The sequence below is a fragment of the Myotis myotis genome, unplaced genomic scaffold, assembly GCF_014108235.1.
Source record: "Myotis myotis isolate mMyoMyo1 unplaced genomic scaffold, mMyoMyo1.p scaffold_m19_p_3, whole genome shotgun sequence".
Taxonomy (NCBI): Eukaryota; Metazoa; Chordata; class Mammalia; order Chiroptera; family Vespertilionidae; genus Myotis; species Myotis myotis.
In genome coordinates this window covers 155,505,680-155,577,768 of record NW_023416335.1, presented here as the reverse complement: position 1 = coordinate 155,577,768, position 72,089 = coordinate 155,505,680, and the positions used below count along the sequence as shown (strand labels likewise).

Genomic DNA, 72,089 nt, shown 5'->3' with positions numbered 1-72,089 from the left:
TGGGGGAAAAAGGTTAAAAAGACACTGGGAAGATAGTCCAGGAGGGATCATGGCATAGGGGAGGGGAGAACAGGGCTATCCATTATTTATTGGCAAAAAGGAAACATGCAGAGACCCAGAGAAAGGCCTCAATATAAATAAGCTTTGCCATGAGAATCAGAAAAATAAACCATGACAACTGTGCATCTTTATTCAATGGAGTCTTTCTATAAAATCACAAAGGTGCAGAGTTAACCTCTCTAGATTAGCGTGGTTGGGCGGGTTGCAGGTTGAGAGTTTGTCAATAGAAATAAATAAATAAATCCTGGCTAATGACCTGATGCTGTCTCTGAGAGCTTCTCCCTGATCCTCTCTAGTGTCTAGTGCCTGAGGTTCCTCTAGAAAGGACTGGACATGATACCTCTGTCCAGGGCTATTACGTGGACCTGCTGAAAGTCATGAGCTCTGTCATGCCTTCTGCTCCAGGCATCCCCTTTCCTGCCACAGCTTCTCACTCTCTCCATTTCTTGTTCCTCGGTGATTACTCAGTTGTAGGTTTGAGGAGAAAGTATGAGCAACCATGCTTAAGTAAAGAGGGGGCACTAAGAGCCTTGAATGTGAAGGCTATCTCAGGGAACCAGAGCTTTTTTACTCAATACAGTTTGTGGACATATTTTCTCCATGACAACTCAAAAAGAATCATTCATCTTATCTCTAGTTTCTCATGCATAATGCACCCTATAGGATTGCCTCACACACTTCAATAGTATGCTCCCAAAACAGGGGATAAAGTGTCAATCTTCACTTCCATGGAGATATTTTACCAAGTGTCTGGCAGAAGTTGACACATCCTAGCTGTTGTGGGTGTTAGCCACTAGTAGAATTTAGTCTTGCCCATGGGATAGGGACAAGTTGAAGATGAAATCTATGAGGATGGTATTTCAGGAGCATTAAGGTGCAGGAAGGTTTTAGGGATGCGCAGAATATATGGTAAGCATTACAGGTGTCACTCCTGGGGAAAAGATAACAGAATGAAAAGATACTTAAACTGAAATCTGAAGAATAAATAGGAGTTAACCAGATTAAAGGGATGGTGGGAAATTTGAGAGGAATGGAGAAGAATATCCGAGGCAGAGGCAAGAGTGGGTTTACAGGTTGAGAGACCTGTGGCATATTTGGCAGAACTGCCAGTTATCGATCGTATGGCTGGGTTACACTATATACCAGTACAATTGAGGAAGGGTATATACAAAGACATAAGCAAGGTGATATTGTGAAAATAACCTGTGAAAAGATTTGGAGAGCCCTGTAAAGAGATTTAGAGAACCCTTGAAGGGTGTTAACCCAAGAAAGTTTTGTGATCAGAGAGATATTTGGAAAGATTCCTCCATCATGTAGAGAATAGAATGGAAACCTACAGGGACAAAGATCAGGGAGATTGGTTAGGAAGATCTTAGAGAAATTCAGGCAAAAAGAATGGTAAGGTGAATTTGATCAGTGTCTTGGTTATCTATCATTGCATAATACCCTCCCCATTCAATAAAATAAAACAGCAACCACTCTAATATTGTTTTGGTGAGTAAGGAGTTTGCACAGGGCACGGGGGATGAATTGTCTCTGCTGTTTGATGAAGGTTCTCAGAGATGCTTGGTTTGACTGGGCCCTCTGTCTGGGGCCTTGGTTTTTCTGCTGGGGCAGGAATATCCAAAATGTCTCCTTATTTGCTTTCTTTACACTTACATGAACAATGAAGAATGAATATCTCCTTTAGTCTGCATTCCCAGAATATTGTATATATCCTTTTATTATAGAACTCATCATGTTGATTGCATTTTATACATAGAATAATAACATCTAGATCAAGTATTACCATATAATTTCCCCTTCTTTCATTTTCAATCTAGAAACTAAAAGCCATTCAAGATATAGTTTACCTCAATTGAATCTGACAATTACAAAATAAAGAGATACAACAATTAAGTTGGCATTTGTATTTAGTTTAATTAGGATATCCATCTAGTAAATGACAGAAGTAAAATGTCTCAATCTTTTCACATATAAAAACTAATGTTCTTTTGATAACTGGTAATAGAAAAGAAGATTGTCAAGCATCAATGTGCAACTCTAGTGTAGTCAAATTTTATGCTTAATTATCAAAGCAACTGAATCAGCCCCCTTTAATACATCGTGCTTTTTCTTTCAATGGTCTTTATTCTACTTGTTTATTCATTTTAATGAGCCATATGATCAATATACATAACTCATGTCTCTTTTGGAAAGAGGCGGGATAAGAAGTAGATATGTGAATAAACTCAGATGAATGTTTTTATCATCAGGTAGAGGAATATTTATGCCTTTCAACAACAAAAACTTTAGTTTTTAGTTGATTAATGGAACACTACTTGTAGGTTCCTCCCACATATTTGCCTCCCTTTAATGATCTACAATAGGTAGTAATGCAGCACTCAAAATTTTAATGACATCAATGTGGTGGCTTGGCAAGCAACTATAGGAATAGAGAAACTACATGAATGAGCCTAAAGAATTTAGGAATCTGAGCAAAAGAGAAAACTAGATTAGAGCAGGAATTAAATGCAGATTAAGACATCTGGAGAGAGGTATTAAATGCAGACATTCAGGAGGCAGGTAAAATCATAAAGGCTGTGAGAAAGCAATGTAAGGTAATAGCACACCAGCTATTTCATTATGTGGTAGCAGCATAATGACTAATTCACTGTTTGTCTCCAAGTTTGAATCCCTCTACGGAAAAGTGATAGATTAGTTTCCCTTGGAAGAACTTTAGTATTCCAGAAGCTTCAATGGAAGTGCCATATAATTACCAGAAGGAGGAAACTGTCTAGTACTATATTAAAAGATCTCCACCTTGCTTCTCCCAATTATTTCACAGTAAAAAAGGAAGCATACCTCGGTCTCTATCAAGGGAGCCACTAACATGATGAATAAGAAAAGCATTTGTAAATAGAGTGGCGCAGTACCTCAACATCCTTCATTAACTTTGGAATTCTCATCCCCTATGTATTTATAAGTGGTCTTATGCAAATATCATATTGCAAAGAAAGTATTGGCATCCAGTATATGTGTCCCACACTTGGCTATAAAAAGGGAGGAGAGTGCCTCCTATTCATTTTTTTAAATTTATTATTGAGGAAAATTTAAAACATCTAAAAACAGAAATTAGTTGGAGGACTCCCATATACCTATTGTCTAGCTTATCACCTTAAGTCCAATCTTGTTTGTCCTCTATACACTCATGCTCATCCAGTCCTCTCATATTCTGGTTATGTTGAAACACATCCCATACATCTAGATAATGTTTATATCCTAAATATGAGTATATAAATATAGAAGTATATAAATATATAATATATTTATACTTTAATATATAAATATATTATATACTTACATATTTATATGCTATATACATACACCTAACAGCATTTTAGCTATATCATTACCATTCCTAAAACATTATCAATGCTTCCTTAATAACATTATATACATTTTTATGTCTTCAATGCCCAGCTTGGCCCCCACATAGTGGTGCTCAGTAAATGTCGGTATGAATGAATAAGTGAAACCAGTTCATTTATTCAATGTATTCATTTAAGAACAAAATATCACTGCTTCCAGGTTATTGCTGCTCCTCTTTACCTCTCAAAATTCATTCCAAAGGCTTTTTTTTGTGTTTAAAAACTTCCATAATATTTCTAAGTAAAGCTTATTACTTCTAACTTTATTCCACTGCTGTAAATTCTGAATGTTTTGATCACTGACAATGTGCTGGGAACTGTGCTGAACACTCAGCATAGATACATACATGTTTTAGACTCAGTTTGATTCTAGAGTCTATGCTTTTCATCATTTTCATTTGTCTTTGTACTGAACTTACTATTAAAGTACCTGATGCATAGTAGAAACTGAAAAAAATACAAGTATTGAAGGAGGAAAGATGAAAGAAGGGAGTAAGAGAGAGATATGGAGGGACAAGGGAAAGAGAAGGAGGGAAGAAGAAAGGGGAAAAGGGAGAGAAGGGAAATAAAAGAGAGGGGAAAAGAAGGAAGAAGAGAGGTATGTGTTATTGAGACTACATGAAGGAGGGAAAAATAAGCAAACAATTATACAGCACTATACAGTTTTAAAATGTTTTCAGCCCTGGCTGGTGATTCCCAGTGATTAGAATGTCAGCCCAAGAACCGAAGGGTCGCAGGTTCGATTCCAGGTAAGGGCATGTGCCTGGGTTGCAGGTTCCTAGCCCTGGTTGGGGCAAGTGTGGGAGGCAACCCATTGAAGTGTCTCTCTCACATCGATGTTTCTCTCTCTCTCTCTCTCTCTCTCTCTCTCCCCTTTTTCCTACTCCCCCTTCCATCTACTCTCTCTAAAACCAATAGAAAAAAAGACATCCTCCAGTGAGGATTAACAAAAAATTAATTAGTTAATTAATTAATTAATTAAAATGTGTTTTCACTCATCTTACTTGCATTTCTTATAACCTCTAAGGTAGATATGTTAGCCATCTTGATTATCTAGAGATGTTGAAACTTGTTGAAATTGGTAGAACTGGCTTTGGATCCTAATTCTCCTGACTCCACATCCTATTCTTTTCGGAAAATGAGAAGTCAGTAATATCTCTCTATTGATATGACTGGAATCCCAATGAAAAGAGCTATGTAGCTCTTGTCTAAAATACAATACTTTAGATCAGGGTCTACAATGCCTTTTTGAAGAGAAGCAAAATGGTTGAGCAATTGAAATCTCAGCATGACTAAGACTGAGGTTTTGGCAGGGGGAGGTGGGAGGGTGTCTGCAGCCAGGGAAGATCATAGGTGATATGGAGGAGGATGCAGATGGCGATATGACAAGGCAACATTCAGCTGCAGCTCTCTCCTTTTACTCTGTAAGCCGCTTAAAACCATGGCCCTGGAATCAGTCATTCCTGAGAAAAACTCCACCTGCAAAAAACTACCTCTTACAAGGTGGTCTCAATTGCATGGTGGTTCCATGTGGTAATTTATTATGTCTAAGTTATGACCAACCTAAAGTAACACCCCAGCCTCACCCTGTAAATCTCTCTAAGAGCTTTGATTCTTTATAGCTTTTGTCACACTTTGTACTTTAATATTTAAAGAGTTTCCATTAATTGTCACCACAATTAGATGATAAACTCCACCTGACAGAAACCACATCTGTTTTGTTTATCACCACTTATAATCATTCCTAAAACATAATAATTATTTAATAAATATATGATGACTAAGTGGATGGTTGGATGAATGAATACAGCATATGTCAAGTTTTTTGTAACTTAGCATGAATATCATTTTCACAAAGTGTGAACTGTGACTATGCAAGCATGCTGCTCTTACAGTTTTCCAATTTTGCTTGAATGACTATTTACTGCATATGGGCTTTGTGGTCTATTTTATATTTTATTTTTTGTAATTTAGGTACAAATTAATATTAGAGTAAATATTAATTAGAGTAAATATTAATATTATAGGGAATATTAATTAAGGAGGGAAAACAGGAATATAAAAGCAGCCCAAGAGGCAACTGCACATGAGCAATGTAAATATCTTTTTAGTCATAAAACTTCTGAAGAAATCTTAGAGTATATGTAATTCAATTCTTTTTTCGTCATCATTTTAGAGGTTAAGCTAAAGGTTCTTCAGAAGATCATACAGTTAACAGTGAAACTGGGACGAACTGAAGGCTCTTCCCTTTTAACCCAGTAATTGTCCCTTAATTTGTCCTACTTCACATTGTCAAAATCAATTCAGCTTTAACATTTCTTGGTTATGATGGCTGAAATCTGAAAATTTAACAATGTAGTTCCAAGTATAAAATTTAACCTACCCTTACTTTTCCAAACAAGCATTCAATGCAAGTTCCAACTGGTCAAAGGAGGTAAAATGAGTGTAAAATGAGTGTTTTTTCTAAGCATCATTCATGGGTTCAGTCCTCCTGGTGTCCAATTTCTCATGTATGTGATTCCATTTCAAAAATACAATGTGACCTATTTTCATGGTAATGTAACATGACAATATTGCAAGTGTTTCATAAACAAAGGAAAAGTGCCATGTTGGACTATTTGAGGATTCACACACAAATCTAGGTTGCAGATCTAATTTCTGAAATATTTCTTTATTGTGGCACACATTGAAAATTAATGAGCATTTTTCTTTGGGAGGAAATCAAAGCCATACCAATTAGCACTAATTTGAAATGAACTCAAAGTAGCTTGACAATTAAATAATTCAACTGTTATGTAAAAGCTAAATCTATTTAAACACTAATTTCCCCCAATAACTTATTACAGTTTTCACTTTGTAAAATATTATAGGAATGGTTTCATGGGACTTCCCTCCTATGTCTAATACTTAGGAAGAAAATACTGTGTACAAGTCAGGCATGAAAAAGGAATTTTTCATTTAATCTAAGAACTTTAAGTTAATGATCAAAATAAATATCTTAAACTTTTCTTCATAGATCCATTCTTTTCTTGTTAGTAAATTATGTCCTATAGGAAGGCATATCTTAACCCTTTGCATTTACTAGTGGATTAGTACTCCACTAGTGGTTACAGTCAACTTTCACTTATCTAGCCATCCCTACTGAAGTCTGCATTTTTATTGCAACAAGTTTGATTGAAGGACATAAAGATGAGCTAACTGAAGCATATTCCGTGTTTCAGTAATCCTCAATCTTAGCTGAACCTCTTGGAACTCTGGTAAGAAAAGAGAGGGGAAAAAAGAAAAAGGGGGAAAAAAGGGAAGATAAAAAAGTTTTATATGATGTAGAGTTCATATATTCTCCTGTTGGAGGTGACCTCAGAAATACCTTCTTCCTCAATCTCCTTGACAAATTTTGGGACAAATGATTGTCTCTACTTAAATTCCTTTTCTGAAAGCAATTTACCTCCTCACACAACCTCTTCTTCCACTGTCTGTTAGCGTTCATTGTTAGGGTATTTGTTTCCCTATACCAGTGGTCGGCAAATTGCGGCTCGCGAGCCACATGCGGCTCTTTGGCCCCTTGAGTGTGGCTCTTCCACAAAATACCACATGCGGGCGCACACATACAGTGCGATTGAAACTTTGTGGCCCATGTGCAGAAGTCGGTATTTTGTGGAAGAGCCACACTCAAGGGGCCAAAGAGCCGCATGTGGCTCGCGAGCTGCAGTTTGCCGACCACTGCCCTATACTTTTCAAATATCAGTCTCAGTTCTGTCCCACCTTTTTACCTGACAGCCTGCCATACACATGAGGACTGTTAATACATGTTTTCATATGTGACTTCACAGGTGATTCTTTAAAGGAGTTGCCATTAGGGAGGGGAGCGAGATGAAGGGATTTGCCCTGGATTTGACGGTGTCTGAGGACCTGGCTGCTGTCAGGGCAGAGGTGGTGAGAAAGAAAAGTGGTGCTGCCAGGCCCAGGACCCAGGCGTGTCAGCCCTGTCCTATCCCCTGCCTCCTGCTCTCTCTGGGATCTCTCTTTTACAGTCACAGGCAGAGCGGGTGGATCCAGGTCCCTGAGAAATGGAGCCACAAATGCTCCAAGAACCTCAGAAATGGATTACAAAGTCTTGGCATAAAGGAGAGAGGAGAATAATGAAAGGAAGAAGAAACAGAACTTCGGGAGAGCGTCCATCCTATAACAGAATTAAATGAGCTCAGCCCACTATCAGTTAAATCATTGGAACCTGGATTACGAAGTGCTTTAGAAAGTGGTATCTTTGGGGACTGATAGTTTCCAATACATGGATATTTCTACAAAGCAAACTTACTAACTGCTGCAAACTCCATTTGCTTTTACCGGGTTACTGCATCAAGGAGAAACATTTTGCCATTGCAGGTGAAGGTGAGGAGACATTTAAAAAAAAAAAATACACTAGCAACTCCGCTCTTGAGCTCACAGTCTATTTTAGGCAGCCAATAAAAATAGATAAGTTGTAATATCACGGTGTAATAATACTAAAGCTTTGTGAACAAAGCCCTGTGAAACAGATAGACCAGTGCAAAGCATCTTTCCAACAATGCCAGAGAATTTTCACTTAGGACTAACATATTACCAATCTGAGTATTGAGCGATGCGTTGTAGTTTATCATAAGAGAAAGGTGGGAGGGAGTGTTTTAGAAGTTGGGGGAACTTACCCAGGGGCGGGGTTATGAAAAGATCTGTGTGTCTAAGACCCAAGAAAATTTCAATAAGGCAGGAGAAGGAGGAGGGGGAGATGATTTGAAAGGTTACATGCGACTTCAGGGCCCACAGCCAGGACTGAGATCGGTGAGCACAGGTGGTTGTCAGTCCTCCCAGGTCCCTGGGTGGATGGGGCCGGTGGCAGGATCAAGGTGAGACAGGGCTGTAGTTGAGGCCAGAGGGGCACAGGGCTATTTCTGGGTTTGCAGCCAGGACCATAGATGGTGAGCCTACCTGGGCACAGGCCTGCCTTCTTAAAATGGGCCTCCTTGGTCTTGGGCTTCATGAGGGTTTCACAGTCTCCTACCGAGATCCCATAACTTCCACAAAGGCACTTTTGTCTGGATGGCTCTCACATCGTTGTTGCTGAGTTGGGATGTGAGCAGAGGAACTCCTGTTTCTCTGTGTTGCTGATGGCACCCCCCCCACACTTCTCTTTGATTAACACTTCAAAATTACTTATTTCATTTATTGCAGTTTCCATAAATCAGTATTTTTATTTTTACTATTTACTAATTTATGAATGGTTTACTGGGATGGGTCATATCAGCTTTTGTAATTATGGTTTGATCAGTTGCTATTGCAATTTCGTATTTGTCTGCTTGTGGTCTGTGTGTCTTAAGTAATAGACACCAAGATAGTGGTGACTACATTGAGCTTGCTTTCTTGTGGCTTGATTAGAGGTTGTATGCAAATGCTGTTTGATACATAATTGAGTGTAATATATGCACATTTAAAGATTTGTGATTAATTTGTTCTGAATACCTTTGTTAGAGAAAAATACATCTTTGGAAAGTAAAACCATCCCAAATGTCCTTCTAACATATCTATATTCTTCCTTAAACTCATAACATCTTGAACCAGGCATTAAAAATAATTTATATATTATTTTTTTATATATTATCTACTATATTATTTTTTATATATTATCTACTATTTATATATTATTTTTTACTATTTGGTTTAAAAGTAGAAAAAAAGTATCATTTAATAATAACTGAGGCAATATGGTGTTTAGAGTTAATGTTTTAAAATATTTACCACTTATTAACAATGGAACAATTATTGCTCAATTTTGGAATTGGACAGTGGGATAATGCAGGAATTTTACTCTTGTGGAATACATCTGAAAATATATACACTTATGCTCCATATGCATAATGACATTTTGGTCAAGAATGAACCACATATACAACAGTGGTCCCATAACATTATCATGGAGCTAAAACTTCCTATCACCTAGTCTCATTGTAGCCATGGTAAGGTAGTAGCTCACATTACTCACGTGTTTGTGGTGATGCTGGTGTAAACAAACCTTCCGCACTGCCAGTCATATAAAAGCATGACTTATACAATTATGTGTGGTGCATAATAATTGATAATGACAATGAATGACTCTGTTACTGGTTCATGTATTTACTGTATATAATATTTATTATTACTTTAGAGTGTACTCTTTCTACATATTAAAACCCAACAACTTTGCAGTAAAATAGTACTGCATGTTATGCTGACAGCAGTCTCATACATCTTCTGTTTACTGTGTCTCTTAATCACATAATTTTCTCTTGTGCTTGATTTAATCTCATGGTGTTTTATAAATTTAGTGTAGCCTAGTGTATGGTGTTTATAAAGTCTACAGTGGTGTACAGTAATCTCCTGGACTTTCGCATTCACTCAACACTCGCTCACTGACTCACCCAGAGCAACTTCCAGACCTGCAAGTCCATGGCAAGTGCCCTGTAGAGGTGTACTATTTAAAAAATATTTTATACTGTATTTTTACGGTGTCATTTTATGTTGACATACACAAACACTTAGTATTGTATTATAATTGTCTACAGTGTTCAGGACAGTAGCGTGCTCTGCAGGTTTGTAGCCTAGGAGCAAATGCCATATACCAGGGTTCCTCAAACTACGGCCCGCGGGCCACATGCAAATACAAATATTGTATTTGTTCCCGCTTTGTTTTTTTACTTCAAAATAAGAAATGTGCAGTGTGCATAGGAATTTGTTCATAGTTTTTTTTAAATTATAGTCCGGCCCTCCAACGGTCTGAGGGACAGTGAGCTGGCCCCCTGTTTAAAAAGTTTGAGGACCCCTGCCATATAGCCTAGATTCAGTGGTTCTCAAACTTCCTAATGCTGCGACCCTTTAATACAGTTCCTCATGTGGTGGTGACCCCCAGCCATAAAATTATTTTCGTTGCTACTTCATAACTGTAATTTTGCTACTGTTATGAATCGTCATGTAACTATCTGATATGCAGGATGTATTTTCAGGGGTCGTGACCCACAGGTTGAGAACCGCTTATAGTAGGCTTCACCATATAGGCTCATGTAAGTGCACTCTATGATATCTGCACAATGACAAACTCACCTAATGACACATTTCTTAGAACATATCCCTTTCATTAAACAGCACAAGATATATATATATATATATATATATATATATATATATATATACACACACACACACACACACATATGTGTGTGAATATATGATACAGTATCCTAGGACACCTATTATAGCTCCTGGAATACTGCTGTTGATTAACATTGGCTTCAAGAATGTCCATAGAGACTTCAGTTCTAACCCCTCCCAAATATTCTGCTTCAGGTAACTCATGTAATAACATGAGTTGCTACACCCAGCTAGAAAGCTCTGGAGACCTATGGGGATACCAAACGTAAGAAGAAAATCATCATGGACATTTTATTTTTAACCTAGAAGCAAAACAAGTACTACAGGTAAGATTTTGTGAAATCTTGAATTAGCACTGTTTTTCCATCTGTATAACTTTGTAAAATTTTTTTAAAAAGTCAATTAACTCTATAATATTGGTAGAAATGAATGTAAGGTCAATACCATTAAATGTACAGCTCAAATACTTGATTTCCAATCCTATTTTCATATCAAAATAATCTGTGAAGTATTATAAACTTTATACAGTTTTGTAAATTATAACTCAATACAACTGAAAAAAAAATGCATTACCTGTGAAGACTGTTAAAGCTTAGATGTTTCAATGTCAGGCATCTCTGCCACTTAACTTTGGACCAGTCACCAAACCTCTCTGTGCTTCAGTTACCTTATCCATTAAATGGGGAAAATAACTATCTTCCTCATAGGCATGCTATCAGGATTAAATGAGCTAGTACATGTAAAGCTATTAGGGCAGTGCTTGCCACATAGAAAACATGCCCTCATATGGCTCTTGTTACTGTTATTCTGTATTTAGGTAACTAGGGTCTTTGTTTCTAGGGGTTCTGGTCTGACTCTCAATCTGGGTTTATTCCTATGGGAGCTCAATTTACCTAGTCTGGCACAGTGAATATGAGGCTAACTGGAGAGAAAAAGTTGAACATGTTGCTGTGGCTGTGAGGGCAGTACTCCTATTAGTCATGTGTGGGGGCAGCTGTGGAGGAGGGAACTGGAAGCAGGTAATCCAGCACCTACTGATTCCAGAATGAGATTTATTTAGGCTTGCCATTTTCCCAAAGTCTCCCACAGTCTACTGAAAAGTGTTTATTTTTAAAAATGAAAATAGATATGTTTATGCAAAGATTTCCCAGTCTATAAATTTTGTTTACATTTATTGAAAACATAGATCCAAAATTTCAAAATATGATAGCAAATGTGGAGCCAATCCTGGACAGAGTTGAGGAAATTTGGCAACAAATTTACCCACGACCAAAGGAAGTGCCGCCAGAGCTCAACAGTTCTGCAGGCAGACGCACAGGACATTTTCCATGGAAACCTATGTGGACAGACAGTGGGAGGATCAGATGCTTTCTCTCTCCCCAATCCCTTGGCCTCTTGACACAGCTTGGAGAGGTTGGGTACACCAAACAAATGGGGGTTGAGTTTTTCGCTGGCTCAGCAGTGGGAGAAGTTGAGTGCTAAATAAAATATTTAGAATTGTACAATGTCCACCTGAAATTATGGTTTGAGATGCATGCGTGTTCCGTAGGATTTGATTGATGTTAAGAATTCTTCTGCATCGTGACGGTTATGAGTTTATTAGGTCTCTTCTCTCAATCTATACTTTTATCACCAGCTTTGCAGCAAGCACAGTGCTAAAGTTGTCAGTAGAGGGCGCTAGAGGGACATTGCAGGAAGAAGGAGTTGGTCTTTCTGGGTCCTTTGAGCAGTCAGTTTTTTGGCTTCAGCTCTGTCTGCTTTGCTGTTAGCGGCGGTCTGTTCCATACCTGCACCCGGCATGTGCTGTCTTCTGACAGACTCAGAACCTCAGTCTCAGCCTGGTGACCATCCCACTGACCTTCCTGGTGTGTACCTTTTGTGCACCAGGCCTCCCACTGGCCTGCCAGTAGGTGGGCTCCCAGCACCGAGGCTGCTTCTGCTTGTCCCGCGCACCAGCTCTGGCCAGGACAATGCAACAAGCGTCACCATCCAGAGGGCCCAAGGACACCACCTGCGATAGGTCTGGCTCCCAGCTCTAGGAAGCTGGCCTGCTTTCCAAGTTGTTCTTCCCTTGGGTTCTCTCCCTCAGGCCCGTTCAAGAAGGAAATTCAACCAAGTAAATGTGAAGACTAACTGGCTTTATTAAGCAATTGGTGAGCCAGGCAGCCTCCCATCTAGCAACAAGAAGGGCACTAAGGGTGGGTGTCCAAAATGGAAGGTTTTTATAGGAAGAGGGGTGAGGCAAGGGTGCTATTAAGGAAATAAAACAGAAAAAGAAAAAGAAGAGAAGAGAAGAAGAGAAGAGAAGAGAAGAGAAGAGAAGAGAAGAGAAGAGAAGAGAGAGAGAGAAGGGAGAGAGAGGGAAGGGAAGGGAAGGGAAGGGAAGGGAAGGGAAGGGAAGGGAAGGGAAGGGAAGGGAAGGGAAGGGAAGGGAAGGGAAGGGAAGGGAAGGGAAAGAAAATAAGAAAAGAAAAGAAAAGAAAAGAAAAGAAAAGAAAAGAAAAGAAAAGAAAAGAAAAGAAAAAAAGAAAAGAAGAAAGTTATTTTTAGACCAGGCATCTTCTTTTTGAATGGAAAGAAATGGCAAGGGTTTCTTTCTGTGGGAGGTGGGGAAGGCCCATTTGACAGATTACCTTCCTGGTGCTTGACCAGAAAATCCCAGACTGACTAAAATTATGTTCCATGGAGAGGCGGAAGCAACAATTAGATCAGGTATTAACTCTAGGTTTGGTATCATGGGCTTTAGCACAAGTGATGCCATTTTGCACCTGTGATTTTCTCTTTAGCATCCTGAAGGTATACTTTAGAACAGGAGTCAGCAACTTCGACCTGCTGTTGGTTTCTATAAATAAAGATTTATCAGAACACAGCCAAGCTCATTTATTTATATTTGATGCTGCAATGGCATAACTGAATGGTTGCAACAGAGACCTAATGGTCCACAAAGCCTGAAATATTTATTATCAGGCCCTTCAACAGAAAAAGTTTGCAGATTCCTGCCTTAGCATTCTCCTTTCTTTTTTAGTTACTCCATTGTTACATTTTATAATTCTTTATATTAAAATGTCTTTGTTCGAATTACTATGTGGTGTCTGTCTCCTGAGTGGACCTTTCTGATGCATCCACTACATGTCTGTACCCCTCCAGGGGTTGCAACCCATAGAAGTGGTACTGTTTCAGTTTGGGAAAGAAGCAGCTACTACTCTACCCACGACCAACAAAATCCCCAAGGCAAGGCAAGGCTATGCATCTGGCTACTCCCTGCAGAGTGGGAAAGAAAAAAGAGAGAGAGAACAATCATAAATTAACTAATGGCCCGGTGCACAGATTCGTGCACATTGAAAGGACATTAATTAGAAGAAATATTTAATATTGCTATTCACCCTTTCTCTATAATAGAAGTGTCAGAGATGAAAGACAATTAGTAAAATGTACATGAAAATAATATATAAATTGATTAATGAATAAACAATAACAACATGATATAACAACAACAAAGACATGATATAAAAACATTGATAAAAACAATGACTAATAAATTGGTTAAACTTATTCTGATACCTCCCTGTATACCACATTAAGACTAAAATCACTTTCAGAATGCTTGACTATTTTTTCTTGTGAGACCTTTATATGTATTTCACATGTGTGAGTCAATATTTATTTTTAAATTGCCAGTGCATGTCATATGTACCAGCCAGCTGGTCAGATGGACATATGGTCTGTCACTTAGCTTTATATATATATAAAGCTATACATACATATATATGTACATATATATATATATATATAGTCTCAATAAATGACCATACTTAATCCATACATTATTCATTTCTTACACCTGAAAGCAATCCAGATACCTAGCTCATGGTAAAAATTTACTAAATGATTTTGAACAAATGAAGTGAGTATACGGATGATACAAAACAAATTGAAAACACACTCTGAGCAGCATTTTTCCTCCAATGCAAAAAAAAAAAAAAAAATGACAAGTAATACAATATAGATAAGCTGTGGGCTCTCTTTTCCTCAAATATTTGCTCTCTGAAAATTATGGGAAATGTATAAAGAAAAGAGATGTGTCTGTGAATACATTATCTTAAGCTGTACATGCAAATGAGGTGGAAAACACAAGAGAAATAATTTTCTACTGAAACATTCTGATAATTGAGACAAGCATTGTGGTTTTGCTTTGAATTAGCTGAGCTGAACCAGTTATGCATTTGACTTTGCCACAGCCCTGAGAGGTTCTTACAGGGTTCACTTCAACAAACAGCTGTGGACTGGGGTCAATTCTTATTTTATTTAGCATTACCCATTCATTCAGATTCCATATTCAGCTAATTACTTGCAGGAACAGGACTTATTAAGAAGAATAACTCATTTACATGGAAGAAGGCTGCAGCTTGCCCTTTTGCTTTCATCTCCTTCCCTTCCCTTTGCATCTATTCTCCTTTCATTTGGAGTAATGTGAAGCACAAAAACCAAATCAAGACACTCTGCATCCTGATTTCTTGTTTCCCAAACATTCAAACCTTTTCGTGAGCAGAAATTAGCCTTTGCCAAGTAATTCAAACAAAAATGTACATTTTCTTTTACCAAATGAGTGCGTTGCCATGCTTATCACATCTTCCTGTCGGCCAGCAGGCAACTCTGCCCGGGTCAGTCAGCTCACCTTCCCTTTAGCATGGCTGGGCGTTCAGCAGGAACTTCAGATGCCCTGATATTTCCTCTAGTGTTTACAAAAGCAGAAAAGAATTTCACACTTTTTGGAGCACTGCAGGTGTTTCAGGGCCTTTAAATGCCACTTATAAGCCATTCTAAACAAACCAACCTGCACACCAGGAAACCAAAATACCTGTTAGCACTGTTTTTTTCCAAGAAGGATGAAGAGTTTTCTTTAATGCACCAAATGAATTTAAGGAATGCATTTTCTTTCTAGGCCTTACTCAAAGACAGAAATGTAGGTAGCCCAGACACTAAAAAGATAAAAGTAGTTTCTATGGTTATCAGCAGCTGGGATTTAAGAGAGGGGGAGAGTGGTGATTAGTCTCTTGTAGCAATCTTATAGAAGAATACTAGAGGCCTAGTGCACAACATTTGTGCACTGGGGGGTGTGGGGGTCCCTCAGCCTGACCTGCACCCTCTCCAATCTGAGAGCCCTCAGGGGAGCCCTCTCCAATCCGTGAATTTCTGTCTGTCATATGAGCAAATTGTCTGAGACCCCAACTCAGTTTGGTTTGTTGCTCACAGAATAATAGAGGCACTTTTTTTCTTTGCTTCATTGGTGCAGATTTCCTGGAAGTTTTAGGATATCTTTCCTTTAATTTTTCCTAGACACTCTGATTTTACTTATGTCTCTCACCTTTGCTTTCCCTCCATCCCTCACTGCAACAGTAACTTGCTCCAGACTCACTTTGCTCTAGTGTCTAAGAGATCTGTCTGCTACCAGAACTATGATTCCCAGCATTCCTGGTGCTCCCCACGCTCTGGGCTTCCACTTCAGGTCCTGGGTTGCCACCAGAACTACTATTCCCAGAATTCCTGGTGCTCCCCACACTCTTGGTTTTCCCTTCCTGCTCTGTCTCCATCAAGTCCTCCAAGCCACCAGGTCTCCCGCTCTGCTCTCTGCCCCGTGCCTGTGTATGCAAATTAACCTGCCATCTTTGTTGGGTTAATTTGCATACTCACTCCTGATTGAGCTGGTGAGCATAGTGAAGGGGTGGTCAATTTACATGTTTCTCTTTTATTATATAGGATATGATCTTAATTATCCTGTCATTTTGTTTAAACCAACATCTAGATTATTTGTTTGCACACTGTAATCACCTGGGAAGCTTAGAAAATAATAAATTAATAATAATAATAATGCTTATTTCTACCCCTACAGACTTGGACTCAATTGGCCTGGGGTGTGGCCTGGGCTTTGGAAGTTTGAGAAAGCTCCTGCAGTGATTGTCATATGCAGAGCTATTGCCCTAGCTTGACCTTTGATTCAAGAACTAGTGTAGCTCGTTCCAATGGAACTCTCTGAGATGATGGTGATGTACCTGCATGAGCGCTAGCATGCTGAGAGCTGGAGGACAGAGGGAAGAGATGGTGTTTTCACAACCAGGAAGTTTACAAGAGGATCCTAGGGAACTGAGATCCAGACCTCTGAGAAGAGTGACTGCCCCGTGGGTGCTGGCACCACGGAGAGCAATGTGTCCTTCTGGGAGTGTGGAGGGGACATGGGATCAATGGCTGCTGCCAGGGAAAGAAGCCCAGGCTGGGAAGACTGGCAGCAGCACATGGCAAGGAGAAAGTCTCTATTCTCCCTTCTCCTGTTTTGCAGTCCCCTTGTAGGGCCCTCATCACAGAATCCAATAGGGAACTGCTGGCTGAAGAGAAATAGTTTGCAGAGTCCTAGCCCCAGTCAGCATCTCCAAGCCGGGTAGTGAATTGTGAATTTGGAGCCGAAAAACCTTATTTAGTGCCCAACATAATTATAACCAAATAATATGCATAACATAAACATCTTTACATATTTAACTAACAGACTTTTAAAAACAGTATTAGCATTCTTAGATACCATTGGTGGATGAGTGAATTAACACCCTGGAAAGCAAGTTGGCAAGTCCTGATGTGTTTATAACCCTTGACTCAATAGTTTAGCTTTTAGGACTGTATCCCAGAAATACAATGAAAACTACGATCTAAGATTCATGTACAAAATATTTATTGACACATTGTTCATCATACTAAAAACCTTAATGACCCAAGTAGAAAATGGTTAAGTACATTATGGAGTATAAATATTTAATTTTATGAAATGATAAAAATAGGATTTGCATTGCAAGTTATGGGGAAAACATCATTGTGGTATAATGGTTGAGATATCTTTTTATTTAGTAATTTACTATAAGCACTGTCACTGATTTTTTATTTTCTTCTCTCTATATTGCAGCATTTTCTGTTTCCTATAATATGCCCATATTGCATTAATAATGAAACAATGCCAATAATAAAAATAACAAAGAAATAGATCCATTATTTTAATAGCACTAAAATAAAAATGTGTGTGTGTGTGTGTGTGTGTGTGTGTACATAAAACTTGTAAACAAAAAACAATATTTTGGGGGAAAAACCTCCAGCAAGTATAAGAATTTTTTCTGTAATATGTAATGAGTTCACATAGATTCATAAGAAAACATCAAAACTGCCAAAAGATGAATGAAGGGTCAAAATTATTTATAAAAGAAAAATACATGTGATTAATGAACTCATAGGAAAATACTTATTATCATATTAGCAAAGATCACAAAATTTAATGGGAACAGTGTTGCTGAATATAGTATAACATCATGGAACCATTTTGTAAAAACAAAAAAACAAAAACAAAAACTGGACTATTAATTAATAGTTAAAATACACATATCCTTTAATCTCATAAAAACAATTCTTGCCCTGGCTGTTTTTGCTCAGTGGTTAGAGTGTCGACCCTGGACCGAAGGGTCATGGATTTGATTCCCAGCCAAGGACACCTACCATGGTTGCGGATTTGTCCCTGCCCACTGTGGGGATATGTGAGGGAGGCAACCAATTGATGTGTCTCTCTCCCTCTCCTCTCCCTCTGTTCCCCTCTCTCTAAGAAATCAATGGAAGTATCCTTGGGTGAGGATAAAAACAATGAATAAATAAGCAAACAATTCTTAGAATCTATCCTGGGATTATAATTTGAAATACAAGAAAGATTTTATTCCCCAAAGTATTTATTACTTTATTATTTAAAGAAAACAATCAAATGTCTAAACATGCAAGAATATTTTAATAGCCCTAATGTTATAGAGTGATATTTAATGGGTATGTTAACATTGTGTTTTAAATTAAGTGTAACATACAGGTTATATAATTTAATATTTAGTATAATCTCAGCTGGGCAAAAGCATTAAGAGAATATAGGTGATGTGTTTAAGAATACATCTGCTAGGGCAAAGGAAACTAAGGAGAAAATAAACAAATGGGACTACATCAAAATAAAAAGCATCTGCACAGCAAAAAACAAACAAACAAATAAACAAACAAAAAAAACCCATCAACAAAACCAAAAGGGAGCCCACTGTATGAAAGAACGTATTTGGCAATGATACAGCTGATAAAGGCTTACTATCCAAACTATATAGGGAACTCATACACCTTAACAAAAGGAAGAAAAACAATCCAATTCAAAAGTGGGCAAAGGACCTAAATAGACACGTTTCCAAAGTGGGCATACAGACAGCCAAGAGGCATATAAAAAAATGCTCAAAGTCACTGGTCATCAGAGAGATGCAAATTAAAATGACAATAAGGTATCACCTCACACCTGTCAGAATGGCTACCATCAACAAATCAACAAATGACAATGCTGGCAAGGATGTGGAGAAAAGAGAACCCTAGTACACTGCTGGTGGGAATGCAGACTGGTGCATCCATTATGGAAAATAGTATGGAGTTTCCTCAAAAAATTAAATATGGAGCTGCCATTTGACCTTGTGATCCCACTTCTAGGAATATATCCTAAGAAACCCAAAACACCGGTCAGAAAGAATATACGCACCCCTAGGTTTATAATAGCACAATTTACCATAGCTAAGACCTGAAAAATCCCAAGTGCCCATCAGTAGATGAGTGGATAAAAAAGCTGTGGTGTTTTTACACCATGGAATACTATGCAGCAGTAAAGAAGAAGAATCTCTTACCCTTTGAGACAGCACGAAGGGACCTAGAGTATCATGCTAGGTGAAATAAGTCAGTCAGAGAAAGACAAGTATCATGTGATCTCATTCATATGTGGAATCTAATTAACAAAATAAACTGATGAACAGAGAGGATCCAAAGGCATGGAAGCATGGAACAGAGTGTGGAATGTCAGAGGGAAGGTGGGGGAGGTTGGGTAGGCAGGAGGTAATCAAGCAAAGGCCTTGTATGTATATATGCATAACCCATGGACAAGGACAATTAGGTGGTGAAGGCCTGGGGCGGGGGGTGGGGGCGGGCTGGAGGGGGTTAATGGGGGAAAAGGGGGAACATATGTAATACTTTCAACAATAAAGATTTTTAAAAGAGAGAGAGAGAATATAGGTGATGGAGATGACATGCTATTACTGTCGGCAGTTCAGTTTGTTTCTGGGCAATGTTTCTAAGAGTGTTGGTGACCCTACCTCTTGTCCCCCTGTCCTGCCTACCTTTGTGCTCTGGAGGCCCAGAGGTATCCATGGCTGTGATTGTGCTACTAGGTGTTCCACTCAGACAGGTCAGGACAAAAAATAATATCCAAGAATATTTTGACACTAACAACGTGATCCTTAGCAAGAAAGATGGACAGTCCATTCCAACCCATGAGATTTCCAAGGAGACAGAGAACCAAGGCAGTGTAAAGAATACAAAAATAATAATAAAAAAAAGACTTGTTAAATATCATCAAGGGCATGCAATTGAATTAAGCACAGTAAATGTACAAACCACAAAGATGCCCAACAGAAGATCACTTAGAACAGCAGTTCTCAACCTGTGTGTTGCGACCCCTTTGGCGGTCAAACGACCCTTTCACAGGGGTCGCCCAAGACCATCCTGCATATCAGATATTTACATTATGATTCATAACAGTAGCAACATTGCAGTTATGAAGTAGCAACAAAAATAATTTTATGGTTGGGTCACAAAATGAGGAACTGTATTTAAAGGACCAGAGGTTGAGAACCACTGGCTTAGAAGTTCGCAGGCTACAATTGGCAGGCTTCAAAAAGCTACGGGACATGCACCAAAGAAGAGAACAGGGCCACCAAGTCCTGAGTTGGTGGCCGCTGCATCTGCTGTTGCAGATTCTCTTCCTTTTGACAAGCAGACAACCAGCTGCTCAGGCAGCCCCAGCAGCATGAGGAAGACTCAATGGCACAGAAACAGGAAGAAAGGCCTACCATTGGATTCAGTGCCATGATATCACATATGAAAGTTGCCAGATGTGCCCCAGCTAGAGTTAGAACAAAACCAGTTCATCAGATTCAGTTTGATGAAGGGTCTGATAATTATGTTGGTTGGGATAAGACTACCGATCTTAGAAAAGGTTTTCGGGAAAATATATTCTGGGCAAAGAGACAGTACTTTTTATCTTAAGGCAGCTATTGAAGAGGCACCTGAAATAGCACCTTCACTCTGGGCTGTGGAATTTGCTAAGCAGTTAGCTGTAATAAATGAAGAATCCTTTCCGAATTTTTTAAAAATGTATTTTATTGATTTTTTACAGCGAGGACGGGAGAGGGATAGAGAGTTAGAAACATTGATGAAAGAGGAACATTGATCAGCTGCCTCCTGCACACCCCCTACTGGGGATGTGCCCACAACCAAGGTACATGCCCTTGACCGGAATCGAACCTGGGACCCTTTGGTCCACAGGCCGACGCTCTATCCACTGAGGTCAGGGCTCAGAATGCTCTGAAGAGATGATCCAGTGGACGAAAGAGGACTGTGGGAGTTCCCAATTAACTATGAAGCAGTTTTGATGATGATGGTTTAGAATTTCCTATATTTCTGGATAAATACCTGAAGGATTTTCCAAAACAAGGGCTAATTTGCCCCTTGATGAAGTAAGTGACCTGTGGCCTTTCCAAAAACCTATATCTGAGTGTTAGGAAGTAGAACGCATGGAGTGGTTTAAAGGTTATTTTAATTAAAAAAAAGAAAAAGAAAGACATTCTAAAAGAAAGTGACATATGGTCCAAATGAAGACTATGGAGATTTTTATTTCAAGCTCTTGGAGATTGGTATTATAACTAAATAAATAACTTTACTAGGAAAAAAAGAGAATATAGGTGATGGAGAGATTAATTACTATTAAGATGATTAAGGCAGTTTTATATGAGGTTGCAAATGGACTTACTAGTAACTTATTCATAATGGGCAAAAAGAGGGCAGAATTAAAAATGATGTCAAAGATTTTAGTTCAGGAGACCAAAATAATGGTGTTGGCACTGACAGAAATAGAAACCTGGAAATTATGATAATATTAACTTTGCATCAAATTCATAATTGCTATAGGCTGTGACAAGCCAACTGTTTTCAATTCAGTTCTAAATTCTGTAGCATGGTTATAAAACATAACACATTTGTTTTTTAAGAGTTTAACCTCATTGAACTGAAGATGTTTAACTCAAATGGTGTTTAAATGAGTAAAGAATGAGGAAATGTATCCCCATTTGGTTCTTCTTGGATGTAAATGTTCTGGAAAATGTGAACAAACACTTAGCTTTGCTAAAATGTATTATCTTACAAGACATCTGTAGTACTTTACCTTTTGGAGAGTTTTGGGGGTGGGTTAGAAATAAAAATTTAACTATAATCTTGAAAAATTTAACTATAACCCTGAAAAACTTTGATAATAATCACAACATACATAAAAACATAGACATATGAGAAGAGGAACCTCATTGTACTGCAACAGAACTTCAGCAAACATGAAGTCTTTCAGTTTAAGGAAAGAAAAACCTAAGCCAACTCCATGAAGTCTTGGAAAATATGTACAAAGACATTGCCAGTAACATGACATTCCAATCGGTAACACATGCTTTTCTTGAGGTTAAAATTACTATTTTAAATAAGTCAGCAAAGACAATAAAAATTTTGCAGATGCTATTATTTTTCAAGTTTCTTAATGCTGTAATTCGAATTCCCCTCCCCCATATAAGGGTCTCTGGGCTGGAATCTCTCAACTGCTGCTTTGTAGACTGGATAAAACACTTGTATCTCTCAGGACCCGTTTGTTTCCTCCTGAGAAATGAGGGTAGGATTCGACTTCCTCTCTCCCTCCCCTTTTCCCAACCTCTCACTCTCCTTCCCTTCTTTCTTCCTTCCCTGAACTTTTATTGAAGACATTCTTTGCATCCTAGTTTAGACTCAGACATTTCAGCCAGAATGCTATAATGCTTAACACGTCTCTCTACCTCCAGTATTATTGCCCCCAAAGTCATTCTCAGGAAACAACCTGAGTAATGAATCTAAAATTCCAGGGTGACTCTATTCTTTCATTGGTCTAATGAAGATAATCTGCCTGACCTGGCTCCCACTGACCTTTCCATAGCTTCATCTCAGGCCACTTCCCCCCATTGTCTCATCCCAGGCACTGCAACATTCTCAATGCAGTGAGAGCCCTCTCTGATTTTCTTGTACAAGCAAGCGCCTACATGTTCTTCAAATGCTTATCAATTGTCCTTTCTTCTAAATGACCTTAAAAAAGAGTTAGTCTTTTCCTTCTCTCTAGTCACCACGTTATCAGAGGGGAGTGTGCCTTGTCTCCCCCGGTTGCTGCTATGGGTGGAGTTCTTGCGATATCCCAAGAAAAGGCTTTTTCTGAGACTTGCACTGGAAGCTGAGATATAGTAGAAAGGTTTATTTTTATGGAATCACACCCCTGGGTTTCCATAGTCCCATTTCCCTTAGTCTAGTCATAGAAGAACTGTAGGTGGGGTTTCAGGAGAGCCAAAATCAAAGCCAGCCAGTGTTCCCTTTCCATATTTTCTTAGTCCAATACAGCATCAGGCTAGGTTAGCTTATGTTTCTGGCTGCAGTCCATCAATCCATTGCCTGTGGGATCCACATGGCCGTGGGCCATAGGGGCGAATGCAAAAGAGCTTACCTGGAACAAGAGTCCCAGGAGCCCAAGAGAGTAAACTCCTTTGTTTAGGGGATGATGTATTCCCAAATGTTTGCATGCTCGCGGTGGCCATGCCCATTCTGGCCAACCATCTGTGTCCCCAGGTTGATTAACAGGCAAGTACCTTCCCCCTTCACCCCATTTTTACTGGGCTTGTGTCTATTCTTCCCTTTGTTGGATCCCTGGGGAGTGTGAAATCATAGCTTCCTAGTGAAGCTGCCCAAATGACATGCCTATAATATCTGGTCTTTTCTTTGATCCTTTCCTATTATTAATAACTAGCTAATTAAAATGGTATTAACCATGCTTTGCATTTGCCTCTATGTAGTACTTATTTCATTGTATTAATCTATTATTATTATTATTATTATTATTATGTCTCTTTCAGCCCTGGGCACAGTGCCTTGCACATAACCGGTGGTCAATAAATATGTGTTGAGATGTGAGCATTTCAGTGATTTTTATTTGAAATTGAACTACATAAGTATCCTCAATTTTCAACATCTTTTTTAATAAATCCAGAAATCACTGAAAATTATAGGAGTAGGAAAATATTATTTTAGTATTTTTTAATCTAAAAAATTTATATCTGAGATGTGATTCTTTATGATTTCACATACTGATAACTAAATAAAGAGTAAAATTTATGGCCATTTTAAAGTATGGAGAAATTTTGGGGCTTCTTCTAGGTGTTAAGAAGGCATTGGACAATTGCTCATATTATGGATTCCTGAGCTATTTCGGTCCCCCCAAATCAACACATCTGTTTCCTGCCCCGGAGAAAATTCTTTGCTCACCTGTAGTTTGACTTCATTTTATGTCTTCTGACATGTACTTGGAAAGCCTGTGTGACACATTTTCCTATAAATTTGGCTACAGCTTTCATTGAGCCAACTTGACCACTTTGCCTTATAAAAACACTATAAATTCCAGGATCTAATTGGCACAAGGATTACTTTTCCAGAGATGAAGCCAGATGCAGAGCAGGTCCCCAGTTATGTTCTCTTGGCTAGAATTTTTCTTGTTGTTTTTTCCCCTAATAGTATCTCTGAACAATATTAGAAAATTGAGCAAAAAAATATTTTCGAGGGCTAGTTGAGCTATAATTTAATGAAATACATAGAAAATGTTATCTTTACTCTTTTACAACCCTTATTTTTTTCCAGCACCTATAAAAGTTTTACCTATAAATGCCAAAAATTTTACTCTTAAAATGCAGATTAATGGCTATAGCTTACTCTAGATAGTTTTAAGTATTAATATATCAGTGCAAAATTTTAAATCTTATATAGCTGTTAAAAGAATCATCTTTGCCCTGGCCGGTTGCTCAGTGATTAGAACGTTGACCTGCAGACTCAGTTGTAGGCCCCAGTCAGGAACATTGCAGGAGGCAACCGATCGATGTGTCTCTCTCACATCCATGTTTCTCTTTCTCTCTCTCCCCCTCCTCCCTTCCCTCTGCTCTCGTAAAAAAAAAAAAAAAAAAAAAAAAAAAAAAAAAAAAACCTCAAAACAAAACAACAACAACAACAACAACAAAAAAACTCCAAGGAGCTAATGGAAAGCAACAGCTATATAGCTGAAAATATTGAACAGAGATTTTAGCTGCCACTAAATTAGATTGGCTAAATACCAAGTATTTTGGAAGAACTGCAACTTTTATACAGTTCTGATGAAAATGCAAAATGCTAAACCACTTTTGAAAAGTTAGATGGGGTTGTTTTTTTTTAATAATGTAAAACATCCATCTGACATACAACTCAGCCATTTCACTCATAGGTATTTGCCAAAATGAAATAAAACGTGAAAAATTAGAGATGAATGTTCATGGCAGTTCTATTTTTTAAAATATATTTTATTTAATTAGGCACATAACCCATTTTCATTGAATATACTTACAAATAAAAAGAACATTTTAACTAGCCCCACCATTCATAGCTAACCAGTTCACACCTAGTATGTATCTTTCCAGATTTACTTCTGTGCACATACATGTATACAAATACTTAAAAATATATGATCATACTTTGAATACCATATATAATGGTATCTTGGTGTCTATTTAGATCTGCACCTTATTTAATGTGCATACAGTTCTGTACCATGAAAACTGCATAGCCTTCTGCTTGATAGATACACCCACATTCCTGTAATTCCATGTTACCGGACATTTTGTTTCACCAATACTTAGATATTGTAAACAATGCCTAAAACATCTTTGTACCTCTCTGTCTGGTATAATCAATTTCTTAGGACGGAGCCCTGAAAGTGGAATTGCAAGGTCGAAGAGATAATGAGCATTTTGAAGTCTCTGTGATGTTGTCTTTAAGATGTATCTGTTACATCTTGCTTCCAAATCCCCGTGTGTAGCCGGTGCCCAGACCGCAGCCCTCAGCACAGGTGCAGATGGGCAGGTGCCCCACTCAACACTCCTGCCCAAGCTGTCGGCCTTTAGGCAGTGGAGCCGCTGAGGCACGGCCTGGAATTCAAATATCCTCTTGGCACCACAGGAGCAATCTGGAATATCCTTTCCTTGAGTTATGTTTTTGCCAGAAATTCCAATGGGGGCAATTCCTCTGCCATAACTGAAAATCTCTTCTGGTTCCAGGGCTATTTTCATTTGAAGCTTCTGGAAAATTTTAACTCCTCTGGTTTCATGTTTTGCCGTGGAATCCAATTCTACCTCAAGTGCTTCAAAACGCCCCCTATAATCTCGGATTCATCTTTTTTTCTGAAATTTCAGGTGCAATCTCATCTTCTGTTTCCATGATGATGTCAACTAATGGGAAGCTGTGGTCTGGGATTGTGTTGTCCAAATTATCTGCGTGCAAGCCTGTTATGTCCCGATCTCCAGTCTGGTGCTCCTTACTGCTGTAATGCACCTCGTGATTGGATGTTTTGGAGCTTAGACAGCCGCAAACCTTGCAGAGATGAGCCCCAGTGTTGATCTGGAAGCACAGGATTCATCTTGACTCTGGGAGAGGATCCTCAGGAGGCATCTCATATGAGTAAAAGTCATTTTCCCTGGGTAGCTGATTTCTAAAAACTTGTTGGGGAACTGCTCACTGCACAGCCACCACTCCAGCTGCCACCTCTGTCAAGCCCAGCCCCCACCCCCTTGCAGCTGGGGCTGCCATGGTGTCCAGAGTACGCTCAAAAGATGCACCACCCTCGCTGGAAGGCAAAAGTTGGGCATCTGGGATCTTTAGTTTTATTAGGCACTTGGGAGGGATTAAACAAATTTTGGTGTATCTATCTATACAAGGGAATACTACTCATTGATAAAAATGAACAATTATCAATACACTCAACAACATGGATGAATCTCAATGAGTGAAAGATGCAAGCAATAAAACAGTGTCTACCATATTTTTGTATTTATATAAAATTATGTAAACTTCAAACTAAGCTATGGCAACAGAAAGTTAGCGCATGAGGGAGGGGCTACAAAGGGTCAGAGGAAAGTTGGAGGTGATCGAAATATGTGTTTTATTGGTGTGGCGATAGTTTCAGGGGTGAACCCATATGCAAAATCTCATCAAATTGTACTCTATGTGGAATTTATTGCTCTTTAATTATACCTCAACAACCTTTTGTTTTTATATTTTTATATTATTTGTTAAAACACATGCACCTGCTTTACTTGGTCTTTTCTCACAGCAAAATTTAATTTTTTCATGGGGACTCAAAAGTCAATATTAGTGATTGGTCATCTTGGACTGTATTGAACCCTACCTTGAACTGAGGCATATGGAGGTCATTTCCCTGTTTCTGTTATTCTCAAGGCAAATATACCGATCTTCATAAAATGTTTTCATCAAGTCTATTATAGTCCAGAAGCTGCAAGTGTGAAACGGGGATGAAAGCATTATAATTAACTAGTTATTAATAATAGAAAAGGAGCAAAGGGAAGGCCAGATATTATAAGCATGTCATTTGGGCAGCTTCACCGGGAAGCTGCAGCTTTATACTCCCCAGGGATCCAACAAAGGGAGATTAGAATGTGCCCAGTAAAGTTGGAATAATACAGGGGAAGATACTTTTTTGTCAGTCACACTTGGGAACAGAGATCACTGGCCAGAATGGGCATAACTACTGCAAGCGCGTGAAGATTTGGAATACTTAATCCCCTGAACAAAGATGTTGGCTCTCTTAGTTCCTCTTGGCATGTTTGACTCATGGCCCAGGTTTGGCTTCCTGGCGTCCTCCCATGTAGCCCATGGCCATGCAGACCCCCATGTGCAATGGACTAATGGACTGCAACTAGCCAGATGCTGTGCCGGACCCAGCTCCAACATGGAAAGGAAACTCTGGACACTGGCTCTGATTTTAGCCCTACTGAAACCCCAGCTGCACTTCTATGACTGGACTAAAGGAAATGGGACTTTGGAAACCAAGGGGTGTAAGTCCATGGAAATAAAGGTTTCTACTATATTGCATCTTCCTGTGGGAGTCTCAGAAAATTCCTTTTCTCAGGATATCTCAAAGACCCCACCCCCAACAGCAACCAGAATAAATGAGCCATGCTCTTCTCAGCTAATATTGACACATAAAATGAATCTAGGAGGTAATGTAATTGGCATTATTGATTATCTTAACTGTTAGCCTCCATATAGTCACTACCAACATTAAGATACATATTTAAATTAAGTTAAATTAAATTAAATTAAATTAAATTAAATTAAATTAAATTAAATAGAACATCAATCCAGCCTAACCTCACCTCCCAGTTTACTAAGCCAGGAGCCTAGCTATGAACATAGAATGATTGGAAAATCAAAGGGCCTGAGACATTTAAAAGGTATTGGTGCCCTAGCTGGTCTGGCTCAGTGAATAGAGCGTAGGCCTGCAGACTGAAGGGTCCCCAGTTCGATTCCAGTCAAGGGCACATGCCCGGGTTGCGGGCTCAGTCCCTAGTGGGGGGCATGCAGGAGGCAGCCGATCAGTGATTCTCTCTCATCATTGATGTTTCTATCTTTCTCTCCCTCTCCCTTCTTCTCTGAAATCAATAAAAATATATATTTTTAAAAAGGTATCGGTACTTGTTCTTAGTCAAGCTCTTTTAATAAATACTCCACCTCAGGTACATTGAAGGAGATTTTGTGCCTTTCAGTTTCAATCAAGGGATTATAAAAAATTAAATTCTGGTCACATTGTATCTTAAAGTTGATTATATCTTAAAGTTTATGATATAAATCAATCCTTACACTCCAAGTGTGAGGATTGGTAAGGACTGTCAGATATAAAGCAACAAAACAGAAGAGCTTTGACAAGTTATAGAAAAGAAACAAGAGTGAAAATCAGAAAATCATACCAGGACATTTCACAATGTAAATATTTTAAAATAAGTTCTTATTTTCTCATAAATAAATATTCATTCCATATGAGCAGCCCTGATTTTTAGTCAGTTCTCAAAGAATACAGATGGTAGGATACAGTTAACCCAATAATAATTTGGTCAGAGGAGTTTTCACAAACTCACCAAAAGGGATTCCTGCTCCAGCCTTACAGATAATGGACAGGCCACCCAACCTGCACATGGCAAATCCACAACAGCCTAGTTCTTCAAGAAACTCGCTGTCATGTACAGTTGCATAAAGAGTTCAAACTACTTCATGCACTTAAAGGATATTAAAAGGTCTTCTTTCAACAATGAATTCAGTCCCACCTATTTACTTTTTGTCAACACTAAGGCTATGGATAATGTATTTATTTTGCAAGCAATATACCTTTTGCCTAAAATAAACCAGCCTTGACTGTGACCTAATAAATATTGTATTTAAGTATTATCTAACTGCAAAATAATATTTTTACAACACTAATTATGAGAGGTACATTACACCGATTTTTTTAGATTTAAAAAATTGTAAAACATACACTTTCTTTAAAGAGGCAATATTAGAGTTCATCTAAAAACTCAAGAATCCTTAAATGATCAGATCATTAATGACACTGTCTTGAAAAAGAAAAAGAGATAAATGGTGTCACAGATAGGCCAAGGACTGATGCATGAATTTAAAGGCGCAAAAATTTCACCAACTTTACAAAACTTATGCATAAGAATTTGGTCAGCACTGTCAGTTCAGATAGTTCTTATATTTTATATGATGGCATTTGTTTAGTTTGCTTCAAGTGTTTTATATAACTTATAAAACTTAATCCCAACAAATTCCCCATAAAATATAGAGAAACACTATGATTAATTTTTATAGTCAGAAAAGTAAAGTTTAAAAATACCTGGTGCAACCCACAACATTTTTATTTAGTAGCAAAGCTTCAGGTATACAACTTCCAAACCAACAGATTTCAGTTTCCCAAGCATTTTTCTTCAAAGGAAAACATTGCCATATATTGTTAAGATGTATGTAAGGATCAAGGCCTTGGACAAAATTATCACAACCTCTATTCATACACTATTTATCTCTAAAGTTCTTGGAACTATTGACAAATTTTCCCTTTTTTGAGGTTAAATGAAGGGACAAGACTCATTTTAAAATATGGAGATTCAAAGTCTAGTGAGGCAATTTGTAATTTTGTTCCAATCTGAGACTTGGCCTGGGAATATCCCTGACAGTCCTAAGGCTTGAAATAGCAACCTCTGCAGCTGTAGCTGGAACTGGGAGCACAGCGGTGGGGCTACTAGGTAATAAGTGTCGGCTGATAAGTGTCTTCTGTTAACAACATAAGGTAGTCCACACAATCCCTTTAAGAATCAGTTAATTTACGTCAGCTTTCTACCAGTAATTTAGTGTAATCTAAACAAGCATATTTTTAATCCTCACCTGAGGATGTTTTCATTGATTTTTAGAGAGAGAGGAAGGGAGAGAGAAAAATAGTGAGAGAGAGAGAGAGAGAGAGAGCCAGACATTGAGGGGAAAGAGAAACATCTATCAGTTGTCACCTTTAATCACCCCTAACTGGGGATCAAACGCTGACCAGGAGTCGAACCTGCAACCTTTTAGTGTATAGGATGACGCTAAAACAACTGAAGCCACCCAGCTAAGACTAAACAAATATTTTTAATATGTCTATTTTTAAATTAGCACTTTCTCTTTTCACTGAAATTCAGGTATAAAAATTTGCTTACGATTTTTTTTACCTTATTAAAACTAGGTATAGTTTTTACTAACATCTAAAGAAGAAACCTATATAGAATTTTTAAAAATATCCAATAATACAAAAACTGATATAAAAATTAAGAGGATAAGGAGAAACCAAGATGGCGGCATAGGTTAACGCCGGAGATCGCTGCCTCAAACAACCACTTCAGAGATATAACTAAAGGACAGAACGGACATCACCCAGAACCACGGGAAGGCTGGCTGAGTGGAAATTCTACAACTAGGAGGAAAGAGAATATCATACCCAGACTCAGAGGAGGCGCAGTGCTGAAGTGAAATACTCAGGTGCGGAGTGCGCGCGCGCGGAGCGGGCTGGCGGCGGAGGGCGCGGTTGTTGTTTTCAATCGGGAGGGAGTTTCAGACTCTGAGCTCCAGATCCGGGCGAGTCTCTGGGGACCGAGACTCAAACGGGAGAAACGGGACTGTCTGGCTTCGGTCGGAACTCGAAGGCAGCTTTCTCTCCGAGGTTTGCAGCCATTGCTGGGGCTCTGAGAGGCAGAGCCCCTGGGGAAGGAACTGAGAGTCGCCATAACTGCTTGTTCCGCCCGCCCTGTAGATCCCCGGGGACCCGCCCTGCCCAAGCCCTGCACAGAACCATTTGCCGGATAGCCTCAGGCAAACGCTAGATTAGCACCGCCCTAGAGATCCAGCACAGAAGCCCTCCCACTACAGACACAGCAGACTCTCATAGCCAGTTAGCCTGGAGGTCAAATCACCCCGGTATTGCCGACATCAATCAAGGCTTAAAGGCAACAAGACTGCGGACAAAGACCACTAGGGGGTGCACCAAGAAAGCATAAAAAATGCGGAGACAAAGAAACAGGACAAAACTGTCAATGGAGGATATTGAGTTCAGAACCACACTTTTAAGGTCTCTTAAGAACTGTCTAGAAGCTGCCGATAAACTTAGTAAGGCCCTCGAAAAGACTGGTGAGACCGCCGATAAATGTAGTGAGATCCTCAAGAAATCTAATGAGACCCTCGATGTTGTGATAAAGAACCAACTAGAAATTAAGCATACACTGACTGAAATAAAGAATATTATACAGACACCCAACAGCAGACCAGAGGAGTGCAAGAATCAAGTCAAAGATTCGAAATGCGAAGAAGCAAAAAACACCCAACTGGAAAAGCAAAATGAAAAAAGAATCAGAAAATATGAAGATAGTGTAAGGAGCCTCTGGGACAGCTTCAAGCGCACCAACATCAGAATTATAGGGGTGCCAGAGGATGAGAGAGAGCAAGATATTGAAAACCTATTTAAAGAAATAATGGCAGAAAACTTCCCCCACCTGGTGAAAGAAATAGACCTACAGGTCCAGGAAGCGCAGAGAACCCCAAACAAAAGGAATCCAAAGAGGACCACACCAAGACACATCATAATTAAAATGCCAAGAGCAAAAGACAAAGAGAGAATCTTAAAAGCAGCAAGAGAAAGAAACCCAGTTACCTACAAGGGAATACCCATACGACTGTCAGCTGATTTCTCAACAGAAACTTTGCAGGCCAGAAGGGAATGGCAAGAAATATTCAAAGTGATGAATACCAAGAACCTACAACCAAGATTACTTTATCCAGCAAAGCTATCATTCAGAACGGAAGGTCAGATAAAGAGCTTCACAGATAAGGAAAAGCTAAAGGAGTTCATCACCACCAAACCAGTATTATATGAAATGCTGAAAGGTATACTTTAAGAAGAGGAAGAAGAAAAAAAAAAGGTAAAGATACAAATTATGAACAACAAATATGCATCTATCAACAAGTGAATCTAAGAATCAAGTGAATAAATAATCTGGTGATCATAATAGAATCAGGGACATAGAAAGGGAATGGACTGACTATTCTTGGGGGGGAAAGGGGTGTGGGAGATTCGGGAAGAGACTGGACAAAAATCGTGCACCTATGGAAGAGGACAGTGGGTGGGGAGTGAGGGCGGAGGGTGGGGCGGGAGCTGGGAGGAGTGGAGTTATGGGGGGAAAAAAAGAGGAACAAATGTAATAATCTGAACAATAAAGATTTAATTAAAAAAAAATTAAGAGGATAATATGTTATTCTGGGGTGAGGAGCATGTTAGACAGAATTAAACATTAGAAAAGAAGTTAATATGCCATTATTTTGAACTATTTTAATTTTTTTCCTTTGGAATAGTTTCTGTATTTCTAGCGTTTGAGCAAGTTTGTTACATATACAAACTTAAACATATCACTAAGTTTTTATATCTCACGTCAAGTGAGGAAATGGGTAGCTATTTGGGATACCATTGTAATTAGCTAGTTATTAATAATAGGAAAGGAGCAAAGGAAAGGCCAGGCATTTTAGGCATGTCATTTGGGCAGCTTCACCAGGAAACTACTTTACACTCCCCAGGGGTCCAACAAAGGGAAGAGGGAAGACAGATGCATGCTCAGTGAACTTGGGGGGACTAGGAAGGTGCTTGCTGTCAATCACACCTAAGAATGGCCAGAATGGCATGCCCACTGCAAGCATGCTAACATTTGGGAATACACAATCCCCTAAATAAAGGCGTTTACTCACTTGGGCTCTTGGGACTTAATTCCCTGAACTAAGAAGTTTGCTCTCTTGGCTCTCTTGGGATTCCTGTGGCGCAGAGCTTTCGGGATTCTTTTGCTCCTGCTTCCCTGCATTCACCCACATGGCCCATGCCCATGCGGACAGCACACACAATGGACTGATGGACTGCAACTAGCCTGATGCTGAATTGGACCTGCTCCACCACAGAAAGAAAGCTCTGGACACTGGTTTTGCTTCTACCTTTAAGAAACCCCAGCTACACGTCTTTTATGATTGGACTAAGGGAAATGGGACTTTGGAAACCCAGGGGTATAATTCCCCAGAAATAAAGCTTTCTACCATATCTCATCCTCCCCTGGGTGCCTCTGGAAATGCTTATTCCAGTGGTACCCCAAGAACCCCACTCCCCGGAGGCCCATTTTTCTCCAATAACTGTTGCAGAGGGCAGCTGGCTTGCTTTGGCCTCATTGAATATTGCAGATATAATCTTGTGAATTTAGATTCATTAAAATTAATAATGGAAGGATAGGACCAGAAAAAAACTGCACTTTTAATTTTTACTACAATTAGCTTTTAATGTAAACTAAAATGATATTTCAGATTATTTTTTTAGAAAGTCCTGCCAGTCTCATGTTTAAAACATCAACTTGTTATTATCTAGATAATTTAAATTGTTTCTTAAGAAAGGAGTTGGGGAGAGAAAGAAGAGTTAATATTTTGCACAAAGCAGTTGTCAGTTATCAAAGATGTCTGTCTGTTGATGTTGTACTGAAAATATCAAAGTTCATGCTAAGTGTATGTATATGAATGTTTTTCTCTGGAACTGTAATTTTCACTTGTAAGGATAAATTTCCCAATTTAGCATATAATTTGACTAGATTAAAATTGTGTCTCTCCAAAGCGTGTGTGTGCCTGTGTGTGTGTGTGTGTGTGTGTGTGCACTTCCCTCAGGATCATTCCAAGGCTGTGCAGGAATGAGATTTTTCTTCTGACTCTCACATTTTAAAATAGCTCACATAAATTAGGCAGGAACTGCCAACTTTTTTGGTTTATAATTCTCTCTTTGTGCTAATGCTGGTAGAGGGGGCATGAGGGAAATGGGGCCATGGGAAAACAATAGGTCCTTTCTTATCTTATTTATCATTCTACATAAACTAGAAGAAAGACAAGAGAGGGAGAAAGAAGGAAGAGAGTGGGGGTGGGAGAGAGAGAGAGAGAGAGAGAGAGAGAGAGAGGGAGGTTTTCACTAACAGCACCTGAGAAAACACTGACTGAATTGAATTTTTTCATCCCTCTGGCAAACCTGCATGTGCTCTTTGTTTTGGTTAGCCTCAGACAGGAGTTTTTTGTCTGTGCTCACTAGCCACCTCAGCTCTGACAATTTCAAATTAGGTCACTATTTATAATTCAAGGTATGTGTGAAAAACAAACGGAGGCGGTTGCTCTAAGGTAAAGACATTTAGTAAAAAAGAGACAGGGATGCCTTTCTTGAATAAAGTGACATTTTTAGTTATTTTTCTAAGTCTATTTCCCTTGAGGTACCCTTGGGTCACCAGTGGAGAAGAACTAAAAGAATCCTAAACATCCCCTGTGGGTCCCTATTGAGTCCCCAGATGTATTTTTTTTTTCAAGTAGTTTGTTACTTGTAGGAAGGGTGAACATCTTAATTATTCAATAACTCCTCAAGTTCTACCCAAATGAAGTGTCAAAGAAATAATTTTCCCTTACTTTAATCTTATGTAGCTTGCATTTGATTATACATTTTACCAAAGATTGATTGCTCAACTTCAGGTTTAATTTTAAGATTTAAATGACTGGCTTTTTACCTTACTGTCTTGTATGGCCTGCTTTCTCAACCCCTTGCGACACTAATGAGTCTTAAGGGATATGCCTTTCTCCCCTTTGTTTTTAGGTGCCCCTCTACTGAGGCCTATGGGACCCATACTCTCATAACTTGGGATACAAACCTGTCATAAAACATAAAGTCCAGACATATAAATATGGTAGACTTTTGCTAAAAGTCAGATTTGTACCTTCAGTCTACATGGACTTTATAGCACAAATAGAACCCATTTTTTCCTGTTTTAAAATAAGAAATTGTAGTCTCTTGAGTTGTAGAGTCTCTGTAAGAACAACAGAAGGAACACTCAGCTAATGTCAGTGTCCATATGCTTCATTAAAGTGACCAGATGTCCTCCATTTGTCAAGAGGGACAGAGGGTTTTTTTTTTTTCTCATTTCTGCTTATTTCCTCTAAAAAGTCTATCATGGATACATTTGCTGGCTCTCCTCCCAACTCTTAGTCATTCAGGCCTTGCTCTAAGAACACAATAATTGATAACCTAGTGCTTTGCGCTTTGGGACGTGAGGAAATTAAAAATTTTGTTGCTCCTTTGTGGGTTCTGTCGTTTATTGTGTAAAAACGTATATCAGAATTCTCATCCTGCCTATGTAGTCATATAAAGTAAATTAATAATTTAAAGCAGGCAAGATCCTGTTACTGGGTGAAGTGTGTGTGTGTGTGTGTGTGTGTGTGTGTGTGTGTGTGTGTGTGGTGAGGTGGGGGCGGGGGGTGTCCTCTTCCCCACTGGATGCTGCTGCTGGGGGTGGAGTCCTTGCATATTCCGAGAAAAGGAATTTTCTGAGACTCGCACGAAAGGATGGGATATGGTAGAAAGCTCTATTTCTGTGAAATTACACTCCCAGGTTTCCAAAGCCCCATTTCCCTTAGTCCAGTCACAGAAGCGTAGCAGTAGGGCTAAAATCAGAGCCAGTGTACAGCGTTTTCTTTCCATATTGGAGTAGGGTCCAGTGCAGCATTAGGCTAGCTGCAGTCCATTAGTACATTGTGTATGGGCCACACAAGTGAATTCAAGGAAGCAGGAGCGAAAGGGCCCCGCAGATGAGGAGTGAAGCATAATGCTCCAAGAGGAACTAGACAGTGGACTTCTTTGCTCAGGGGATTATAAATTCCAAATTTCTGCAAGTGGCCACACCCATCCTGGCCAACCATCTCTGTCCCCGGGTGTGATTGACAGACAAGTACCGTCCCTATGTCATCCCAACTTTACTGAGTATGTGTCCATTTTCCCTTGGTTGGATTCCTCCCCCAGTGTTTTGCAGGGAACATTCCTATAATGTCTGGCCTTGCCTTTGTTCATTTCCTATTATTAAAAACTTAATTACAATGGTATCACACCAACACATATTTTAAATCTTTTAAGTACTGAATTAAATAATAAAATGTGATCTCTTTACATAACTACTGTCAGGAAAAAATTGTCCGAGATTTGGAAATGGAAGAAAGGGACTACTGGATGTCTTTCAGATGAGGGCTGGGAGTTGTCTGTTGGACTCTTTAATGATTATCAGATCCTTAAGGGGTGTGCACCTTTGAGTAATTTTGTATTGATTAGGTCAGGTATTTGTAAACATTTTAGTCTCAGAATCTTATAATGTTCTTAAAAATTGAGGACCCATGAAAAGTTCAATTTATATGGGTTTTATCTATTGATATTTAGCATATACATTAAAACTAAGAAATTAAAATGTATATTTGTTCATTTATTTTTAATACCAATAATAAATCAATCACCTTTTAACATAGGCACCTGCTTATTTTTAACAAAATGATTATATTTTTTCAAAATGAAATGCTTAGAGGAAGAGCAACATTATTTTACAATTTTGCAAATTTCATTAATGTTTGGCTTGATAGAAGACAGCTGGATTCTCTTGTCTGCTCCCACTTTCAATTAATTTCAGTTCTTTTAGTTGGAGTACATTAAAAAAAATCTAACCGCACACAGAGATATAGTTAGAACAGAAAGGAATATTAAAGAGCCCTTTAATATAATTTTGCATGTTCTTTATATTATGCCTTGGTTGACAAATGGTAGTTTCTTGAAGGTTACTGGCAATGTGGAATCTGGAAATATACCAATGAACTTTTCAAAGCGTTCCTTTTAAATGTATTTATCTTGTACTTTAAATGGATCATTTATGTATGTTTGATAATATAACATTGTGCATTGGTCATTTAGAAAACAATGGTTTGTGGATATAAGCACATTTTCTAAATGTTGACACATTTGACTTGCAATATTTTAAAAAATCAAATTTATTCATATTACTATCAATCTCAGCAGCCATTTTTTCAAATTATATGAATGAAGCGAAACACATATTTATTGTTGTTTAGAGAATAAGTGTAAAATGAACATGCCATTGATACCAGTGTAATTAGCTAGTTATTATTAATAGGAAAGGAGCAAAGGGAAGGCCAGACGTTATAGGCATATCGTTTGGGCAGCTTCACCAGGAAGCTGCAATTTCACAGTCCCTAGGGAACCACCAACACATTCCCCCACCCCCCAGATCACAAGGGGAAGGTGTCCAACAAAGGGGAAATAGACACACGTGCAGTGAAATTGAAGTGACTAGGGAAGGTGTCTACTAGTCACACGTGAGAACAGAGATCACTGGCCAGGATCAGCATGGCCACTGCAAGCCCATGAACATTTGGTAACACATAATCCCCTAAACAAAGAAATTCTCTTGTTGCTCTTGGCTCTTGGCTCATGGGGCTCTCTCATTCACTCTTCCTTGCGGACCCACATGCAATGTACTGATGGACTGCTAAGCTAGCCTGAGGCTGCATTGGACACTGCTCCAATATGGAATGGAAACTCTGGCACTGACTCTGATTCTAGCCTTATTGAATCCACAGCTACACTTCTTCATTGGCAGGAAAAGGGGGAATGGGATCTTGGAAACTCAGGGATATAATTCCACAGAAATAAAGCTTTCTACAGCATTTCATCCTCCTGTGTGAGCCTCAGAAAATGCTTTTACTCAGGATATTGCTAGGATTCCACTCCCGCTAGCAACATGTGGAGACAAGGACCTCTCCCTACTGGTTAACACCATTAGACCCAGGGAACCCACTAAAATATATATATTTTAAAGGGATGATTGCCCAAGTATGTAAAACTATAAGTACAAAGGTATTCATCACAGTATTGTTTATAATAAAGATTGGAAATAACCTAACAGATTTTCCTTAATAGATAACTTGTTAAATAAAGTGTGTGAATACAAAGAAAACAACAACAGCAAAAACCAGATTATTTTATACCCACTAAAATACTGTATGTGTGTGTGTGTTTAATGTCAAAAAGTGATCACCCCAGTATGTCTAGTATCCATCTGACATTATACATAGTTATTATAGTATTATTGACTATATTTCCTATACTGGACTTTACATCTCCGTGACTATTTTTATAACTGGCAATTTGTTCATATTAATCCCTTTTACCTTTTTTCACCTATCCTCCCACTTCTACCTACTGTCTAGTGACCATCACTTTGTCTCTGTATCTATGAATTTGTTTCTGTTTTGTTTGTTCATTTATTTATTTACTTATTAGATTCCACATATAAATGAAATCATATGGTATGGTATTTGTAACTGACTTATTTCACTTAGTATAGCACCTTCTAGGCCCATCCATGTTGTTGTAAATAGCAATATTTCACCCTTTTGAATAGCTGAGTAATATTCCATTGTGTATATATATATATATATTCCACATGTTCTTTATCCACTTGTCTATTGGTGGACACTGAGATTGCTTTCATATCTTGGCTATTGTAAGTAATGCTGCAATGAACATAGAGAGGCAGGATAGAAACTCTTAGGGAAAGCTCCTGACAAGTGGAATGAGGAAGTCGAAGTGGATATCACAGGCCAATAAGCTGCTAGGTCCCCTCACCAGAGCCCCCACCTTCATGCAGGATCAAAGGGAAACAGTCAATAGCACGAAGTTCCTGTGGTAGTAGCAGAAGGCAACAACGAGAACTGACTAAAACTACATCAATCCAAGATAGAGGAAAGGTGACCAGAGAATAGCCCCAAAGCTCATTATGTCAACATTGTAATGAAAACTGACACCACAAGTAGAAGGGGGATGAGGGGAATGAATGCTAAGACACCCTATTAGAAACAAAACCCTCTCCTAACCAAAGTCAGAATTTGGAACCACAAAGTTGAGAAACAACCCACCCACCCTTGGAACCACAGAAAATCCCCAAAACTGAATGATAGTGGCACACAACTCAGTCCCTAGTTCACTACGTCCACTCAGATGTGTACTTTCACTTATTTCAAGTGGGGTACTGTGAGACTTGCAGCCAGGGGGGCCAGACAGCAGCCAGTCCTGGGCTCACCCCCTGATCCTGTCTCCAAGAACCCTCTCTTTCTCTGCCTAAATAGAAATTGCTTTAGCTCACACTTTGACTCATTCATGAATTCTTTCTTGTGTGAGTCAAGAGCCTGGAGGTCCAACCATGCCAGGGGAGGGCAGCCAAGACTCAGAACTAGCCCAGTAATAATGAGTGAATATATCTTCTCAAATTATTGTTTTGGACTAAAAGAGAATAATTTTAACCAACTATTTTACATTATAAAGAAATATATTAATAATTGTGAGTATACTAGAAATACTCATGTATGCCATTGTATACATTTTCCATTCATAGAACAGAAGAAATATTCAATAGTTGTATGTCTTTTCTTAAAGGATGGCATACATATACATTTCTTGTAAAACTATTGAAAATTATTTTAAAATATATTTCCTAAGTACACTTAAAGAGTTTTTTTTTTAAATAGTTTTTCTTTATATTCAATTTAAGTTTCTGAGTACTCAAGAGCAGCCATAATAGAATTTAAAAATCACTAAAATGATGATTCAGCAGAACTGGGCTCTCAGAGCTAATAGCTAGAAAAGTATCTCATGAGTAAAACTAAACTGCTGATATACAGGATCTCTGAGTCCTCTAAATTCATAATAAAAGAGAAATTTCTATTCTTTTTAAAGAATTACCTTTCTTTTTCTTTTTTTTAAAGTAAAATCATGTAACCGCAAATTGATTGAGATAGAATAATATGTATATTTTAATATATTTTCATTTTCTAAAAATAAGCAAAGGGTCTATATTGAATTTCTAATTTAAAAAAATTTCATTGTATTGTATAATGTGTTTTTGAAGCCAAAACTGAAATGTTTTAGAGGCCTAACCCAGTGTAGAAGATTGGTATTATTATTGCATCCACAGAAGTCATAGCTTCTTATTTGGCTATATACCAATACAGGAAGAGAAAAACCAAACAAAAGATTTAAAACATTTAAAAAGCCAACCTGAAAATAATTTTTATCTTAATCATAACTTTTCATCTTAATGGTAAATAATTTTCATCTTAATGATGAAGTAATTTTTACTATCCAAGAATCTTTCTATATCTCAGTTGTCAAAAAAACAAAACAGTTTTACTGTCTCCAAACAATGTCTGGCTTATTTTTCATGTATCCCCATTTTGCTACCATGTTTAATGATAATTAAAGAAAATTTAAATAGATCTCTCACTAAAAACAAATAGGCAAACAGCAGCAAAAAGAACAATAAAATATCTGTCTCTCACTAAAACCAATAAAATATTGTTTTAATTTCTTGGCAACTATGGTAAAGTTTTTGTTGTTGTTTAAATCATATGCACCTAGGTGTTACTGGATAGGAGGTCCTGGCTGCTAATGGGGGTGGGGTGGATTTTTTCTGATATTCCAAGAGATAAGAATTTTTAAGACTTGCATGGGAGGATGAGGTAGTGTAGAAAGATTTATTTCTCTGGAATCAAACCCCTGAGTTTCCAAAGTCCCATGTCCCTCAGTTCCACCAAGAAAGAAGTCCAATTTTTGCCTTTAGCAGGGCTAAAATCAGAGCAGTGTCCGTTTCCTTTCCATGGCTGCACAGTCCAATACAGCAACAGGCTACATTAATTTGGGTTTCCTGCTGCAGTCCATCAATCTGTTGTGGGCCATGTGGGCGGATGAAAGGAAGCCAGAGCAAAAGAGCCCCATGAGTCAAGAGTCACAAGAGAAAGAGAACTTCTTTGTTTAAGAGATTAGTATTCCCAATTTTGTGTGTACTTGCAGCAGCCATACTCATTTTGACCAATCATCTCTGTTCCCAGGTTTGACTGACAAGCAAGTATCTTTCCTATGTTACCCCCACTTTATTGGGCATGTGTCTATCTTCCCTTTGTTCGGCCCCTCTCCCCAGTGTTTTGCAGGGAATAAGCTAGTGGTTCCTTGGGAAATGCAAAGTTGCAACTTCCTGGTGAAGCTGCCCAAATGATGCCTATAATGTCTGGCTTTCCTCTTTGCTTCTTTTCTGTTATTAATAATTAGCTGATTACAACAGTATCATAAGGAGGATTTAAAGTGTTGTAAATTTGGGAGGAAAATTCACAGAATTTGGGGTTTTGGTTCATGTGGATTCACCCAGTCTAGTTTTATTTAAGTTAGGTTTCAAATGAATCCAAAATTTCTAAACAAGGCCTGATATTGCTGCCAATATTTGCATGAGTGTAAACTATTATTATCCCTAATGATAACAAAAGCAAGCATTATGCATTTCTAAGTACTCATTGCACATAAAATGCTTAATGGCATTTTCAATTTTTGAAGGAGCTGCTTTTATGGTATATGAATTAGAACATACTGAACTAAAAAGTTGATTTTATAAAATTTTAGCATTAGGAAGATGGAAACAAACAATTTAGGCCCATTAAAAAAACATGATCACTTATTAGGGACAAATGAAAAAGTATACATTTTTATCATGTGTTAAATCATACATGTTTTTATATGCCCTACAACAATCTGAATACTATTGAAGAAATTATTTTTCTAAGAAGTGCTTTGTTTGATATTAATGCATGTACATTGGAAAATGTTTTCTTTCTTTCCAGTACATTTGTTTATATGTTTTCACTAGAAGCCCAGTGCACAAAAATTCATGCACTGAGGGGTGGGAGGAGTCCATCAGCCTGGCTTGTGGCTGAGCGGAGCTCCCCCTTTGGGAGCGCACTGACCACAGGGGGCAGCTCCTGCATTGAGCGTCTGCTCTCTGGTGGTCAGTGCACTTCATAGTGACCAGTCATTCCTGGGGGTTCTGACCTTAAGGTCAATTTGCATATTATCATTTTATTATATAGGATAGCAAATTACTTGCTTTCCAGCCATATCTCTTATAATGTCTTGCTAAAGAAAAGTGTAGGCAAACTATATAGAGTATGATGGTATGAAGGGTGAAGGGAGTTTTCACAATGAATTAATTATATTTATGTAGTACTTTTATTTACAAAGCTATTTACATACAGTTCTCCATTGCTCATTAAAACAACTCCACTGTGCAAATATTATCTACAGTGATCAGATGACGACACTGTGGCCCAGAGAGATGAACAATTCCTAGTTATCTGGTGAATTTAAAAAAAGTGTCACCTCTTCTGACCTCCTATCGAATGTTCTTTTCACTACCACACTGAGGGAGAGGATCATTAACTCAAACACTGGAGGCTATCATGCTGACATGAATCCTTGATCACAATTGACCTAAATTATTCTGATCTACAACGGTTTAAATTAAAATCCAACAAATAATTGCTCAATTTCACTTTATGCTGACTACAGAGACCTGGCCTTAGAGGGCCTGAAAAGGAAAATCTATTACTCAGAAAATAAAGAAAAGCTTTTATTGAATTGAATTAAAGTGATTCATTTATTTTTTTTTCTTCTTTAAAGATCTTTTCATTGATTGTTATTTTTAAAAATCCCTTAGGAAATTCTTTATAAATGAATAAGGTTGATTTTGTGATAAAACTAAGTTCTGCTACTTACTTTTTTCCTCCCTGGGAGTGCTTGGAACTTTTTCCCTCTTCACATCTACTTTTACTTCATCTATACATCCCCAAGTAGCTTTTTTTCATTCTTTCTACCCTTTAATCTCTTTTCTGCTCACCTTAGGTGAGCTTACTGCAAAGATCCACTTGTTGTAGGGTATTTAAGAGTAAAAATTTAAAGAACAGAGTAATGTATTTAATATTCATCCACTATTGATTCTGCCTTTATAAGCATATATTGAGCTGAAATATTTTTTATTATAGTCAAATTTTTACTCAGTGTCTCATGCTGTTGAACAAAATCTTTTGAGATTTTACTTAGTGTAGGGGTCTGCCCTAAGTACTGGGAATTAAAAGATGATTGGGACCCAGTCTTTGATCTTGAGAAGCCTTGAGTTCAGTAAAATATTCTAGGTTAGTAAGTTGGCATGCTTATTTTTGGCCTATTTTCAGATTATTACCACAATTTTTAATAGGTCTTTGATTTAGCCATGACTCTGTGACTGACACTCCACACAAGGGCATTTCATTGGTTATATTACATTGGAAGGGAAAGGATGGGTAGATGGATAGACCACTAGGCCTCTGTGGGCAATAAAAGCCAACTTAACAAAGAATGGGTTGCTTACACAGACTCAGTATAGTCAATCATGGAAAAGTTAGAGTTTGAAGAACCATAGTTAATTATGTATTAAAGAAAAATTACAACTCATTTTCTGACATTCCGTCTGACTGATTTAATTACTTTTTTTTTCATTTTTTAAAAACTGGTTTGAATTTCCTAGCTGCTATCACTACAAAACCTGTGTCTTGTTAGTTCAGAGGGATAATACTTTGAAGAGATTTATATAAATCATTTCAGACACATATCAATACTAAGGTTTTTTCATAATCATTATTAAATATTGTCTAGCTGTGAAGTAGGATTTTTTCCAAGATTTCCAAATGGTTACTAAAAACAGTGAAACCCTATATTTTATTGGCAAAGAGCTATAAGGATTTGTCCCTTCATCAAGAATTGCTATATGCTTTAGTGTATAAATTGTTTATACGTTTACTACACCCTCCACCCAAATCTGTTCCACTTGAGTGTGAGTGCAGGTTCTTTGCTTACGGTCTCCTAGGCAGTACAGGCCTCTACAACTCACATGTGACTGAAGCCAAGATGAGATGAGAGTGTGATCTGATCACAAATGGAAATGTTTAAACATTGTCGGCATGGATCCACTCAAAGTTACTGGGTTTCCACTTGAGATGGAGCCTAGAAATGTATTTTAAATGACATTCCATCTTCCCTTCTGCTTGTCTCTGAAAACCCTTGCCTGTCTCTTGTAGCCGATGTGACATATAAACTCCTCCAGGAGGACAGGCAGACAAGCACAGGGTTTGGTTCCCAGCCAGCTTTGTTCCAACAGTTGTACGAGTGCCACATTCATGAAGCAAATGCTCACTTTCTGGCCCCACTACAGTATTCCAAGTTTTCTTTCCAGATGGCTGTGCAGCCTCAGCTCCACCAGCAGGCTCCAGTCTTTATCTACCCAACAAAAGACACATCTGCTTGACCGTGGAATATTAGCATAGCATTTCTCATCACAATACCAAGAATCATGCAACTGGAGATATACATGTAAAAGACAATCTTGAGAAGTTAATAGTGGCATGGAATTGTTTTTTCTTGGCCACCCAGCCTAAGAAATGATATGTCCTATCTTTAATGTCAGGAGGATACATTCTTTCATTTAAACATTCAATCAGTTATTAAAAAATCATTTGCTGAGAACCATTCTCTGTGCTAGTTGCTGGAGATATGGAAACAAATGAGACATGTTTCATTTCTATAGGCCATCCTATATAATAAAAGCCTAATATGCTAAGTATCTGGTTGTCTGATCGTGCATTCAACCAATTAAAGCATAATATGCTAATGATATGTTAAGGCTGCTCAACCACTAGCTATGACATGCACTGATCACCAGGGAACAGACAGTCAACTGGTTGACCAATCACTATGACTTGCACTGACCAGGGGGCAGATGCTCTGACCAGTAGGTTAGCTTGCTGCTGAGATCCAGCCAATCGGGACTTAGCGAGATGGGCCGGACATGCCCTGGAGCCTTCCCATAGTCCCTCCCTGGATGGCCAACCTCTCGCATCCCTCCCTGGCCCTGATCGTGCACTGGTGGGGTCCCTTGGCCTGGCCTGCGCCCTCTCACAAACTGAGACTCCTTGGGGGATATCGGAGAGCCAGTTTTGGCCTAATCCCACAGGCCAGGCCAAGGGACCCCACTGGTGCACGAATTCATGCACCAGGCCACTAGTAGACTTATAAACAAGTATGAGACAGATTGAGGAGGAAACGCCTGAAGGTAACAGAAGAGGCAGAGTAAACAACATTGCTCTGAGGAGGGAAAACTGTAGAAGCAGGGAAGGCTCCACAGAGGAAAGGCCTTCTGCTGAGCACTTGCTGGTTCTGACTGATTGATTTGTTTCTGTTTCTTATTGTCTCCCAAAGTGAAGGAAATACCTTACTCAACCTAACATTCATAATTTAACTTCATGCGAATGACCTATTTTAATCCCCACAATAAATGCCTGGTATGTGTGTGATTCCTTTTTACATATGAGAAAGCTGACCCTCAGAGATTAAGTGACTTACTCAAGGTCACATAGCTGGTAATTGGAGAAACTGGAGCTAAAAATACTCTCCTGGCACCGATTCTCCTGCTTTTTTTCACCAACATGCAGTCTGTACTTAATGGAATTTTGGCTTCATAGCCATAACATTTTGTGACTTAAAGTCAGCTCACAACTGATTATCCAATTTGATTTTGGTTGACCCAAATGCTAAAGAATTTCTCCCTGTTTTGTTTTTTTTTTTAATCTAAGTATTAAAAGAACAAAGAAAATTACAGAAGTAATGTTTATTGTGTAATTATTAAACACCAGGCACGGTATTTGTACTTGAGAGATTTTACTCATAATAATTTTATAATAGGGCACTTTGTTTCCATTTTATAGATAAGCAACCGAATCTTGGAGTAATGGAGTAACTTGCCCAAAGTTGCACGCTATGCATGTAGAAGAGCTTGGATTTAGTCCCAGTCGTCTGATTCCAGAACTCAGAGACTTCACCACTAATATCTGATGAGACACAGCGTTAGTCCATTCTGATAGCTCAAGAATTAATGAAGCCGGGACCGGTTTGGCTCAGTGGATAGAGCGTAGGCCTGCGGACTGGGGGGTCCCAGGTTCGATTCCGGTCAGGGGCATGTGCCTGGATTGCGGGCACATCCCCAGTGGGGGGTGTGCAGGAGGCAGCTGATTGATGTTTCTCTCTCATCGATGTCCTGGCTCTCTGTCTCTCTCCCTTCCTCTCTGTGGAAAATCAATAAAATATATTAAAAAAAAAAAAAAAGAATTAATGAAACAAATGGCCCACACTATCTGGAGAGCCTTTCTAGACTTTTAAAAATATAAGATTATTCTACTGTATAAACCTGAATGGAATGTAGAAAAGATGTGATATTGGGAAGCCTATACTATGCTTTTTCCCCATTCATCACTATATCTGTTTTAAAACAGAAGATGTTGCAATAGCTTCAGATTTATGCATAACACATTTGCATATTAGTGATGGCTTTTAGACAGCAAAGCAAGTGTACGTAGTGTGTGCTGAATGCCCCCGCATCCATCTCTTCCGTTCACATTGTCCGATAAGTGTTTTCCCAAAAATATAGTGGTGATACCTTGTCACTATCACTTTGGCTTACCTTCTAGATTTGGCCAAGAACTAGGAGAATCTGTCGTTTCAACTTTTCAAATTTGTTTGTATTTCTCTATCTTCAAAGGGTTTCTGGATTTTTCTCTGCAGAGCACGTAGGAAAAAGAGGAGAAAAGTTGGGAGAAAGAAGAAAAGAGACAATATAAATTCCTGGAGTCGGAGAATCAGGGTGCCTTCTTTTAATTCATGACTCTAAATTGGGCTCCGTAGATGCTAAATTAGAGTGTTGTCATCTAGTAGACTTAGAGATGTCTGGATTCTCAGAGGAACATTGTGGTTAGTGTGGTATTTTACACAATATTAGAAACTAGTGATGAAAAGAACTTGTGGATGAGTCAGCCATTTAGTGCAGCAAATGCTCTGGTTCTTGTTCATTAAATAAAATAACAACAACAAACAAACAAAAGTAAATAAAATATAAACACCCACTATGACACAGAATAGACTTACAGAATATCTGTTTAAATTTTTAAATATATATATACTAGAGGCCTGCGCAAGAAATTTGTGCACAGGTAGGGTCCCTAGGCTGGCCGCTGCCACTGGTCGCCCTCTGTGTGTGGGACAACCAGCGAGGCAATTGGGGCTCCAGTGCTGCCCGTGTCCGCAGCCACGCACTTCCAGTTCCCCATTCTCCATCAGATGTTCGGAGTCTGCCGTCCGGAGGGAGGAACTGAGAGGTTGGTAGCTCCTGCATTGAGCGTTTGCCCCCTGGTGGTCAGTGCACGTCATAGCCGACTGGTCTTTCTGCCATCCGGTTGATTTGCATATTACACTTTTATATATATATAAAAGATTCTTGAACCAATTTCTAGATTGTTTATGCTTTAGTCATGTGATAGGTCAGGGATCTAACTGTATTTGAAAAAACTAAACAGGCAACATTTGTCCTAATTGGAAAGCCAGATTTCATAGCAATTATAGTACATGGATTAAATAGCAATTGAAGGGCAGAGGAAATACCAAGAAGTCCATGCACCTGTTACCGATGAGTGTCGCAGGCTAAGGGTGTGTGAGCTATTCCATGAATCAGGATCAAAAAACAAAACTTAAACCTAAGAAGAAAAAAGACCGTCATTGGCATGGGGTAGCACTTGATTTAATCAGACACCTTACATTGAGGGTATATATTTATGTTGAAAATAAATTAAATATTGAAGTTCTTTCTGAATATTGAAGATCTTTCATGCAGGCTTAATTTTCCTAATGGTTAAATTAATAGCAACTAGTTCACCATCCAGGTAATTCAGGGAAGTCATGTTAGCCTAAAATGAACATGCCTCATACATTTATTTGATAGTGGGAAAACGTCCACATTCTTAAACTCTTATTATAAAATTCATCCTAAAATTTTTTTCTGTATTTTCAGTTGCTGAAGGATATGGCATGAATCAAATGCAATATGGGAGTGCTATTTATTACAATTAATTCAATATTTTTCTGCTCATCTTCTGGACTGGCTGACTACTTCATCTTCTGGGGCTGGTTGGCTCTGGAAGAATGCTTTCGGAAAGGTGCATGGAATATAACATTGTAGCTTGCTCCCCCAAAACAAAAAATGTGCATATATTAAAATGAACTGAACAGCTGGCAAAGAGCTGCTTAGAAGTTGTTTTTATTTTAAAATAAAGCATGAGACTAACTGAATTACTGTTGATTGGAGTTTAGCTCTTTTGGGATTGCAGAATTATATATTTTTTTGCTGCCATTATATGAGGATAAATTTTAAAGAGTTATCTTGAAATAGAAATATGTATTTTAAGTGCTAAGTGCAAAATTAAAAGAGGACTTTTTAACACCATCTGGGAGGAAGAGAGTGAGAGAGAAAAAGAGGTTACAAGGGGGAAGGGATACAGAATGACAATTAGATAAATGTGACAAGTAAAGGGAAGCCATTTATATAAATCTGATTTCTGAATTATTCTGCTTTGTTCTTCCACAGAAACAGGAAGTGCTGTGTCACATGAAATAATGGAAATCATAAATTCTCATATCTTCTTGAGGGAAAATTGTGTAGAATCTGATTAAAAAATAACGTGGTGATCAGAACAGGATATTAGCAGCGACTGTCATTGCCTTTGATCATCTCTCGGTATCACCTCTGATTCTAAGGCTATTCGTCACTCATCTGTAATGAGGCATCTCATCTCCTACATCAATTACTATATTAAAATCTCACAAGAATCCATACTGCTTCCCAGAGCACCAGCATAACACAAAGATTGAAATGCCCTTGTGACCGAGTTGTGTTCCAAAAATATCATATATCCACCAAAAATTAAGTCATTTTGCATCTTCTGTCACTAGACTTAATTACGTATTAGGTGACTTAAAGAAAGTTTTCTTTGATGATTTAAGGTAAAGTTATATTTGACGAGAATCCTCCTACTTGGAGTGAATTGTAAAAAGATAAGCTTTACACAGAAAGTAATTTACCCATCATTTCCAGAATCCATTTCTCTTTCTTCAGATATTGCTTTTGGGTTTAGTCTGATTTCTCATGCCTTATCCTAAAGTACAATTGCAGTTGTGCTGGTGACATTCATAAGAGAAAATTTCTCCCATTTTAGAACCAGAGCATAGACACGAAGATCATTCCTGTGGTAATTAATTGTTACAAATCCAAGATATTACAACAACAGTGATAAAGTCAACATGATTATGCACATAATCAGTTGCAGCCTCATACAATCAAAAGTAGCAATGACAGCCACAGGCCGGTGTGGCTCAGTTGGTTGGGCATCACCAGGTGCACCAAAAGGTTGCTGGTTGGATTCCTGGTCAAGGCACATGCATGGTTTGTGGGCTTGATCCCCAGTAGGGGGTGTGCAGAAGGCAGCTGATCAATGTTTCACAATGTTTTACTCTTACATGAATGTTTCTCTCTCCCTCTCCCTTTCTCTCTCTCTAAAAAAAAATCAATAATAATGAAAAAGTGGTAATGGCAAATAGTTAAAAAATGAAAGTTCTGAGGAAAAAAGAACAAAAAACTACCAAAGTATCAGCTGAACTCTTGAAAATTTTCTATCTAAATTGTTTTTTTGGGTTTAGTTTTTTTGTTTTTTTTTAATGTGATGGAGTTTCTGTTGCCCTGTTGTTATTGTTTTTTTTGTTTTTTTGTTTGTTTTTAGTGTTGAGCCAGAAAAAATATTTTATACCTTAAAATGCCAACTTAGTGATGTTAAATAATCATAGTCATAAAATTTTAAAGTGAAAAAGGAAAATGTAGCTATCATTTAGCCTGTTTACAATAATGACAGATCATCAGCACTACCTAGAATTGTATGCCTGTGTACATATATGTATATATATTAAATTATACAATTATAATCTGTGTATATATGTATATAAGTTATGCACATACAGGTATATGTATGTATGTTATTGAGCTTCACTTTTGGAGATTCAGTTCTAATTCAGTAGATCTGGAGACTGGCAAAGCAAAGTTTCCAGTGATCAGCCAAATGTGGAAATAACTTATGTCACAACCTCCACAACTTTGCTTTTGAGGAAACTGAAGGTTTATGCAGACCGGCCACCTACCAGTTGTCACACAGCCAACAGATAGTAGTTGGGGATAAAACCCAGGCTTCCTGATTCTTGACTTTTTCCATTAACCCAGGCTTCTTCTGGATGTTTTATGAGAAATGGTTAATCCCATCTGTCACTTCACTTACAGCATTCTCTAGTTTTTGTTTAATAAAAAATTATTCATGCTGCTGATTCACTACTTAGCCTTTAAGAGTAACCTGATATTGTGTTTGTACATAAAAATAAAGCTGTTAACACTTGGTCTCTTTGATTGGAAATGATTTTCGTATGTTTTCTCATTTCCCTTTGTTAAGATTTATCTTCTAAGTTGTGTTTTTTTACACTTCAAAGTTAAACTATTTAAATCTAAAGACAAGCAAATTGTTTATTAAATTCACTTGCTTAATAATTTCAGAAGTCTGCCAATGAATTGTTTATTGAGAGGGTTGTGTTCTTTCTTTCTTTCTCTCTCTCCTCTCTCTTATAATCCCCAAAGGAAATGGCAGATGTGAACCGCTGAAATGTAATATACTGACTTGTTTGCCTAGTACACATATGACTGCCCTCTGTTGGATAAAATTAGATCTGCTCTAATATGTTAGATTGTCTTGCCCTCTAGTGGTTTGGGCAGAGGATAATAGTGAGGATACTGGAAGACTGCATGAAGGATCAGGTAACTTTTACTTTAAATAACAAAATTCAACCGAAAGCTTGATTTAATAATAACTGTAATTTAAAAAGCAAGAAATGATATTGATTGTACCTCAAATTTTATTTATGGATAAATCAATAGAATCATTAAATTAAATTAAATGTTTTATACGGAATGCAAATTTATGGTTACTTTTTATACACATCTCAATTTATTCCTTTTTTACTTGTCAACTTCTAATAGGTCATTTTTGAAAATAGAAGTTCTGGAACTAGAATGAATTTTATTTTCTATGGCCGAGATTCTGTAAACTGAAGAAGCACCATGAAAAAGAAATGTTAAATGAAAAAAAAATCACACCCTTATTTTTGAAGAAAAAAATATTTGTTACTTAAAATATGAAAATTAAGTTGCCTATATTGAATTTACTACCCTACCCTTTAAACCTAGTTTGAACATAAGCTTCATAATCACTCACTTAATTAATTCATTCAAGCTTAATTAAGCATAACCCATTTTTTCCAGCTCTTGGGTAAATAAGAAATAAATAAGACTTGATCTTTAGTAACATACAGTAATCAGATTTAAAGATTCTGGCAGGATTAAGTCTTGTTTCTAAAGATAGATTAATTTTTCCCATTTGTTGCATCACTCTAAATTTGCCCTTCTCATGGCTCTTATAAAGTGATTTTTTTCCTTGTTTGTCATCTCAATAATTCATCTCTGACTCCCCAGGGTAAGGGACAGCACCTGAACCATGATGGTCCTTTCATAAATCTTTGTTTCTAGCACCTCTTCTAACCCTTACTTCTTCTCTTGCTTCTTCTAGTGTTTAAGAAACCCTGAGACGCTAGCATCAAAACTTCCACTAAAAGGTAAATCAGTTATCTATTGCCTTAAAATAAAGTCAACCATTTCTTTACCCATTAATAAATGTGTATTACATATAAACACACATACATAGATAAAAGATAGATATTTGTGGGGAGATGGGGCAGCTATTTCTAACCCAGTGAAATAGATTACCATGTAAGTATTTGTATTCTTTCTTAAAAATACAAAATAAAAGATTTTGTCTTCTCACTTCCTAAGACCATATGCTTTAATACAGCAAAGCTACCTCATCTATTTTCACCCCTAGTATCCATTATTTTCACTTTTTTATGATCATATTTGAGCATTTTAAAAACTGGTTTGGATACCAAAGCTAAAATTTCCTATTAATCCAATGAACTTGTCCTTCATTGTTGATACCTACAGGAATGACCCTCTGCCCCTATGGTTGTACTGGTTATGTAGAGCTGGTCTCTATCCTAGTTGGTTTCTGCATGAGCTGGTACTTATTAAATATTTTAGTGACCACCATAGGGCAATAGGAAGTTTCCATTTGTACACATCAGAGCTGTCCATGTGCTGCTCCCTCTTTCTAAAATAATTCACCTGCCCCTCCTCTAATACTGAATTCCCAGCCATATTAGACTTAGTAGTATACATACATGTTATTTGGTTATTTCTAAAAATGCCAGGATAGAGTTCATCATAACTTCATTTGTGCACTTGTGAAAACCCTATGAAGTTGCCCATTATTGCCCAGCCTATTCCTGAGCACTGGAAAACTTTAGCTATGAACATTGTTTTTTTAATTAAAAAATAATTGTTAAACTTGGCTTGTACTTAAATTTTTACCATTCATTCCTTTTTGGTATCACTTTTTAAATCAAACGTTACCAATTCTAAGTAGGTCCTTCTGTATTTCATGTTTTATATGTTCTATCTTTTTATATGCTCTGTAAAATTTCAATTAATTAAATAACCTTCCAATTAATTTTTAAATTTCTAACTTAGGTTGTTTCCTTTTCATGGCATGACATTTTTATTTTACAGATACTATATTTTCATTAGTATCTCTGAAAAAATGATTTTAAACAAGTTCTCATAATGATACACTAATTATATATTACTCTTGATTTTTCTCTATTATGTTGCATGCAGATATCCTCCCAACTATGTTGAATACTGGTTTTCTGTTTTCATTTAAGAAGGAATAAATTCAAAGCTCTGTGTGTGTCAAGTTCAGTAGACTTCATATTAGGTGAGTGGGCAGGAGTAGCCATTAAACTAGAAAGCCTCTAAGTGCCAGAATAAGAGGAGACTTGCTCTACAGGTTTTAACTCAAAAAGGTGTCCTGATTTTCCAAAGAAAGATGATGCAATATTTAAATAGAAGAACCCAGTGATTTTTGTCCATAGCTAAGTGCCAAGCAGTGGGGCTACTAATTGGGTGGTAGGAGATTTCTACACTCTGCTGACCTTGAGGTCTGAGGGTTAAAATCACTCAAGCATCTCTTAGAGCAGGTTAGATCTGTCTTTGACTTTGTCTCCCGCAGTTTCCATCCCATTATTCCAGTCTGTAATTTAGTGTCATGTTTGGCTCATCCTTTTATCTTTTGTGTTTTTCTAAAATGTATGGTTCTTACCCATTGATTGCATCTCCACCATTTTCTTCATTGTTGTGGACTTTATACCTCTTTATTTTCTTTACTTTAAATGTAAGGGGTCATGGGGATGAAAGGCATATACTAGTATATGCCTGGGATCAGTCCACCATTTTGAAACAGAAGTTCTAAGGACAAAGAAAGAGAACACCAAACACTTGTATTGTCTTTGTACTGAGAAAATAGAGTGGCAGAGAGTAGTATGGCCATACTATTTTAATTCCCTTCATGTTCTTAAAGCCCATCTATTAGATTAAATGCACGATCTTTACTTGAATCCAATGATAAAAGTCTTAAAGTACTCTCTGAGGTCATCTTGTCAAACCTCAATTTGGAAGTTGGAATTCCTTTTATACCATTTCACTCAATCTGCTTTCAGAAGATATTTAATCAAATTCACTGAGTACTTAATGAAGTACAAATCATTGGAAAATTCTGCTTTCCTAGGAAACCCTTCTAGTTTAGAAATGAATTTAACTCCTCTTTTAGTTTCACCCACTAATACTAATTTATCCATTAAAAATATGCACTTCAGGGAACTCTGCAAACACTCGAAATTGTATAGAAAATAATTTTATATGTGCATAAAACACTTTATCTGAGAAGAGGGTCCATAGGTTTCATTATATGTATTCCCAACTTAATCTATAAACGAATAAAAGGCTGAAAGTCACTGGGTTTCAAACAGTACAGAGAAAGCTGGCTTCCTTTAATTTCTGGCACTTCTCCAATATGCAAGAATAACCATAATCCATTTTTGTTTTTATATTTATACAATGAAAGCCTCAAAGTCATTAAATAGCATGATAGTATGGCTATTTGAATAGGAATCAGATTTTAAAGAGCTCAATCTAAAGTTATTATAAATTTGTTCATGTCCATTACCCACAAATAAAAAGGGTCAGTTAATAAAGCAGTAAATTCAGTACACTCTAAATGGTGGGAACCAGAAGTTCATTTTCTTTCTGAAGAAGTGGAATGATCAAGATAATACAGGGACCTTTATGCTCTAGTGCTAAATCACCACACCTGTCAGCTTTTCAGTTACAAAGGATGGGATCAAATCAGTGGGATTTTTGCTCTCACTGACATATATATCAGCACTATTTATAAAAACCATTCTGATATCTTGAGCAATTTTTAGAAAGCATACTATTTTGCATAACATTTTCATGGCTTTCCCGGCTGGTGTCGCTCAGTGGTTGAGTGTCGACCCATGAACCAGGAGGTCAAGGTTCAATTCTGGTCAGGCCATATGCTCAGGTTGTGGGCTCAATCCTCTCAGTAGGGAGTATGCAGGAAGCAGCTAATTAATGATTCTCTCTCATCATTGATCTTTCTATCACTCTCTCCCTCCCCCTTCCTCTCTCTGAAATAAATAAAAACATATTTTTAAAAAAATTTTTCATGGATTTGTGAAAAGTATCACAATTATCAGGACTTTATGACAACTTTCAAGTTTTTATATTTTTAGGCATATAATCTTTCTTTGTTAAATCATTTAAATAATAAGTGATAATTTTAATATAAATTAGGACAATTAGATAAAACAAAAGTTACATAAATATCACTACTCAGTGTATCAATGTTAAAATTTTGGTTTATATACTTTCAGAATAAAATATATCCTTTGGCCTCATTAATTATCAACATATTATGAATGCCCTTTCATCAGGGTGAATATAAACCTAACTTTTTATTTCAAATTATAACATAGTATCCCATTGTCCAGATGTGCTGCAATTAACTTAATAAACATTTTGTTTTCATTCTTTGCTTCCATAAACAACAATATAATATGAATCTTTTGTATTTATTTTGTGATTTTACATATTGCCAAAATTCCCTGGAGATAAATGTATACCCCTACCCACAGTGAAATGGAATCTTCCCCACTTTGGCATACTCAGGCTAAACCAGGGTATCAAAGCTCATTTTAGTTTTTATAAATCCGTTAGGCAAACTGTGGTATCTGTCCTTGTTTTATGATGCGTTCTTCCTTTTTGGCAGAAAGGCAGCTCATTGTAAAAGACCACTGTTTATATCGAGAGGTATTAAGGGGGTCAATGTGAGCGCTCTTGCTTTTGAAGCTTGTGATTCCATGAATAATAAGAGTTACTGTAAGAAGTCCGCAAAGATCCCTCTGGTTTTGAAATAGCCTTTGCTTGATAATTCCAGAAGATGAATTCAATTCCTCTCTACAAAGAGGAAATACATTCTGATAGACCTATAATGATAGAAGATGCTGTGCAAACATCAGTACCTATTATAGTAAATACCCAATTTGAGGGCAGGAGGGTGTTCATAAGGAAACTAATGCGCAGAGAAAAAGGGTCCCTGGACCCAGAGATAATACAAAAGCTGTTTTTTGACCAATAGCTTATATGAATCTTTGATACCTGATATTTCTCCCAAAACTAATACATTATTACAAATAGAATTAAAGTAAAAAATGGAACTAAATTAAATTGTATGAAAATAGATTTTTTAATAATATCCTAGTTTGAAATACAGTTATTAATGAGCAAAAAATATTTAAAAAGAGAGCAGGAAGAACAGGGAGACCCAAGTATAGATAAATTGACAATGAATCATTTCCTGAAAATTTACATTATTATTATTCAATTATTTAAATTATAATGCCTTTTAAAAATTATTCTATTTTATTCTAGATTTTTTCACATATAAAAACCCTAAAATAGAGCCAATGAAGTTAAAGACAATAGAGTTTTTTAAACTTGTACTATATATATACACAGAAGAATATTATTCTTTATTTTATTTTAAATACCAGAGGCCCGGTGCACGAAATTCATGCACGTGGAGGTGTTTCTTAACCTCGCCTACACCCTCTCACAATATGGAGCACCTCAGGTAGGGTCCCTAGGCCTGGCCAGCAATCAGGGCCTATGGGGGCTTTCCTTCTCCCAGCTGCTGGAAGCTGGCTCTGCTCCCACTGCTGACACTGTTTGCCATCTGTGCGGCATTGCCTCCCCCTTCCTGGCTACCAGTTGCCTCCCTCTGTGGGTGATAGTCATGGGTGCGATCACTTGGCTGGCCTGGGCCTCTCTCTGTGAGGCAATCACTGGCCAACCCTGCACACCCTCCACAGCATCGCTAGCCGATGGCCTGGGCCTCCCTCTGTGGGGCAATCAATAGCAGGGCCCCCAGATCAATCATCCTGCAGAAGGAGGTGACACCCCCCCCCCCCCCCGCCACAGCGCCACCAGCCAGGTGGCCTGGGCCTCCCTCTGTGGGGTGATCGATCATGGAGCTCTGTGATAGATCGCCCAGCAGAGGGAGGCCCTGCCCACTCAGCCAGGGCTCTGCAATTGATCGATCACCATGCAGAGGTTGGCCTGGGCCTCCCTCTGCAGGGAAATCATGGGGTGATAGCGGGCCCCCCCAACCAATCCCATTGCACCCACCTTGGCTGGCCTGGCCCCAGTGCGTGTCATAGCATGGGTGTCCGGAAAGTTGTCCAGATAGTCGTTCTGCTGTTGGGTCATTCTGTCGATTTGCATATTACACTTTTGCTATTATAGATAATAACCAATCTTTAGTATATTAAAAAGTTTTTAATATCCACATTTTTTAAGATTCAAAATAGTCTTAAATGGGGTTTATGGATTTTAAACTAAACTTTAACAAAAGAGGCATATGCTGAGTGAAATAAGACAGTCGTAGAAAGATAAATATCACATGATCTCACTTATCAGTGGAATCTAATGAACATAATAAGCTGATGAACAAATTAAGTCCAGAGCCATGGAGCTGTGGAACAGACTGATATATCTCAAAAGGGAGGAGGGGAGAGTTAATATCCATATATATAAAAGCCTAAGCAACTGTTAGGACCTAACGACCAGATCACTGGAATGACTGGTTGACCGATTGCTATGATGCCCACTGACCACCAGAGGGCAGACACTCAACACAGGAGCTGCCCCCCGATGGTCAGTGTGCTCCCACAGTAGGAGCGCTGCTCGGCCAGAAGCCAGGCTCATGGCTGGCGAGTGTAGCTGCCTCAGCGGAAGCCTCTCCTGCCTCCACAGCAGTGCTACCGAGCAGTGGTGGTGGCAGTGGCGACAGCAGCGGCAGGCGCAGTGGGGCCAGAATGCGTGGCAGCGGAGCTGCGCCCGGCCCCAGTGGGGCTCCTCCCTAGCCTCCTGCCGCTTCAGCGCTGCTACATCCCTTGGGCGGATGTCAGACAGCCGGTTTCCCCAGATCCCTGCAGGCCAGGGATCGGGCAAAACCGGCAGTCCGATATCCCCCTGAGGGGTCCTGGATTGCGAGAGGGCACAGGCCAGGCTGAGGGACCCCACCCGTGCACGAATGCATGCACCGGGCCTCTAGTAATAAAATAAAAAGAAAGAAAAGATAGAGAAGACTGAAAAGGAACAGCCAGTGGGGTACAAATAAAACCAAGTTAATCTAGGGACGCAGAGATGGCTTGTTTCCTGCAAGTCAGTTTAGCTGTCTTTCTCACAGCAAGAGAACCCTCAATTCTCACCAAAACCATGATTGCCCAAAAAAAAAAAAAAAAAAAAAAAAAAAATCCTGTACTTCTCAGCTCCCCTCGTAGGAGTGTGTTGTGGTTTGAGTAGTATCCCCTCCAAAATTCACACCTATCTGAAACCTCAGAATGTGACCTTATTTGGTAATTATATATCTGGAGATGAAGGTCTGGGTGTCTGTGAGTGTGGCCTATATCCAATGATTGGCATCCTTGTAAGAAGAGGAGAGAATTTGGAAAAAACAGACATGCAACAGAAAAGAGGGCAGGGTAAAGACAGAGGCAGAGACTGACATTGTCCTCACAAACCAAGGAACGCCTAGAGCCACCATAAGGCAGATGAACAGAGGAGAGATGGGAAGAGAGTAACCAAAGAACTCATATGCATATATGCATAACCAATGGACACATTGGTGAAGGCCTGGGGTGGGGCAGGGACTGGGATAAAAAAGGGGGTAAAAGGGAGAGAAATTGTGAAACATCTGCAATATTGTAAAAAATAGCATGGATGGAACTGGAGAGCATTATGCTAAGTGAAATAAGCCAGTCAGAAAAAGATAAATACCACATGATCTCACTCATTTGTGGATTATAGAGAACAACATAGACTGATGAAAAGGGACAGACCCAAAGACTGAGAAACAGCGATCAGGCTATCAATCCCCAGAAGGAAAGTAGGGGAGGGCGGGGGTAAGGGGAAGAGATCAACCGAAGGACTTGTATACATGTATATAAGCCAAACCAATGGACATGAACAACAGGGGAATGGGAGCATGAGTGTGCGGGGCAGGGGGGGGGGGGCGGGGGAGGTTAGGGGTTAATGGGGGGGGGATGAGGACACATTTGTAATACCTTAACTAATAATAAAAAAATAAAATAAAATAAAATAAAATAAAATAAAATAAAATAAAAGGCAATTGTGTACCTGGAATGTCCTGATATTATTAACCTGATTTAGATTAATATTTCCAGAATCTGGTAATGTTCATTTTTTTCCTATTTCTACACCCCTATTTAGTAGCCAGATTTATAATATAAATGGCACAATTTAATATTCAATGTCTTAAAACATATGTCACTCCCAAATATATAAATAACTGAGAATATTATACTTAGTGCTTTAACAGAGAAACCACTATGATACCACTGTGACAATTCATTTTGCTCCCATCTGAGCTGTCTACATCACAGTGATCAGGCCTCTGTAGCAGCCCTGATTGGTCATTTGCAGTCTAGCTGATCATATTACTAAGTGGGGTGCACAGTGGCAGGTTAATTTCCTCTTAGGCCAATCTTAACTGGTTGCTTTTTAGGCCTGTCACACCCTTGGCCTCTTGGCACTCCCCTTTGGTCTCACCCCCTCTGCTCTTAGCATCATTTCCTTGGCATTTCTCCAGTGTTGAATGCTCCAACCCCTTTTTTGGACCCCAGGCCTGGTTTGCTCTTTCATTTTGCTGGAGCACATTCTCCTGTGGCTTCTTACCCTGAGAAGCACGTTTTTAAAAATATATATTTTTGAGCCGTTGCATGTTTGACATTTTTTATTCTACCCTCATTTGTGATTGAATTGTGTCAGAGGATAGAACTCAAGTTAGAAATAATTCTCCTTCAGATTTTGATGTCATTATAAAATTGTGTTCCAATCTCCAATGTTTATGCTGTAAAATCCCATACAATTCTGATTCCTGACATTGCAAATATTGTATCCTTGGCTCCTATTTCTTTTAGCTCTCTGGAAGCATTTGAGATCTATCTAAATACTTTTGAAATTTCATGATAATATCTCTTTCTTTAGACCTTTTTTCACTTATATTTTTCTGGATGGTTTCTCAGCTCAATGTTTTAGTTCTGAAAAAAAATATTTTATTTCTTTGTAATGTGTTCCTTACATATTATCATCTATCTATCTATCTATCATCTATCTATCTATCATCTATCTATCTATCTATCTATCTATCTATCTATCATCTAATCCACCTACCTTTCTTTCTTTCTCTTTCCAAAAATTTCTATTAGCTAGATGTTGGACCTCAGGTTCTTAAAATCTTTTCTTTTTTATATCTTTTTGTCCTTTCTTCTATAGTCTAAATGATTTCCTCAACATTTTTGATGTTTAAAATGCATGAAAAATTTAATGCTAATAGTTATAATTGTATAGTATGATCATTATTTTTCTAAAAAATATCCTGTTCCCATTTCATAGATGCATAATTTCCTCATATCCAAAAGCGATATATTTTCAAAATGTCTTCTATCTACTCCCTGCATTTTTCCTGAGCTTCTCTAGTTCTTCTGAGGTTCATGTCATCTGTTTGTGTTGGTCTGTTCATTCATGCTGGAGACGTCATTAACTTACCAGGAGATGCTTCACTGCCCAGTCATTTCTTTCTAGGAGTGGGGCACTGAGAAATGAAGGGTAAGCTCTGTTGGTTTATGGAGTCCTGTTGGGCTTCACATTAGGATTACTGGGATAGAAACCTGACTACGAGACCCAAAATGTCCAAGTCTGGAGGTATTTTTATTGGGACAAGCAGTATATCCAAGGAAAGACCTTACACCTGTGATCATAAGCTGGTTTGCAGCCTCCTAGGAACAGCACTGGATATTCAAACACTGTGAAATCCTAGAAAAGCGCCGGGGACCTCCACATTCAACATGTAGACACTCACTCACTTGCCTTCTTCCTCCTTGTTTCAAGAGCCTAAGACTCTCCTTCAGTTTCTCCCCAGAAAAACTTGCTCTTTTGTAAGTGTAGGCAAGGAGGCTATTTAAGCTGTGAGGGTAGGGGAGGGAATGTGGGCCCCACTTGCCCCTATGTATCCCTCTGTTGAACCTTCTGTTTTTATCCCCATTCTTCATAACTGCTGTTATGAACTGACCTAATACAATTTGGTTATGAACAACTCTTAACTTCCTTTTGGTAGATAATAGATGCCTACTGAAGAAATTCTGATGCGAATGATATTAGCTAACCCAATCCATTACCTTTCCACCAGGTTGTAAAAAATAAATAAATCTTAAATTAGGTTTCACCCCACCTACAGACACAAAAATGAACAGTTCACATGATCTTTCCTGTTGAATCAAGGAAATCCCAGCTCTCAGTTTCTTTAGATGTTTTTATCACCATAAAAAACTTGAGTGGTGGATTTGGGCAAACACCAACATCTCAGGGGACGATTCTGTATCCCAAAATAAATGGAACCTGTCAAAAACATGCCAGAGTTCACAGCTGGACACGGGACAATTTAGGATCCAGCCCAAAGCACCCATTAAGGTAAAGGGAAGAGACCTAGCTGGCTTCTCATATCTACAAGAGTGAGAGAGTCTCTAAAATATTTTACACAATGACCCTTATCTTGAATAATTTTAATTTCACTAATAAGAATTCATATCCAATATTTATCAAACTAGTCAACATATCTTACCATTTAGTATATTAGCTGACAAACTTTGGATGCTAATTAAAATATGGATAACAGAAACGAAGTTAAAGACATAGGGAAAATTTTGGAGTTAATAAAACTGGAAATAGTAGGAATGTTAGTTACTGAAGTATGGAAATAAATTCCTATATATCATGGGAATAACTGTTAAAAGGTCTATGTGGCATAAAAGCAAAACGAAATCTGATTTAATTAGCTCATTAATTTGCTTAATCTTTAAATAAATGTTGTATGGCTACCTACTATGTGGAAGTCTTAGGCTAGGCCTTGCAAGTAGAATAAAGATGAATAAAACATGTCTCTTGCCTGGGGGCACTCACAGTCATGGTCTAGTGAATGATAATAGAAAACTAAGTACACAAAGAGAAGGATTTGTGTGATCAATGTGCTGGGAATTAAAGTCTGGTAAGCCATCTATCCACAATGGTTGATTTATTGATTTTTACCTTATCTTATTCCAGAAAGAATGTTTTAGGAATGAGATTGACACAATGAAACAGATATGAAATCTGGGGTGTTAAGGAAAAAAGAAAAAAAAAAATCACCCTTACAAAGATGGCAATAAGTATGCAACTCTTCTTCTGAAGTGTAAACTCCACCCCAACCAAGTCTGACTTGGAGATAGACAAAGAAAACACTCAGAAAGAAAAAGATGAGCAGAATATTTACTTTTTTGAAAGAAAAACTCCAAAATGTATATTTTTTGACTTGCGGAGGCTTTGAAAAATTAAATATCATCTCTCAATATGAGATGATATCCATAAATGTGTTTTGAACTCTTTAAGAGACAGTATGTGACACTTTATTTTCTATCTATTTTTAATTTTTTAGCATTTGCTGCTTATTATAAAATCTCTATGACATTAAAATTGAAAGATGAAAAGAGATTAAAAGCTTAAATCACTTATTTTCTTACAGCTTCAGTGGAGATTTGAATAAAAAATTATAGTTTGGTGTCATCTTGACTCTAGAACTCCCTCTCAGATCACCTACAAATTTGTTCTCTGGCCCGCGGCACTGAAACACCACAGAGCTCTGCAATAATTTACTGTCAGATCAGACAACCCAGTCATTCCTTTTCCCAGATGTCCCAGCGACCTATATTATTGGCAACAACAGGAGTGCTTCAGCTAACCGTTTAGCTGAAAATGTACAGTGCATTTTAGAGTGAAAGGGTTGGCTCTGCTCATTCATTCATCTAGCCTTACTCTTGGTATTTGGTTCTTAGTGCAAAAATACTATTGGATGTGGGATAATAAGAGTATATTAACATGAAAATGTAAAGTTTTATCAAAGGTTGATTCAAAGTAATTGTGTAAAAAAAATCTAAAGAATGTCTCTTTTTCCCTCTCTTCTTCCCTCCCTCCCTCCCTCCCTCCTTCTCTCCCTCCCTCCTCCTCTCCCTCCCTCCCTCCTCCCTCCCTCTCTCCTCCCTCCCTCCCTCCCTTCCTTCCTTCCTTCCTTCCTTCCTTCCTTCCTTCCTTCCTTCCTTCCTTCCTTCTCTTTTTTTTCTTTCTTTTCCTTCTGGTATTCCCATTAAATGTATGTTATACCTTTCAAAATTGTTCCATAGTCCTTAGATATTCTGTCTTTTTTTTTTTCCCCAGTCTTTGTTCTCTTTGTTTTTTCAGTTTTAGAGATTTTTACTGGGAAAGCCTCAGGTTCAGGCCCGGCTGGCATGACTCAGTGGTTGGACGTCCTATGAACCAGGAGATCACAGTTTGAGAAAGCCTCATGTTCAGAAATTCTTCTCAGCTGTGTCCAGTCTACTAGTTGAAAGGGCGAGGACTACGCCCTCCACCTTGCCCCAGGGTAAGGGCTATGCCCTCCATCTTAACTTGGCCATGTGCTCAGCAAGCTTCTTCCCGGAAGTTAGTCAAGGGAAGTGCACGCCATCACTATGACCACATCCTGTGTAATGAGACACGGACTCGCGCCTGGCCAATGGGCAGGGCCCACAGTCCTTTCTCCTCCCCTTACCCCAAACCCCTATAAAACCTCTCTCCACACAGAGTTTTCTCTCTCTCGGCCACTGGAGCTTACCGTTGCATCGGTGAGTGTGGCAGGGGAGCCAAACCTAGGTTTGAAATGAATGACTCTTTGCTTTTGCATCGGACTCGCTGGCTCCCTGTGGGTTCTTGGGAATCATGAAATCTGGGCACAACACTAGTAAGCCCATTAAAGGCATTCTTCATTTTTTCACAGTGTATGTGGTGTTTTTTTGTTTGTTTGTTTGTTTTGTTTTTAATCTCTAGCTTTTTTGTTTGTTTGTTCTTAGGATTTCCATCTCTCTGCTTACCTTGCCCCATCTGTTTTTTTGCATTCTGTCTATTTTATTCACTAGAGCCCTTAGCATATAAATCATAATTGTTTTAAATTCCCAGTCCATGTCTGGTTCTGATGCTTGCTCTGTCTTTTTAAATTGTGGCTTTGGGCCTTTTGGTATACCTTATAATTTTTTCCTGATAGCTAGACCTGATGTACTGGGTAAAAAGAACTCTTGTAAATATGCCTTTAGTAATGTGGTTGTGAGGTGGGAGTAGGAGAGAGGGAGTGTTCTATAGTCCCGTGATTAGGTCTCAGCCTCTAGATTGCAAACTTCAAGAGTGTTTTTTAATTTTTTATTCCCTCTTAGATGGGAGAGGGATAGCTAGAATGGACTAGAGTTGGGTATTTCCCTTCCCCCAGGGAAGCTAGGCTCTGATAAAACCCCAGCAGATTAAATTTCTGTTAATCAATTCCTCTTGAGGTCAGGCTTGTTAAGAAGACCAGAGTGCTCTGGGCATTTCAAACTGATTCCTTTCCCTCTGCTGCCAGAAGCATGAGGGAATTTTTTCTCTAAAATACTGTTGGAACCTGGTTGAGCTCCTGGAGGTAAATCTCACAAAAATTGTGGTGCCTCCCTTGACGGGGTCCTCCAAGAGATCTTAGCTCTCAGAATTGTCCACACTGAGCCTCCAGCAATTTGTCTATTATAGTTCTGATCTCCCTACACCAACACTGGTTTTCCCGTGGTCACAACTCTTCAATCTCTGCTCTGTGTTTTCAATATTGGCAAGTCGGTCTCTCCAATGTCGGGGGCAGTGATTTGCTCTGTGTTTTCACCTCTCTTAAGGATTCTAAAAGGATTGTTGATTTTTTAGTAAATTCGGCTTTTTACTTGTTGTTTTGGTAAAGTGATGGCTTACAAGATCCTTGTGTGCTATATTGCATTCTTTAAGTCTCTATTATTAACATCGTAGAATAATAGTTATCCTTAAAAGATATTCACTAGTCCCCTTTTCTTTCAGAGCTCTAATATGTATGCCTATTGGGAATCTACACCCAAACAACTTGGAATACCAGCTTGTCATAAAATATAAACTCCAGGCATATAAATATGGTACACTCCCCAAAAGTCAGATGCATGCCTTAATCTACCATGGAATGTATATTATCATGAATTCCCTTTTCTCCTGTTTATATTAAATTAAGGAGTCGTGGTCTCCTGAGGTTTAATTTTATAATTGATTATTTAGAATTTATTTTTTTAGCAAATATTGTGTCTATTTGATGCCAGTACTAAGAATCAAGAACAAACACATAGAATGATCTTTCCTAATGGAATTTACCATGAAGTGGAGAATTTTAAGGTCATTGTTCAAAAAGTATTACAACTTATTGTATAATCTTATTTTATATATCCATAATAATGGAACTCGTATTTAGGGAGATCAGATATAAGACGCATATTTTTCAGATCATCGGCTCATTCAACACTCAGTCATAACTCCTTTTAGACTTTCTTTTGTACTATAGAGTCTGCAAAGATAAAATCTACATTTTTTTCAGCCTTCTTACACCTGGGGCTCTCCTCATAAGCTAGATCCATTTGAAGAAGCATCTAAGTCTTATTAGAAAGTCACAAGTGGGCAACCAAAGGCAACATCGGAGGGAAGCAGAGCTCTGGCAGTTATGGTGCAAGTTCTAGTGCTCCTAGCAACACAGGAACTGAGAGGTGGACATTGGTTGCCATGGGCTTTTCATTGGATTGTTCCTGTGGTGTGGCTGTCCATTTCTTCAAAATGTATGCTTCTTCCTTGGCTATATAGCAACCTACCTTGATTTCCTGGCCTAGAAGAAACTCTTTGTTACCTTAACACCCTTCAATGATGCACTTTTTTAATGAATCTAGCTAAAGGAGAGTCTAGTTTCTATAACAAAGATTATGACAATAGAGCATGCTTTCTAAGTTCCATTGAAGATTTTTCTCCAGGATCCTAGATTTTCAATGATCTTCAGTCTGGTCGTATATGTTAATTTATGAGCATAATTGCATACATTTGTAATCTTCACCAATCTGTGCTAAGAGCCTGGAATTTTATTTCCAGTGGGTGGTTTTTTGTTTTTTTGTTTTTCTTTAACTTGGATGTAAGCCCCCAGACTATTAGCAAACTCTCCTGAAGAGTAAATTTAATTCTATCCCTTTTTTTTACAGACTATAGAAGTTTTTCAGATGCTGAGATTTATAAAGTTCCTCTGCCAAATACTGGATTTAAAATGCTAGCCCCCTGCCCTTAAAACCTTATATCAAAATCTGAAATCTTGAGGGTTCTGAGTATCACCTCTCAGTAGCATTTATCATTCTCCTTTTGTTTTTCCTTTCTTCATTTCTAGAACATGTGGAATTCACCTTCATTATTTTGAGCTCATAAAATGTTAAAATGTTGTTTAAATTTTGTTTTTGGCCTTGTAGTTGGTAAGGTCATGATTAATGTTAATTTATTCTCCCATTTCTCTATAAGTCCATATCTATGATCATTAATCAAAATGATTAGAATGTATTCTCATTAGACTGTAACATTTATTAGCTGTTGATTTCCTACAAAAGGGGCAATGGCTTGCATGTAGTTTTAGGGGGGAAAAAAGATATCCAAGGAGAAAAATCTTTCTGTGCATTTCCAGCACCATCTGAGATAGAAGCTATTTTGTTCTGGAACATGAACTGATTATCAAAAGCTGTTCTCTTCCTTGTGATAGCTACTAGCCACATTTGGCTATTAAAACTTATATTAATTAAATTAAAATTTTAGTTCTTCATTTACACCAGCCATATTTTGAGTACTCAATAGCAAATATGTGCTAACGTCTACTGTATTAGACACCTACTATGTTTCAGACACTGTTGTAATATTGGCATTAATGGAACAGAACCCTTACCTTAAGAAACTATTCTCTTGTCAGGGAAAAGAGAGAGTAAACATTTAACCAAGTAAAAAACATTTTAGGTATTGGTATGTAATGACAAAGACAAAATAGGATAATATTATAGTGCCCAGAGGGCTGCTTTACATGTAAATTTGTTGTCAGTGGGGGTGTCCTCTGTGTCCCCACATGTTAATGGTAGAAGTGGAGCTCTTGGGGTTCTGCAGGAACAAGAACTTCCTGAAGCACCCATGGGAGGATGAGGTATCGGGATCGTGGGAAGTTTTATTGATGAAATAACATTAAGGGAGTTCCCCATCAAAGGGCCCTCTGTTCCACCCTGGGGAAGTCACATTTTATCTTCAGCAGGGCTAAGATCAAAGCCACTGCCCAGAGTCTTCACTCCATATTAAAGCACAGTCCAATCTAGCACCTGGCCAGCTTAGCTTGTGTCCCCCGCTATAGTCCACTGCATGTGAGGTCCACACGGCCATGGGCCATGTGGCTTCCCATATAACTACGGAGGAAGCACAGGTGAGTGCAAGGAAGCAGGACGAAGCAAGAGGAACAAGAAAGTGAGAACTCTTGGTCTCAGAGTATAACTAGGAGCTTAACTAATGAAGCCTTCAAGATTTTGCTTGCTTGCAGTGCCTCTGCCCCCCTAGATAATTATCTTTGTTTCCAGGCTAGACCAAGATGCAAGCACCTTCCCTACCTCACCCTGACTTCACTGCACATGCGCCCATCTTCCCCTTTGTTGGACCTCTGCCCCCAGTGATCTGCAGAGAATGGACCAGTGGTTCCCTGGGGAGTGTTAAGTTGCAGCTTCCTGGTGAAGCCGCCTAGACAATATGGCTATAATGTCTGGCCTCCCCTTTGCTTTCTTTCTATTATTAATATTAATAAACTAGCTAGTTATGGTAGTAACCGATTTATTAGCAAAGGCTTTCTAAGTTATCTGTTGAATGGTAACAAGATGATGGGACACAAGAAATCTCAAGGAAGAGTGTAAGAGCAAATACAAACATACTGCAAATGCCCAAGACAGGAGAAACTTGCCATTATCAGGTGCAGACAAAAGGCCAATGCGACTGAAGATTAGCGAAAAGGATAAAAATGGAGGGAGACGAAAGCTGAAAAGTTGGCCTCATAGTTTGGATATTCTTCTGGTTGCAGTGAGAAGCCATTGAAGAATTTCAAATAGAATAGTATCATGATCTAACAAACATATACTTTAAAAGACTATGAATGAAATGAGAGAGAACAGAACAAATTTAATAGAAGTGACTCTTTAACCGAGTTTTGAAAGCACTGATTCTTCATCGTCATCTATTATTTTGCACATTTCTAGGGTATGAGAAGAGGAAGCTCTGCCTTAGTCTCCAGTAGTAGACTTTTTCCCAGGCCACTTGGTGGACTTTTAGGGAGTGGGGGGCAGGGATCTTAGTGTATGGAGAGAGTAGACTGAGGTGGGGTCGGGTTTGGGTAGTGAATTAGGGTGGATGAGCAAGTTGTGTTTATTGGAAAGAAGTAATGTATGTGTGCCAATTTAGCCAATGTTGAAAAAAATATATAAATTATTATTTTTTTAAAATATATATTTTATTGGTTCTTTACAGAGAGAAAGGGAGAGGGAAAGAGAGTTAGAAACATTGATGAGAGAGAAATATTGATCAGCTGCCTCCTGCATACGCCCCACTAGAGATGTGCCTGCAACCAAGGTACATGCCCTTGACCGGAATCGAACCCGGGACCCTTCAGTCGGCAGGCTGACGCTCTATCCACTGAGCAAAACCGGTTAGGGCGAAAATATAAATTGTTACATGTAAATTTTTGTGCAAGTAAATGGAATGTACCCAATTGATTTCTCATCCTATCTTATTAACACAATGAAAACGAAGGTTCAATATCTTTTAAGAATATCAAACAGCCACAAAGAGATAATACCTCACACCTGTAAGAATGACTACCATCAATAAATCAACAAACAAGTGTTGGTGAAGATGTGGAGAAAAGGGAACCCTCTTATACCATTTGTGAAAGTGCAGATTGGTGCAGCCACTATGGAAAGCAATATGGAGTGACCTCAAAATATTAAAGTTGGAACTGCCTTATAACTCGGAGATTCCACTTCTGGAAATATATCCAAAGAAACTTGAAATACTAATTCAAAAAAATATATGCATCCCTATTTTGTTGCAGCATTATTTACAATAGCAAAGATTTGGAAGTAGCCCAAGTGTCCATCAGTAGATGAGTGGCTAAAAAAGCTGAGGTACATTTATGCCATGGAATACTACTTGGCCATAAAAGAGAGAAATCTTACCTTTTGCAACAGCATGAATGGGCCTGAAAAATATTATGCCAAGTGAAATTTGACAGTCAGAGGAAGACAAATACCATATGATTTCACTTATATGTGGAATCTAATTAATAAAATGGACTGACAAACAAAATCGAAACAGACCTAGAGAACAGACAGACAGCCATCAGAGGGGAGGAGGTAGCAGGGCTGGGTGAAAAAGGTGAAGGAATTAAGGAAAAAAAAACTTCATAGACATAGACCATAGTATGATAACTATGTGAGGAAAAGGGAGGTGTGCGGAGGTAGAAGAGGATTTAGGGGGGATAAATGGTGATGGAAGGAGACTTGACTTGGGGTGGTGAATACACAGTACAATATACAGATAAGGTATTATAGAATTGTACACCTGAAACCTATATAATTTTATTAACCAATGTCACCCCAATAAAGTCAATAAAAAAGTTAAAAGAAAAAGAATATCAATTACCTACCTGCATATTACTTTTTTGAAGCCCCATTAATACAACTATAATGGGACATATGCAAGTTCAAAGCACTGGAGGATAATATTTTCAACCTTGTCTGCTTTGTTTAATGAGACAATGAATTCAGTTGACTTCAAATGTGTCGTGTCTTGTAAATCACTGGGTTATTAACTTTAACAGGGTGAATGAAGGTACTGCTCCCGTCTCCATTTCACAGCATTAGCAGTCTATATAATAGCCGGGGAACATGGGTGGATAATAATCCCCACATTATTGGCTCATAAGAATGACCCTCTTAAGTGTGAGGGATTTAGAAGGAAGACGCATGTACGTGCATGAGAAAAAGAGAAAAGATTATGAAAATTTAGATTAAAACAATTTTACATTTTCTCTGTTCAGTTGAGACATTAATAGGGGGGCAAATAAAGATTGGTGTTGTTATTGTTCAATTTTGTTTATTTCCCTAATCTTTGGTGGTTTTATGAGTTTTAATGTTAGTGTAGTAGTGGGAAACACATAGCGTAATTGCTGTGTTTCTCTGTTTTACTTAGAGAGAGTCACCCAGAATGTGCTTAAGCTATTTCCTGCTGAGTGGGATTGCCACTGAGTAGGCTGTAGTCCTCCATAATATTGCTCTCGTGGTCCCCAAAAGTTTCAGCTATCCGAGTGCCTTAGTGACTAGTGTCTGCAGGCGTGGGTAATTTAAATTGTTTCTACAGAGCTCAGTATATTGTGAACTGATTAGACATTGGTAATAGCTTGGCTGCTTAGGGGTGTGAGAAAATTCTGCATTTCTGGGACTAATTGATGTATCAAGAGAATACAACTGGCATAATTAAGAAGTAAGGACATTTAAGCCACCATAAACACAAGACACTGCTGTAATAAATTGAACCTACAAAATGTGAAGTGAGTGGCCCAGTTATCCATATGCAACCTCATTTTATTTAATATCTCTTCCTTATTAGCGTGTGAATCTAGCCTTAGGTATTGGGCTGAGGAAGCATTATTACTCGGTTGCCAAATGGCAAGGATTTAAGATTCTCATCCACTCGTAGGTTTGTGAGCTTTAGCAAAACAGAACATTATGCAGAGGTAAGGAAACACTTTTGCTTTTTCTCTTGACTGAATTACTTAAATGACAGAAGTCCTGCTTCTGAATCACACCTGTGTCATGAGTAAAAATCATGAGGATTTTCTACCTATCCTTAGAAAATGCTAATGTCTGTACCATTATTGGAATCAGAGAAAAATGGAACGTAAAGTAAACACAAATCAGGATTAACCTGGTAGTTTTCTGGTTTTTGCTGGATGAACCAATCTCAGTAATTTGCACGATGAATGCTTACTTGTCTATATTAACTGTATCGAGAAAGGAAAGAAAAGTTTCTTGCCCTTTTATTCCTTCTGGATTTAAAATCAGCGAACAGATGCAGTGATATAAACCTGCATTCAAGTCCCTTTTATTTGTCTTTATAGACACAATTGTGAATTGTGTTCTTCCTACATTTGTAATTAGAGGGTAAAACAGATGGCAAAGGCTCAGTGTAAAGAGATGTCCATTAGAATAACTTATGCTGCCAAGTGATTGCTCTCTCCAAGAAGGGAATTCAATTGCCTCCATGCAAAATACTAGTAAAGCAGCAGCACCTACACATTTTGTTAAGCAGAGCAACTAACACAGTAGCTGGATCATACATTGAAAATACTAAAACTAAAAACGCATAAATTATCTTTTATGTTTTAAAAATATTTTTTATTGATTTCTGAGAGGAAGGGAGAGAGAGAGATAGAAACATCAAGGATGAGAGAGAATCACTGATCTACTGCCTCCTGCACACCCCACACTGGAAACTGAGCCCGCAACCCAGGCATGTGCCCCAACCAGGAATTGAACCAGGTACGCCTGGTTCATGGGTTGACACTCAACCACGGAGCCATGCCAGCCAGGCAATTTTTTGTGTGGCAATATTTTATTTTTTTAATAAGCACTGTTCGAGGTGGGAGTTGAGTCTCAGATGCAAGCCCTTCAAAGCACAATTCAATATACCAACCATATCTGCTGTAAGCCTGCTGTGGGTGTACAGCGAATATGTGAAATAAAATTTTTTTCTCACTGAATTTTTAGCCATTCCTATAGAAGCAAATGTAGTGTCAATTGTAATGATTCTTTGGGGGGGCGGGGGGAGTGCTGTAGTGATTTGAGATACATCCCTTAAGTGTTACATACATAAGAAGGAAACGTTATTAAGACATTTTAACTATCTCATGAAGCAGCAAATGTAATGGTTAAGAACGAAAATTCTGGAATCAGTCCCTCTGGGTTTAAATTGCATCTGCCATTTGCCTGCTGAGTGACCTTGGGGAAATGACCTGACAACTCTGCACCTCAATTTCTTCCTATGTCAAGTTGGAATAACTGAAAATGCTAATCTTAGTTGGTGGTTGTGCTCAACAGACATTGAAATTTTATCATTAAATAAATAAATAGAATATCAACACCAGAATTTTATTTAACATCATCCTAACATCCTAATATTTTATATTTACTTAATCCTTTTTAACAAAAACAACTTTAATAAATCTTTAGTTTGTAGGAAGAGGCAACTCAAGTTTTCTGCAAAAAGAACCAAACAAACAAACAAAACAAACAAAAAAACAAGTGGAAGTGAATTCCCTAAAATTCAAGGCAGAGCTGTATATAACTATGTCTCAAGCTCTAATCTTAGAAGAGCTCCTTGCCTGGTTCCTGTGTTTTTGACAGCTTTCTTGTCTACACAGAGCTGGAGAACTTAAAATATGAAACTGTTATACAACATGAGAATGACAGAGAGATACTCTTCCAGAAAGGAAAGTGTACAGATATTTTTGTAGCTGAGTATGTGCGAATCTTCTATGTGAGTGGCACAACCATATGCGTCCTTATCAACCAGTAGAAAAACTATTTTTGATACCCTACGTTTTGTACTATTCTGGGCACTGCATTTTGAAAGCAACTCAAAA

The 72,089-nt window shown here is 38.2% G+C and overlaps 2 pseudogenes; one reads left to right on the top strand and one right to left on the bottom strand.

Moving 5' to 3' along the window:
- The first annotated feature begins 19,779 nt into the window (after nt 1-19,779).
- Nucleotides 19,780-21,368, top strand: LOC118650638 (annotated as a pseudogene).
- A 4,249-nt stretch (nt 21,369-25,617) lies between these two features.
- LOC118650636 lies at nt 25,618-47,170 on the bottom strand (annotated as a pseudogene).
- Nucleotides 47,171-72,089: the final 24,919 nt, after the last annotated feature.